Raw genomic sequence first — 72,089 nt, 5'->3', positions numbered from 1 at the left:
TCTACAAGGTTTCGGAAATTCTCAGTGAACATGAAAAACTAAGCATAGGTGTGACTAGGATGCTCTGGTCTTGCGATACCTTTCCTGATATCATTATATCTAAATATAAATCTAAAAACTGAAGGAATTAAAACTTTTAACTAGTTAAAACTATAGGTTTACCTGTGAAACTCAATGTTTAAAAAATGTATGGGGTTTGTGGAATACTTTTCGTTATTGTGGTACTGGGAACAAATGTCTTACCCTCTGATAGTATTGAGAAATGCAAATCCTTACTTCAAAAAACATGAAATGAGCCATCTTATGGCACTAAACTAACTTTAAGAATAAGTTTCAATCTTTTAGAAACAAGGACCCGCCCACTCATGCAGACACCATTTTGTATCTAATTCTCAACTGAGAAGAAATAAAGAAGGAAGTAGTTTTTGAAGCCTTAAGACAATGACAGCCAGATGTACGTCAGGAGACAGAAAACTCCAGACAACTCCAAAGATTGTTGAGACATGAAGAAAAGCAAGAGGTAAAAGCTAAATAAGTGCTCTAACTTATATGTCAGCTTACTACTCATGCAAAGAGTAATTGGCGTGAGCATTTTTTACTTATCCCAGAAGAGGGAAAAAAGTTAATACCTGGGAGGTAACTAAACCAAGTATTGCAAAGTGGTGATCCTGACATGTATTAGTTTGGAACTCCCAGGCTAAGTTGCATTTTTGAGTGATAGACAGAGTTCAAAATGGCGAGGTGGGTCAGTTAGATAGGGAGATCCAAAAAACCCTTAGAAGGTGACTGCATAGTGCTAATATTCGGGTCGCCGCATCTGGTCCAAGCAATTCCTAGAAAGGGTGAGCCACAGATTCATAGAGAAAACAGGGATTAGTATACTACTCCCTGGTTACTTCTACCATCCACCAAACTCCATACAGCCCTTGTTAGGGGGGTTCCCAGGAGGGGTTTGAGACAGCACAGATACACCATCCCTGTGAATAATCACTTTGATGTTTTTAACCTCCTTGAATACAATGACTTATTGGATGAAGGGCTAGCTGTGGACATAGGTATTATACAGGATATCACCGCAGCAATAGCACCAAATGAGAGCCTGGAAGTCGTGGAGACTTGTGATACTAAGTCATCTGATAGGTTTAATGCAAAGGCACCTCTCGAGAAATATATTACTGTTAGCCCCTTTTTAAGCCAAAGGCATAACTACAATACCGATTTCAATGTAGTTATTGCACACCTCTCGTATATTGAAAATTAACAAATCCACGAACCTCGGGACAGCAGTGATACTGTCAAACAATCTATAATTAACCTGCACTCCAGTACAAGCACAGATATGCTAACAAAAAACACTAATAGTACTACTAAGACTATGCCCTTGATGCAACATCAATTAACATCATGTCCGACCGGCACATCTAGTGATAGTGATCTTCCAATTGGTACAGACACACACGGATGTACACCCATAATTGTTAATGAGGTAAATAACACTCTAACAATAAAATCATGGAACCTGGCGGGTATCCACTCCAAACTCCAACATCCGGATTTTCCTATACAGAGAGAAACAATATTTGTGTCTTCCAAGAGACCAGGGTCATAGACAGGCTACATATAAACGGTTACACCACTTACAGAGTGGAAGCTAACCCGCCCAAGATGACGGGTAGGTCCAGTGGTGGGCAACTAATATTTGTAAAAAACTCTTTATCTTGAAAATATAAGCAGATACCAATTGACTCTCAAGATATTATGGGGATACAGCTTGTCTTTCTGACCGGCTTAATTTTTCCCATGTTTAATCTTCATGCCATGTCCGAATCATATAACAGTGATTCCTCCATACTCTCACTGCTGAACAAACTGGTCGGAATATATCAATCTAACTCTAAAGTCATTGTGCCGCGGATTTTAATGCTGCTTTTGAACCATCTATTTTATGGAGCACTTTGCTTGAGGATGAGCTATAGGGTATCCCTAATCTGGTTGCTGGTAAAAAAGACCCACGCTATCAAATGTCTTCATGCAGATTGCTTCTTTATTCACCGGTCTGAGCTTGAGAGCCTGTAATGTGAGAACGGCATCTGATTGCTCCCGTTGTCAGCTAGAAGTGCCCTGGTCCATGCCCTGGTTACTTCCGGCTGGACTACGGGAATGCCCTATACATTGGAGCCAATGCGAGCTGTCTCCAGCGGCTGCAACATATTCAAAATGCTGCTGCACGCCTGGTATTGTTGCTGACTAGAAGATCTCCCTCCAAAAAGGCCTTGGAGACGTTGCACTGGCTGCCAATCAGGGAGCGCATCCAGTTTAAAACCCTCTGTATCAGCCATCAGATCGCTCATGGGACTGGTCCAAGCTTCCTGCGGAACTTGCTCACTCCGTACAAGCCCACTCGGCTCCTGTGCTCTCAGGGTGCTGGCCTAATGTGCATCCCAAAGACCAGCAGGGCCAGGATGGGTGGCAAATCATTCCACCTTCTGGCGGCTCGCAGTTGGAACACTCTCCCTTTTAGACTCCGCTCGGAGACTACAGAGGCTGTCTTTCGTAAGGAAGTTAAAACATACTTGTTCCCAAGGTGTTAGATGCAATAGGTTCGGGAGCTGTATTGGGGGGTTGCTGAAGCCACTGAATAGCGCGGGGACACACTGGTTAGTGTAACCAGGCACTGTATAAGCTCAGAGTTATTATTATTATTATTTAGGGAAAAAGGGCACTATTGAAAGGGGCGTCTACTCTAGTTTCATCGATTATATATTCGTTGACGTAAGAGTGTGGTCACTAGTTGAAGATATGAGCATTGGACAAAGGGACGACAGCGATCACAATTTGTTATTATAAAAAATGCGGGGTACTGATTTGGACAGGATTTTTTAAAGTCAAATTTCTAAAAACGAGGTGCTGTGTGTAACTAATAACTGTAGAAGACTTGGGTGGCCTAAAGTCCAAGTTGATTAGGGCTTATATACTAGAATATGCACGCTCTTCACATAGTTTTTAACTAATCTGTGTAGCAGTATGGGAAGTACACAACCCCCAGAACCTACTCACATTGTATTGTGCATCTTAAATTCTTTGAGGCTTTACAAACTGTTTTTCCTAGAAATATCCCTGGCAGAAGGCCCCTTAGCTCTAGTTTAAACCAGTGGTTCAACAATGACTGTAAGAATGCCAAGAATGTTCTGCAATTAGCAGTTAGAGAGCCCTCTAGAACTGAAGTAATTTGGGCTTGCAACAGTTACAAAGTAGCGTTACATAAAGCCAAGCATGACGCCATCGACAAAAACTGGCAAAATCTGGTCCTGGCTGCCCAATGTAGGGATAGTCGCCTTTTTTGGCACATTATTTCAAAGGGGAGCAAGGAGAACGCTTTCACACTTAGCTATCACATCCAACCGGAGATCTGGGTGGACCATTTCACTAAATGATATTCCGGGACAGAGTTTCAGGGCAGTTTAAATACTGAAAGTGCCAAACACATCTCAGCTATCACTACTTTTGCGGTGAATGCTAAAAACCCAGCATTGGCCTTCAGCCTAGAAGACACTCTGTCAGCAACCAGCAGACTAAAGGCAGGAAAAGCCCCTGGCCCCGATTTGATCCAAAGCGATTTGTACAAATCAGAACCAACGATATGGGCCCCGTATATAAATCTTTTATCTAATTGTATATTAGCTGGTGGGGACAATCCAGAATCCTGGAGGGGAGCAGAGATAATTATCATCTACCAAAAGGGTGATACTGCTCTCCTCTCCAATTATAGACCCATCAGCCTGATAGACAATTTACAAAAGATTTTTTCCAGGCAAGGCCTAGATAAATTACAATGTTGGATGAATTACTACACGATACTGTCAACAAACCAGGCGGGTTTTTGTTCCAAAATAAGCACATGTGTTCAAGCTTTCAGATTCACTTTACTAACCTGGAAATATGTGCAACTTAGGAAGCAGAAGCTTTATGTAGCATTTGTGGATCTGCCCAGCCACATTTGATCTGGTACCGCGTAACTTATTATGGAAGATAATGCTTGATCTAGGTGCCCTTCCAGATATGGTAACAGTGATAGCACGACTCCAAATTGATAATTATGCCGAAGTCAGATGGGGAAAAATGGTATACTAACTGAGAAGATACTGATACAGCGTGGGGTCCAACCAGGGTGCGTTCTAGCACCTACGCTGTTTTCCCTGTTCATAAATGATGTAGCGAGACACTAGTGAGAATGATGCACCTACCCTGAACTGGGAAAAAGTCCCTATCCTTTTTTTTGCAGATGACTCCTTATTAATATCTAAGACACCAATGGGTTTGCAAATATTATTGGATAGATTTTCAGAATTTTGCAGAGATCGGAGATTGGAACTCAACACCTCCAAGACAAACTATACAGTATTTGGGAAAGTGAAGGGTGACCTTCAGGAGATCAAGATTACACATGAGCCCCTTGAGCGGGTAAAATGTTCGGGCTATCTAGGCATAGGTTTGAGTGAGTCACTCAATTGAGAATACCAGCTAAACAAGAGTTACCTAATCCTATGTGAAAGGTCTAAATCTATATTAGGATTTAATAGACAATCTCACACTCAACCCATATCCCCGCACTGGAAATCCATTGTGCAAAAGCCCAAAGCGGAGCCCTGTAATGAGCCGAGATTCGGGGCTACACCGCCATTAACAAGTTTGCGAGTTGTGAAAACATCTTTGCTAGTTCCCTCGTTTTGATACCGATTACAATGCCTCTCATTCCCCTCTTCCATGACCTTGGGCTGAAGAAAATTGGGGATCTGGCTGCCCTGAAACCTTTTACCCAACTGTATGCACAAAGTTCCCCTAGGGGTGATAATTGTGTTAGGGAGAGTGGACTAGCTGCCTCTCTCTAACAGGAGGGTTGTATCTGAAAGTCCCTTTTCGGAATTAAGGGAAACCTCACACAACAGGTTGGTTCTATGACTACTGTCGCATTCCCAACCAGTCGCTTCGTATCATCATTGACTTGTCAGAGTGTCCTTCTGTAGTAATGGGGTGAGCGACTATACCACACAGCTAATATAAAGAGTAGATATCCTCTACCCCACATCTTTTGCGAATGAGACCGCACCTCTAGAGTCTATGAGGCCTTGGGAATGGACACTATGACATTAGCTTCCATGCCCTCTGTCCATGTCCCTTATATACCGCCTCACAATAAATACCCCCTTCACGAATGTGATACACAGAGATACCTCCTTATGAGTGTCACACACTAACATTACAGCAAGCCAGATGCATTAGTGCGACAACAAAAGGCACATTACTAATTAATTGCATCTACACTGTTGGACAACTAATCACCACAAACTGTGAACAATCTTTCACTAACTAGTCATCTTTGACCTCCCCATCTGATTGCTTTAATGATTACTTTAATGAGTATCTTGCAGCGCAAGTCTGCCTCAACTCCATTCTAAGATGGCGCCCATTTCTACACAGGGACAGGCTCATTCAGCCTTCATCAAGACGGACCCGTTGCGCATGCGCAGACACAGGTCAACAAACCATGTCCTACCTCTATTGTTATTATTAACTTTCACCGCCTAAACAGAGACTTAAGGACGTCCGGCAACCTGGCTAACCCACCGGCTGCTTGACTGGCCGAGATTCGCCGGCCGGACGGACGCAGGTTAAGAGGCCCCGCCAGACCGTGATACAGGTAAGGGGCTGCTCGAGCGCGCGGATGAGTCCTTGTTGGTGCAGGGGCTTTGTGGGCTCCTGGACCCTACCCGCGGACGCACTGCCTTCAGGGACTTCGCCGTTGGTAAGTGGCCCCACACGGGACTGTAGCTGTGGGGGCGGGGAGCCTTGAGGGTTGGACACTTGGGGGACGTACCATCTTGTTTGCCGCCCCCAATCCGTTATGGATTGATGGACTTTTAACCACAGTAACGAAGCCCCAGCAGTCTCACACTATGTGTGCGATAGGCTTCACAAGTTTGGATGTGCCCCCCCAACAACAACCCCCCTCTTATAATACTGCGGACCACCCTGCGGGGGTGGCAGCATATGTACAATGGTTTTCACTTATCTAGCCCTCCCGTCTCAGCGCTGCGGCACCCTTTGGGGGACACGCCGGCGCGGTTTTTTCTGGGTGGTATGTGAGATCCCGGATGGGGCTCCTAGATGCACACAGTGTTCTAACACATGAATGGGCAAGCTAGTTATCAAATTAAGATCGCAACCACCACCCTTTATTCCTTTAATCATTCTACATCCCTGCAGGCTACTCCTTGATCACGCAAGTCCTACTAAAAGCAGCCCGGTGACGACTATCTACAACGACTGTGGGTAAGTCCAAAGCCATCTTAGAGTCTTCCTTGGTAGCCTTTTTGTAACCTTCTTTGGCCCAAATGTGACTGCTCTTGGCACACTACCCCTCCAGGCTCATGAGTGACACATCACCCTTACTCTCACTGTATTCGGTAAGTTTATTGGGAGTAAACACGTATGTTATTATTCTTCTCCAGATCTTAGTCTGCCAATAAGATACTCACCATCCCGGTGAAAGTATAGACACCGTTGCTACAAATACAGATCAGCAGCTAGGAACTTCTGTTTTATATACCTCCTTCTCTTTTTTTCATCCCCCCGCAGGGCGGAGAACAACACAGGAACTTTCCCTGGTTCCAGATCCTGACCCCACAGGTTGTATCGATTTAACCGTGCAGTCCACTATGGGCTCCACTACAAGTTTATGAGCACTTCCTTTGGTCCTGATGAATTGCCTTGATGGCACGAAACATGTCGACCAGATCACTTGTTGAGGTTGAATGGGCTTCCCACACATAGGTTGGCTGAAATCCTATACCCCTCTTAGTTTTAATAAAGTAGGTAGCTACAGGAATAAAATACCCAGAGTAGACTACACTAACTTTTTTTAGAATCACCACATGTCACGCTCACTACTCCACGATTAGGGCCCCTCACACCCACTCAAACATCGGCTTCGGAATAAAAGATCTCCGACAAAAGTGCAGCACTAAGTGCCGCCCGTCAGGCATTGCAGTGCCGGCTTGACGCAGGAGCAGGAAGCCAATGATGATACGAAGCGACTGGTAGGGAATGCGACAGTAGTCATAGAACCAACCTGTTGTGTGAGGTTTCCCTAAATTCCGAAAAGGGACTTTCAGATACAACCCTCCTGTTAGAGAGAGGCAGCTAGTCCACTCTCCCTAACACAATTATCACCCCTAGGGGAACTTTGTGCATACAGTTGGGTAATAGTTCGTAGGGACACGCACACTGGACCCCTCTAAATATTGTCCCCTCATTGTCCCCCTTTGTTGCTAACTGCCCTGAAACCTTTAACACTTCTGGTTGCGCCTATGGACAACCCCCCAACTTATCGATTATCGAAATTCTCTTTGGGAGGTTATGATGATCAATGGTGCAAAATGCTTACCATGGTTTAAACTCATTGCAGACTGCTGCAAGTCATTGAGTATATAGGACCTGTGGAAACATCAGGATAGGGCTACAAGAGATGATTTATTGAGATTAAAAGCCAGATATTGGGAGGTGTTGGCCATTAACTACACTAATAATTTGATGAGTGGTCAATTAACATCTAGGGGCAGATTTATGAGGCCCTTGCGCCACGTTTACTCCGCTGTTGCGTCACGCAAGGCGGCGTAAACGTGGCGCATCCCTACGAACGATTTACAACGTGACGCATCTAGGCAGATGCGTCACGTTGTAAAGCCCTGCGCCGCTTGTGGGCGTTCCGGCGCAGGGTGGGCGTTCCGGGGCAGGTGCGCCTCGCAAAAGTGGCTGAGTGAAATCTATGAGATTTCACTCAGTCACTTTTAAGCCAATGCTGCGTCAAAAGCCTGCGCCTGCTTGAAGCAGGCGTAGGTCTTGACGCAGCATTGTTAATATTGGGCACCCCCGAGCCTTGCTGGAGCTGCGTCGCGCTTGCGACGCAACTCCAGCAATGCGCCACATTTTCGGCACAGATGCGTCACGCATCTGTGCCGTTTTTGCACCATGGTGCGCCGCATTATAAATGCGGCGCACCATGGCTGGCGGAGCTGTGGCGCACTGTGGCGCATGTTAACTGGCGCATCCCTGGGGATGCGCCAGTTAACATAAATCTGCCCCCTAGTTTTTTAGCTGTAAAATCAAGCCCACAATTTGAACCCTTTCTGGATCGAATCTCTCCCTCTCTTGCAAGAAGTCTATATGTGAGATTCACATACGGCAATCTGCTCCTAACCTTTCCTAGCAAAGATGCGTCAGGCCTAGTACTGGATTTATGTCCTGCCTGTACTACTGTCAGAGAAATACATTTTGTTTTTCTGCCTTAGATATCAGCAGATACGCAGGAGGTGGATAAGTCCAATTTGCCTCAATCTAGGAGCAATAGTACAGAAAATTCTCTCCCGATACAGAAATCTATGAGAGGGACAGCAGCCCTGGCGATTCATACACAGGGCTGCATTAATTAGCTGATTGGGACCTCCGAGGAGCGATTGGCGCCTTTGTGCTAATAATATTTGGATTAACATATCACAGATGTTTTTATTTTGAATAACCTGGCCTGTTTAATCTGAATGGCCATCTATGAGGAAGCTCTCTGTTCCTCATTTTGAAGTGCCTTCAACTCACTCTCTTTTCTCACGGAGCCCACGCGCCCGATTGTTCTTCACTTCAGCCCTCTGTGTAGGTCTTTTTCTTGGTGCCCCACCTCACTCTCCCCCACGCCTGAGTCCTGAGGAAGACCCCATAGTAAGGTGGCAATTAACCTACACTGTTCGAGGGTCGTAACGTCAACTTTTTCATTCATACCAGCCCACCAACAACAGATGATTGATACTGTGTTTATATATATATATATATATATATGTATATATATATATATATATAAGGGCTTGTCTAATAACTATTCACAATTTGCTATGTTGCTGAGCAACATGCCATTTGGACGCAAACTGTATAATTTGTGATTGCACCACTTTATCCTTCACTGAAGCACTTACCTTCCCACCAACTCCTTTCCCTTTTTCTGGGCACAATATTAATGTGATATTCAAAATAATGTTTCTGAAGTTTTCGCTGAAATGAGGATGTGATTAAATAACATCTCTCAGTAATTTTGTGTATGATTTTCCTTATGCGTATTATGTGAAACCGTTTCTTCCTTAAATTACTGCGTATTGGGACCACTCTTTTCTGTACTATTGAATACCCAGGTACCAGTGCCTTCGGGTCTACCCTTCATGTAACATCAATCTAAGAGCTAGGCAGTCTCAGATTGTGATTAGAATTCTAAAATCAGATGTATCTGAACCAGTAGTTTTTTCTGTCAGTCGTTTTTTTATTTGCCTTCAGGATAATCTGACAGAAGCTTTTATTATAGATTGGACTGTACTATTAATTGTCTTGTAAAATATGTACTTATGTATTATGCACTTTAGGAACGTTCCCCTCATTTTATCAGGGGCTTGCAAGCTGCATGCCTCCTAGCAGGAAGCATGCCAAATAGCTGCTTCTTAATGTTTTCTGATGTATGTTTGGCTGTCCATTTTAGTGCTCTTTTTAATAAGCTAAATGAAAATGTACCTGTTTTTATATTTTTAAACTGTAATTGACAATTTTTTTATCATTTGTTTACTTTGATGGTTTTGTACAAACAAACCGAATAAAATTATTTGGTGATGAGTGATGCATTCAAATTAATTTTCATGAGCTGAAATAGAGGCAAGGGATTAAAAAGCATAAGAACAACCACCTTTGGCCCCAGAGTTTGCTGAACGCAAAGGAAGGGTCAGAACCATATCTGAATATTTTCACAATTTTCTATGCATCATACAAAACAATCATATGTTCAGGGAAACACAATCCAGAATGATCTCCAATGCTATGAACAATTAACTTGAAAAACCACAAAAATATTTTACCTTCTTTAAACTCCTTTCATGTTTCCAAATAGAACTTTGAAAAAACAATTCATTTAAATAAATGTTGATAACAAAAAAAGGTTCCATGAAAGAATAAACAAAGAAAAAAAGAGGGATTCCGTTTAAGAATAAAAAACAAAATATATATTTATGTTTGAGTCAAAAACAAAAATCGTAGTAGTCATTGTCTACCCATACCAAACAAACCTTAACTTGTGCCCCTATCATGTAGTCCCCTAGTCTAAAAAAAGATGAGCAAAGTTGCATAAAGGGACAAAGTGAGCAAAACCTGATCCCCCAAGCCCATATAAACGGTCACATAGGAACCATGTATGTGGTTAAAAATTGGTAAAAGTTCATTTTTGTCATAGGATCCCTGAATCCCAGCGAGGATCTCCCATGTGGATCATTGGCCATCCCAGGATCTTTGAAACCTAGGAGGATTGAAGGATCATGCCAGAATTTGAGAATCCAGGGAGGACTTGTGGATCTCAAGGTATATTTAAAAGCAAAATAGAAGGGTCAGATCATACATTAGACACTGATGCCCATCACCATTGCCAAGGTCATGCACTGTGGGGTTGGCTATCAACAGAGCATTGGGGCAGGCATAGAAGAACACCCTTCTTTGTCTATGAACACATCCATTACCAGTCCCATTAGGAGGCCCATGCACCCACTCAAAATCCCACTTCAAGACTCAAACACTTACTCACAAACCCACTCAGAAACTCACACACCTACTCTGAGATCCACTCAGATAGTCAAGCACCCACTCAGAGCTGTTCTTAGAGACTCACACACCTACTCAAAGACCTACTCAGAGACTCATGCACCCACTCACACACCCTCTCAGACACTCATGCACTCACTCACATACCTACTCAGAGACTCATGCACCCACTTACAGATCTACTCAGACAGTCATGCACCCACTCTCAAACCCACTCACGACTTAGGCAGCTATTCAGAGACCCACTTAGACACTCATGTACCTATTCACAAACTTACTCACGGACTCATGCACCAACTCAAAGGCCCACTGACTTGCACACCCTTTAACATACCCACTCAGAAATATATACACCCACTCATAGACCCACTCAGAGACTCATGTGCCACTCACAAACCCACTGAGAAACTTGCACACCTTTTCACAGTCCCACTGTGGCAATCAAACCCAGTGAGGATCTCTTACACCCTCTCAAAGAACTTCTGAGACAGTCATGTACCTACTTTCATGCCCACTCACAGACTCATGCATTCAGTCATAGACCAACTCAGAAACTCACACACCCACTCAAAAACCCACTCACATACTGACACACCAACTCATAGCCCCAGTTAAAAAAGTACCCACCCAACGACAGACCCACAATAGAGAATGACATATCCACTTACAGATTCACTTAGAGACTCATGCATCCAGTCACAGATCTACTAAGTCAACCATGTACCCATTCACAGACCCACTCAGATACATATTAACCCACTCACAGACCCACTGAGACATTCATGCACCCACTTAGAGACTCGTGCACTCACTCACTGATACAATCAAACACCCACATACTGTCTCATAGACCAAGTGAAAATCCACATACCCTCTGATAGAGCTTCTGTGACAGTTATGCACCTACTAACAGATCTTGTACATGCAATCACAGACACACTCAGAGACTCATACATGTTTTTATAGAGTTATTTAGATAATGATGTATTTAATGTGATCCTTAGAATCAATTAAATAGTTACACATTTTGAATGTGCTGGTGGTTATTGAATGTCTGCATTTGTTTTGCAAGTTCGTGACGCATTCGCAAATATCACAACCTTATTGCGACTATGTGAACAAATTGATAAAATATATATTTATAAAGAAAATGAACAACATTTTAGGCAGTAGTGTGGCTCAGAGAATTGCCTTTGTTTTCCTTGTGTATGTATAACAACTACATATAAGACCAGATGCAAAGTTTCAGGTTGCTAAGAAACACCCTGTTTCCTTTGTGTGTGAAGTGAACTCCATCACTTCTATAGATTCCATGCATGTCACAATGCAAGTCTTTGTCATAGATAGAGCCCATGTTATGGTCTCTGAGAAATGCAGAAACAGTTCTAGTAACATGTTTCCTGGCTTTGTAAATCTGTGGACAAAACTGATTAGATCACTTCAATAACTGCCTGTGGCATGTGTTGGAGTACACCAAGGCAGTGTGATGAAAATGTTTAATTAATTATGTAAAAGTAGCCTTCATTAGGATTTCAAGTCTTACCCTGGTCAGTGTGCCTAGGTCATTGGTGGCACAATGCACAATAATGAGGTCAGGTGGTTGAGAATCCACAATGTTTTTAACCAAAGACAGCAATTGATGCCCCTTCAATCCTCCTTGGCCAATAAAAGTAATGTCCACATTAGGCAAACCCCAGTCCCCGGCAATACCACTCTTTCTAGCAGACTCTCTGGCCCCAAAAATATAGCTGTTGCCCACAATCCACACTCTAACCATTGGGAAGTGAAAGCTGGAGCTGAATGAGACAGTTTTCAAAATGAAAGGCAGTTAACATTGATGTAATGTGCTGATTTACAAAAAGAGAATTTGATTGATTGCTGTAACTATGCAGGTTAATAACATTAGGAAGTGGCTTTATAGGATATGTAAGTAGATCTCTATTTGGCTCTCGTAAAAAAGAAAAAGTCTAATGCTTTTTATTCTATACAGTATACCGCGCCTGATGCAACTCATTTCATAACTAGTAAGGTCCTTCTAGAAGGCGCTTTCTGAACCCTGAGCTACCTTTCGGTCGAATTTGTTGTCATTCTGTTCAGCAGTTTGGGCTGTAGCTGTGTCTAAAGTTCCTATAGAAATTAACATGGGAAAAACACATTTCTTCTTTATTATTTAGCTTCCTTTCTGCCCAGACCATGGTAAAGGGAGCCGGGAAGCATCCCGAGAAGGAAAGGGTCCCGCACCCAGTGCCCGGCTCCCGTGCCGGTGTTTGATGGGGGAGCAGGTCGCACCCCGGGAGATCTTCAGCCCAGAGGAGGTGGCCGCACTAGTTTATTATGTTCAGCGCTGCCTCCCCAGGACCATCATGGCAGGCGGCAAGATCGCTCGCGGGTACGGGATCCAGGAGCGCCGGAAGCGGTGGGAGAAGGTGTGCCGGGCCATGTACGCACACTCTCTGGTCCAGCGCACCTACAACCAGGCCACCCACCGTTGGACGTATCTCCTGGACTGGAACGCGATCTGCTCGACCTGCTCGGCCTTGAGATCCCCGGGCTTGGTGAGTAGTAGCAGCTATTTCTTTACTACTCTGTTTTCTCCTGCTCTGTGTGTTATTATATTGCAAATTTTTGTTTTTTACCAAGAGCATTAATGCTGCTGATTACATTGTAGGTAAATTATATTTCAAAATGTTCTGTGCATTTCAGGTGCACTGCTCTCCTTCTCAGTAGCGTTGCTACTATGCTTATTTGTTTTCGATGTTGTGTTCATTTCATTGGCCTGTGAAATTATGTATGAGTGTATTTTAAAGAACTGCGTAATGCTAGACACTAAGGGTCAGATTTTTAATTACGGGCGCATCCCTGCAAAGTAGCAGGGATGCGCCAGTAATTGTGCGCCACCCCACCACCACCCATGGTGCGCCGTATTTACAATGCGACGCACCATGGGCCCAAAACGTCACCAAAGCGTTATGCATCTGTGCCGTAAAGGCGGCGCATTGCTGGAGTTGCGTCGCAACGATGGCGCAGCTCCAGCAATGCTCTGGGGTGCCCTATCTCCCCAATGCTGCATCAAGCCGTACGTCTGCTTCAAGCAGGCGCAGGGTTTGAGTTACGCATCATTGTCCTCAAAGTGACTGATTGGAATCTTGTAGATTTCCCTCAGCCACTTTTAGGATGCGTTCCTGCGCAGGAACGCCCTCCCTTGCGCCGGAATGCCCCCTGATGGCGCAGGGCTTTACAACGTGATGCATCTCCCATATGTGTCACGTTGTTAATATACGCCGCACCATGGCGCCTCTTTTGTTCTGCCGCTGCGTCACAAAAGTCACGCAACAATGGAGCAAAAGAGCCGCAAGGAGCTTCTAAATCAGACCCTACAGACTCAAGTCCAGTCCTTCCTTTGTACACATGGCGATAAGAAGAAATAGTGGTGGTGGATTGATAGTTTGAGTATTTTAATGACTGGTTAATGTAGTAGGAAACTTTTTAGTGTTGTCGCTGAACTGCAATCACTATGGACTTTGTCTGTCACTTCGCGTGCTGCGGACTGCTGCCTGCCAGTCCTAGGCGAACCTTTTTAGTATTTTGTTTAGTGAGTTACATAAGAACTTTCCAAGTCGACGGTCCGCAAATCAAACAATACTAATAACTTAGTAGACCCCATGAGATCGGTCAATATATCCCGTGGAATAGTTGTCTATTTGCTATTTCGCCAAAATATTTTGTTATTGTTCTTTTGAAATGTTTGATTTGGTTGACAAATATCATGCATGTTTTCTGGTCTTTCTTTCTTTCATGTTGTACATCAGCTCCCCCCAGGGGCAAGAGGACACAGGAGGAGGAGGCTGCTGTTCAACAGGATGCAGGCCAGGATCAGGCAGGTGAGGGCTCCTTTGCTGGCCCCGGTAAGTTTTAATTTTAATATAGAGTACCTATTTTTTCCTAGCGTTCCTCGTTCGATTTTTTCTAAATCGTCTTTGATCTTCTTGTAGACTGTATATAAATTCTTATCCTGCCTCGACTATGACTCCCTGTGGTATTACTAGATTATTCTTATTAGTCTGTCTGTGTAGCTAACTAAGATTGCACATTTGGCAATTCCATTGGACTCCCATTCTAGCCAGCAATAGCTCTATGCACTGAGTGCAGTCCTCTGGGAATGTCCATAATGTCTTTTCAAGTCTTCTAAATGTTTATGCTTTGACAATTGCCAACAATAAAAAGGTGAATGACCATCAAGAAAGAATAGGATGCTACTTTACTTTTGGTTTGGATAGGAGGACAATCCATTCTACTACTGTTGCAGGGACAAATCTGCACAAACAGAACTATGGACACTAAATAATGCATTGCTTAGCTTATCAATTATAATAGGTGCTGTTAGACTTTCCACATACCTCAGTGATAACAGACTTTGTAGTTGAACCCCCAATCTCCTTACTGACTAGATAGTGTGGCAGAGTCATTTAGCTCCCAAAGTCACCGATGATTGATCCCCAATGATGATTATCCAACGCAGGACAAGAGTACGGAGTCAGAGTCAAGAAGTGTCAGAGGCACGGACTCATGCTTGAAAAAATTGCAAACCCTTTAGCTCAGCCACTCTAGTCTGGAGGACCAAAAACCACAGAGTCTATTTAAGTTTAAAAGCTTTATTAAAAGTAAACACATTTATTAAAATCAAGTTTGTCATAAAACTAAACGTTTAACTGAAAATGGAAAAGTGCTTAGTGCTGACGATTAATTGAACACATTTCTTGTGGTCGAGCCAAGCTCTCACCTGGTTGAACTTGATCTTGCTCGTGTTCTTAGAAGTCAAGCTTCTGTCTGTTAGGAGAAAAAGTGGTGCGTGTTAAAAAATAAAAAGCAAGCATTCATCAGTTGTGCCAAAAAGTGCAGCAAGACAACAGCCTTCCCTGGAAAATGGGACATTTTTACTTTAGAGTAGACAGTCACAAATTATTACATTGTTTTCTGTTTTTTTCACATTTCTTTATTCCTAGACCAAATATTATATAGTAGTGAGTGGTGTATTCTAACATTCTTAAATGTACTTTGTAGGTGGAACATCTGGTGGCGGGGCCAGCGCGGAGGTGGTGGTGCTGGATGAGGGGAACACTTCTGGGGAGGATGCGGTGCAAGTGCCGGACAACACCAATGTGCCTGTGAGGGTTCACACGGTGGTGGCGGGCAGAGGTAAGCTATATATTCCTTACTTATTGAGATTGAAGACTGCAGAGTGTGCTATCTGCACGGGTGTATTATAAATCAACCAGGTAGTAGCCTCCTCTAAATGTACTTCGACTTAGCTGTGAAGTTTTTGGCGAGAAGAATCCCAATCAGATCTGAGATGAACTTGATGGATGGGATGAACGAAAAGCGAAAGAAGGGTGTAAGTAAGTGTGGAAAGACGAGAAATTTAATGATGACTGGCAAAGAAGAATGATATGTGTTTGCTTGGTCCCCGAGGTGGCTGGGAAGGAGAGAATATGGTATGGTGCATGGCTGGGTGAATGATGAAGCAAGGATGGGTGGAAGGAGAACAGCCTGGGCAGGTGAAACAGAAACTGTATGTGTGCATATACTTTTAATGGATGGATGCCTGGATCATGGTACTATCTGACTCTTAGATAGCATATGTGTATCTAGAGAGAGTAGACGGTCACTGGATGAACTAAGTGTTACTTTGAAGAGCATGTAACACCGCACCCTCACGTCCGTTCCAGTGAAGGAAAGGCAGGAAAAAAAAGTTGTAATTTTGTCCAAATACTACCATGAATAGTAGCAGTAGTTTGTATTGCAACTGCAAGCACAGCATATATCCGGTTATTAAGGTGGACACTCCCTACCTCTCTTAATAAGTTTAGTTTAGTAGTAGTACGTCATTCATGTGTGGGTGTATCACTGTTCACTCAATAAAAATCAAAGCACTTAAAGTCATCCCATATGTAATCAAATACATCCCATGTGAAGTGATAGATAATCAGATTATTTAGCTTCTTCATTTTCCTTTTCTAGTACTCATTTGCACTGTAGGGTGAAAGTTAAATTAATTAAGCAGTAGCCCTTTTAACAGAGTATTCTCAGTGCCACCCGTAATAGAAAAGTAAGAGCTTCACTACATGCATGTACTGGACCGGTACAGTAACGCAAGTCTGTCTCACTCATCATGGTGTGCGTCTGTTTTTCTCGGGTGCAAATTCACTGCGCTGGCATTATGCCGGCTTGCATAACATAACGTACCAATTTTCCTAAACAAGAGAAAAGAATAAGAATAAGACTGGTGTACTGTCATAGTCGACTGTAATGGAAGTCCATAGTGCTCGTAGAATTTGTTCCTTAAACTCCCACTAATGTTAGAGCAAGGATGAAGAAGTGGGAGGTTAGATAGATACTGGCCTCAATAGTTATGTACTGTGCTTTCAAGTTGCTAGTTGTACTGTGACACAACTTTCTGCTCAATCATCTTGTGTTAATCTTAAGGAGCATTGGTTACAGACTATGTCTTTCTTTCTTCATATAGTTGCTCCATCCAAATCAACAACACCAACGAGGAAGGAGCGGGCTCGAATGGCCCGGCAACGGAGGCTGGATGCCACTGTCGCCGAATATCGGCGGCTGGTGGCCCTGGAGGAGGAGGACACGCAGTCTACTGGTACAACATCCACTGGGACAGCTGCATCCTCCTCTGGGCCCCCACAGGCTGCCTGCCAGCGCAGTGCTCCAGCGGTACGGAGCCGGGCTACCAAAGCCAACTGCCACCGCCGAGCAGCAAAGACAGCAGCTGCCCCCACAGGAGTTGCAAGGCACGCCAGCACCGCTTATGCCTCAGAATGTCCTACCTGGAGCAGGAGGTCCTAACATATAAGACCTTGGTGGAGGGCCTCCGCTCCGACCATGCCACCCTCCGCAAGGAGTATGATGCCCTGTCCGCTAAAGTAAACAGCATCCTGCCGTAGTGTCCCTTGCCCCTTTTTTAGAGACTTTTGGGGGGTGGGAATTGGGAGTTGGGTTGTTTTTTGGGCTTTTGAAGGACAATCGTTGGGGTTAGGGAGGGTCTTGCGGGAGATTATTTTGTTAGGGCTACACAAATATACTTTTTTAAACTTTATCCGAGCATACCTGTTTTTTACTGCTTTTGAGTCTGGTGGGTGGGGGTTTAACAGTAAGTTTGTTTTCCTGAAACTTAAGTCTGTGTCATTTTCTTCCTTTAAGTGTAAATGGCTAAATGTTTTCAACACTAAGTGCCTCTCACAGAGTAAGTGAATTCAAAGGTCCTAGGACTTTTAGTAGTACTACCGTCAATCTCTCGTCTCTCCTAATACTTCATTATACTACCTCCCACCAAACGATTATCTTACCTGTAATTTGTGTTTGAAAGTAGGGTTAGGCCCAGGGCTGGCTACACGGGAAATGGCGATTAAGGTTGGCAATCCTGGGCGGATGAAATGTCCTCATTGCGGTGGTACTAGTGGTGTGACACAGTGGCAGTTGCAAGCCTATGGAAAAAAAGAAAATGAAACCTGGTTTGTACTTACTGGAGCATTACAACGGTACGATAGAGAATATAGCAGGTGACAGTACACTAGAACAGTGCCACAATGTAGCCTAACAAATGGTAAAGTATTGAAAGTATAACTAGTACTTGCGTTGAATTTCTTTGACATTGGCTACTACTACAAGAAATAGTACTGAAGCTGAGTAAGTCTAGAATATATCCTCGGATTCCTTCACCAGCCTGTTGCTAAGACCTTATCCTCCCCAGCAAGTGTGTGTAATTATTAATGTAATTTAGTCACACATCAATCAAAACCACACAGCCCGGGGGAAGAGGGTTAGGGTTCGGAAAATGGATGGGAATGGGTGTTTCTTTTTGGGTAGGTTTTGTTGAGAGAAGAAAAAAAAAAGCACAGCTTGGACAAACAATAATTGAAGATAAAGAAATCTTTGGGTACAAAGCTAACCATAAATCTTTTAAGTGACATAAAGGAAGTGCATGCACTACTGCATGCATTGTTACTGAAAAGTAAGTAGTACTTTCGACAACCGTGAATGACAGAATGCGACAGTACAGGGCTGCAGCGTTTTCACTTGCCTATCTCTGCACTCAGAGAAACACTTCTTACATTAAATTAGGTTTAAAAAATAGCCGAAGTAAAACCTATAGGATGGCTGTAGGGATCAATTTAGAAGCAGAGAGAGATCCAAGAAATGCAGTCACACTCATAGAAGAAAACAATGGATACTGTATCTGTATGTTGTTGTAGTTGTCCTGTTGAATTTGGTAAGTAAGTTGCACGCATCAAACCATTCCTCTTATTAGCGGCACTCCTCCATTCCAGCTGACGCTTCGCCCATCAATGTTGGTGACCAGAAGACACCCTGTCCACTGCCTGCCTGGCGGATGCTGAATTGCGTCTCGCTAATGTGAAGCCTGACTTCATCCTTTTTTTCCCATTGCACAGACTGAAACCCGGCCTGTAATTATTGATGGAAAAACAGGAAGTGATATTAGAACACCACTGATATATAAATATAAGGTATGTACGCTGTGTAGTGCAAAAAGTCACACATTGAGTTTCCTACTAGACAGTACAATATTTTTGAAAGTGCGTACTCTGTCTGAGTCTCCTTTTGAAGGATAAATAAGTATGGGCAAATTAATTTAGCGGATCTTTCCCCTCAAGCTAGGTGTACTGTGTTTTAGAACAAAATTACACCTTCCCAGCAGTGCTCCCACCCAGACCCTTACTAAAGCCAGTTGTAAAAATGTAGAAGACCCCCAATCAGATCTCAAAAAACGAGGCCTAGTAGAAATCTGGTGACAAAACGAACTTTGAAAGTAAAAGTAGGCCCAAATACCCCCTTACCCACTGTGGATTGTATTCAAACCACTTGCAAGCAGGCAAAAGTATCCATACCCAGCATCGCTCCAAGACTCGCAAACCCCCCCACAAACAGCCCCCCACCCAAACACATGCAATACAAATACTGCTAACCCTAACGAGCCCTAAGTTAAGAATAGTGGCAAACGCTTTCTTTAACTATGCTAAATCCACCCTTTCCCACCATGGATTTTCTTCAAATCACTTGCAACCAAAATTACACATTCCCACGAGTGCCTCAAGACCCCAGAACTCAGTTGCAAAAATCTAGAACACCCCGAAACACATGCAATCCTACTGCTAGGGCTAACCCTAACGAACCCTAAGTTACAAAAAGTGCCAAAAGTCTTTTCCTTATGGATTTTTTCCAAACCACTTCTATCCGGTATTAGACCTTCCCAGCAATGCCCCAAGACCCGCCAACCCACCCGCAAAAAAGCACAACACCCCCAAACAGCCAAAAAGGAAAACCTCATACTTACAATATTTATCGGCCTTCGGTCCAAACGCGCTGTGCAGCTAGGTCATAACTCCCGTTGTCCACCACGGATTTCCTGAAAAGCAAATGCAATCAAAATTAAACTGTCCCAGCAGTGCTCCCAGACCCCAAAACTCACCCACAAACACCCGGAACCCCCCCAAAGAGCACCTCAAAGGCAAGCAAGTCAGCAAAAACGCAAAAAAAAAATTTGCCTCCGATTTGGTCCAAACCACTTTTATCCGGTATTAGAGCTTCCCAGCAATGGCCCCAAAGCCATCAACCCAGGCGAAAACTAGTAGAAGACCCCCAAACAGCCAAAAAGCAAAAGTACAAAAATGGGGACTTAGTCATTTTCATGGCAATTTCCAAAATCACTCCGCGCGCGCCCTGCAGCTAGGCCCTAACTCCCCTCTGCCACCATGGATTTGCTTCAAACCTCTTGCAATCAAAAGTATCCATAGACAGCAGTGCTCCCAGACCCCGAAACCCACCCACAAACACCAGGAAGCCCCCCAAACAGGCCCCCAAAAATGCTACATTGAGCGAAATGTCAGAAACAACAACAACCTGTCCCTCATGGATTTTGTCCAAAGCACTTCTATCCGGTATTAGACCTTCCCAGCAATGCCCCAAGACCCGCCAACCCACCCGCAAAAATGCACAACACCCCCAAACAGCCAAAAAGGAAAATCTCATACTTACAATATTTATCGGCCTTCGGTCCAAATGCGCTGTGCAGCTAGGTCATAACTCCCGTTTTCCACCACGGATTTCCTGAAAAGCAAATGCAATCAAAATTAGACTGTCCCAGCAGTGCTCCCAGACCCCAAAACCCACCCACAAATACCGGGAACCCCCCCAAAGAGCACCTCAAAGGCTAGCAAGTCAGCAAAAACGCAAAAAAATTTCGCCTCCGATTTGGTTCAAACCACTTTTATCCGGTATTAGAGCTTTCCAGCAATGGCCCCAAGACCCGCCAACTCACCCGCAAAGAAGTAGAACACCCCCACAAGTGCAGAGTCTTTCTTCATTGGGCGTAATCCAGCCCTCTGCTTTGAGGGAAATAGGAGTCTGGAGGAGGAGGATAGAGGAGCATGTACTTGTGAACTTGTGAACCTGAGGAATGCAGACTGCGGTACCTTCAAATCAATAAGCAAACAAGTGAAGACAGTTCTGCTGATGGGCTTGTTTTTGTGATTAAAGTTTTAATTATATTAACTGTGCAAAACAAAGAAAGGCAGACACACAGGAATAAAAGTAAAAAAGGACGAAAAAAAAGTTATTGATTCATTGGCTCATTTTCAGGGCTCGGTGTCAGGGAATAAGAATAAGAAATTGTCCTCATACTCTGCGAATTCAGGCAAGAGTAGGTCAGTGTCACCTAACAGAGAACAAATTCCCTCATCTAAGTTGCTGTCCTCCTCGTCTTCATCCGGCGTTTCTTCTCGTACGTTGTAATCTGGTGGTATGAGGTGCTGATTCATCTTGATCATTGTTAACCTCTCCACATTTTTGGGCAAAAGGCGGGCCCGTTTGGAAGTTACAATGCCACCAGAAGCACTGAAAACACCTTCAGAAGACAAGCTTGCGAGTGGGCAAGACAAGTAATTTGTAGCCAGGTTGGAGATCTGTGACCACAATTCTTTTTTCCCATGCCAATACGCCAATGGGTCAGCATTAACATAGACCTCTGTTGAGTCATCCAGATAGTACTGCACCATCGACTCAAGGTCCTCCAAGGTTCCTCCATTTTGCTTACTTTTTGCTGTGACCTTTTGAGAACCAAACCCAAGCCGAGTTAGCCAATCCTCTTCTGCATCCAATGTTACTGTTGTGTCTGGTGCAGATGATCCGGTTGCCGTTGTCTTTAACGGCTGAGAGGTCACTTGTGCCACAGTCACAGGTGCAGAAGTGGATTCTTTTGACTGGGGATGGCCTGCTGATGCTGATGTACAGCCTTTTACTTCAATTTGCTGCCGTTCTCTTTCAAACCGCTTGGCTGACAAAGCTAGCCAACGTTTGTACTTTGTAACATCTTCATCATCAAAAGGAAAGAATGCTCGGCCTGCCAGCGCCTTTTTGTAGCGTGGATCCAGAATAGAAACACAAATGTAATGCTGTTCTGAGTGGATCATTTTAAGACGTTCCTCACCAAGTAGGCGCTCTAATAATTTCTCAGCCAAAACAAAAGCGTCTTGCTTTTTTTCATCTTTTTGAAACATAGAAGACACCGCCTTCAGTTGGTACTCCAGCATGCGCAACAATGGGATAGCTTTTCCCAAATTACTGTCCTCCTTGCTGACTGCACGCGTGAAGACCTCAAAAGGACGAAGCATGTCTGTCAGGCTTTTAACTAGGTTCCATTGCCCCGCATCTAGCCTCAGGTCCTTCTGAGCTGTACCCAGTGTTAAGAAATAGTGATTGAGTACCGTATACTGCTCATACAGACGCTTAAGCATGTAGAAGGTTGAGTTCCGATGTGTTGGCACCTCCTGGATGAGTGCTTTTACTGGCATTCGACGTTCATGTAGCAGGCTCCTCAGATGCTTCTGGGCCTTAAAAGAATGGCTGAAATGGGTGCACATTCTTCAGCAGGTGGCCACTAAATTGCACGCTGGACTGTCTTCATCACTCAAGAATTTTTTAACAACCAGGTTTATACAGTGCCCCAAACACGGCACTCTGAAATAGTTACCCAGCTCCATGCCCTTAACTACATTGGCGCCATTATCCATGGAAACATAACCAATCTGGCGTTTTTTTGGGAACAGCCAGTGAAAGACCTTTGTGTTAAACTCATTCAAAATGTTTTCTGCTGTGTGACGTTTCTCCAAGCCAAACATGGCTAGTGTTGCATGTTTCCGAGCAGCTTTGAAAACTTGGTCCAGGTCAACACCTGCGTTTAGCTTTGCTTTAATCCCTGAAAAAGAGACCCAGTGTGCAGTGATGCACATGTAATCAGCGCCTGCGCCACTGGTCCACATGTCTGTTGTCAGATGTATAGTGTGAACAGCACTCTTCTGCAAAGCTGCCCCAATCACCTCCAGCACATCTTCATGTAGTGCTGGAACCGCAACTCTGGCGAAATAGAACCGGCTAGGAACCTTCCATTTAGGGCAGAGCGCTGCCACTAATTCTAGAAAACCAACCCCTTCTACAAAAGAAAAAGGAAGAAGGTCCAGAGCTAGCATTTTAGCCAGCTTAGTGTTATACAGACGCGTCAGTGGGTGGTTGCGATCATATGGTGCTACTGAAAACAACATGGATTTAATGTTGTCCTGGACCAGGCTTTTACGGGATGATGATGATGATGACTTCTTCGACCCAGTTACGCTCGCTGATGAACTTTTTCGCATTGGTGTCTCACTCTCTCCCACACTCTTAGTGTGGCTCACAGGGGGTGTGCTGCTGACAGGGGTGTAAGTGAAGTGTTTGACAATTCTTCCTCCTCGTCATCATCAGATGAAACATCAACGTTTTCTTGACTTGCAATTCGGGCTTCCTTGATCTCCTTTAGGTGTGCAAACCATTGGACAGCGTGCTGTCTCTCAAGATGACCTCTCTGGCCTCCGGTACCATAGTTGGTACCAAACTTACCACGACTAGCTGCATGCTTAAAATGCTACAAATGGCGATGTTTTCCTTTTTTGGGCAAACACTAAAGAAGTCCCAAACTGCGGACTTGAAATGTCTGTGGGGGCCGGAGGAGGCGGCGATACTGGTAGTGGTGGTCATGCTGCTAATGCCAGATGAAGTGGAGGATGTGGATTGCCGAACTTTAGTACGTTGTGCAATTTCACCACCACTAATTGAGGTTGAGGTGGATGGAGGTCCCTTCTGGCGAGGAAGAAATATGGAAGCGGTACGTGTTGGTGTACTAGTTAACTCCAATGATTGTGGTGTTTCCATTGCCTCCTCATCAACAACATAATCACGCTCAGCAGCTTCTCGGGCTAGGGTCAAAATGTCTGTTTGCTGCATGCCCGCTGGGGCTGCAGTGACCTTTATGATGACTGGGTCGTCGTCGTGAGAGTCTTCATCAGCAGTAGTATCCGCCACTTCTTGTTGAGCCTTATCACACTCCATAACTATGAGACTTTCGACGACCTTCCTTTTACGCTTAACTACCTTTGTCAGATCATGGTGTGCCTCACTCTCAGACCGCAGTGGTGGTTCCCAAGTTTGATCCGTATCATCAGAAGGAGGTGGGCTTGAAGAAGATGTAGACACCACCCTTGATCTTTTCCTTGCTAGGGATGTGGAAGACAATTAATGATCATCAGGAGGAGTGGCTTCCTCAAATGATACCTCGGCTTAATTGTCGATTTCCTGATGTGCCCCTACTTCTGGAGGAACAACAATTGTGGGCACTGGTGAACCTCCATGCACCTTTCCTTGCGCATCTCCTTGCGCTGCCTCTCCTTCCACAAGTACTTGGGCTTGTACTTGCACATGTGGTTGTTGTTGCGGCTGTGGTTGTTCAACACTCGTAAGATGAGTTACAACAACCTGTGTTGATTGAGGGACATTGCTGCTACTTTCTTGCGATGAGCCAACATCACTGGTCAATGGTGATTGAACAACTAGACTAAGTGCCTCTGCAGCACTCAAGGGCTTGGACTTAAGTTGGCATGGTCGTGGTGGTGGTGGCACTGAGCCCAATGGTGTGGGGGTGCTGCTCCCAGCTTGGTCCCCAGCAGATCCCGCTGTTGCTGCAGATATATTTTTTTTTTTACTCCCAAAAAATGTGGCGGGCGGCACACCGTCTCCTTGGTAACTTGCTTCTTCTGCTCCTTACTGGCAAATTTCTTGCTAGAGGAGCTACGGGGATCTTTTTTTGGGGCCATCTTCTTCAGAGGTCAAAACAGCAGGCCGCAGTTCCACGAGTTGCAGAGTTGTCTGTGGCCAGACGTGACATCGGGTGACGTTATGCTGCACACACACACTGCTGCAGGACTTCTTCCTGGCACTGGTGGTTCTCTTGAGTCTTGTGCACCTAAAAGCAATGGAAGACAGAGGAACATCAGTTCAGTTATACACCCCAAACACTCGAAAACCACATAAAAATCAGCACAATCCCATGCCATCCAAGCCCTCCATGATGTTTAAATTCAAGACACCCCACAGAAAGACTAGGCCCATGCACCACTCACTACCCCTGGGCATAATGATTGAAAGCTAGGCAAAATGGTTGCAGACCTAAGAACACTGCCTGCATTCAAAATGGCCCCCTGCCTCCCAGCACATGGCCAGGGCCTGCCTGTACCAGCACTCAAAATGGCCCCCACCCACATGGCCTGTCCCCATGAACACCCCGAAAAATCAAAAAACACAGAAAAATCAGCACAATCCCTTGCCATCCATGCCCTCCATGATGTTTAAATTCAAGACACCCCAGAGAAAGACTAGGCCCATGGACCACTCACTACCCCTGGTCAAAAGGCCACAACAAGAGCCCCAAAAATCGAAAAACACAGAAAAATCAGCACAATCCCTTGCCATCCATGCCCTCCATGATGTTTAAATTCAAGACACCCCACAGAAAGACTAGGCCCATGCACCACTCACTACCCCTGGTCAAAAGGCAACAACAACAGCCCAAAAAAACGAAAATCACAGAAAAATCAGCACAATCCCATGCCATCCATGCCCTCCATGATGTTTAAATTCAAGACACCCCACAGAAAGACTAGGCCCATGCACCACTCACTACCCCTGGTCAAAAGGCAACAACAACAGCCCAAAAAAATGAAAATCACAGAAAAATCAGCACAATCCCATGCCATCCATGCACTCCATGATGTTTAAATTCAAGACATCCCACAGAAAGACTAGGCCCATGCACCACTCACTACCCCTGGGCATAATGGTTAAAAGCTAGGCAAAATGGTTGCAGACCTAAGAACACTGCCTGCATTCAAAATGGCCCACTGCCTCCCAGCACATGGCCAGGGCCTGCCTGTACCAGCACTCAAAATGGCCCCCACCCACATGGCCTGTCCCCATGAACACCCCAAAAAATCGAAAAACACAGAAAAATCAGCACAATCCCATGCCATCCATGCCCTCCATGATGTTTAAATTCAAGACAACCCACAGAAAGACTGGGCCCATGCGTCACTCACTACCCCTGGTCAAAAGGCAACAACAACAGCCAAAAAAATCAAAAAACACACAAAAATCAGCACAATCCCATGCCATCCATGCCCTACATGATGTTTACATTAAAGAGACCCCACAGAAAGACTCAGTCCATGCACCACTCACTACCCCTGGGCAAAAGGCCCCAACAACAGCCCAAAAATCGAAAATTCCAAAATTGTAGTTGCAGCAACTGTAACGCCCCAAAAAACTTACTTGTGAAATTTCTAATCCAAAAGTGATCCAAAGAAAGTCAAAAAGGCCTCAAATCCAAATATCCAGCAGCATCCACAAAAAGTAATCCTTCCAGGTCAAGAATCCGAATGAAAGTGACCAGCACATGAAGAAAGCACTGGGAGGAGCCTGCTGGACAGGAACAGGAAGTTGGAGACTGTGGGGCACTTCCTTCCTTCCACCCCCCCCCCCCAAAAAATGGACTCCTTGCAAAAAAAAGTGCAGGCAAATGTCAACCTGAGGAGTTATTCTGATAAAAATCATCATTTTCAGAAGGTTTATGCTGCTTGCTGGTCGATTTCTTGTGCAGAATTTCAAGTATTGTAATTTCGCGAGTGCGAGATTGTTGCTGCTCGCCGCATCTACGTGTTCGCAATTGCGAACTCTTGCGATACGTGCTGTGCAAGGTGGTAAGTAGCGATTACGTAATCGCGGTCGCCAAAATCCCACGGGATCCCGCAGCCTGATCCAAAATGGCGCAGCACTCGCAAAATATCAAGAAAAACAACTCGGCAAACGCTGAATGATGGTAAGTGAACGCCGCACGCCGCAAAATTGTATCACCAAGAAAAAAAAATCCGCTGCGTGCGAATTTGCGGATTTTCGGTAAATTTGCGAGCGTTCGCGGATTGCGAATTTACCGAAAATCCACAAAATCCGCGAGCGGAACGGATTTTCCGCCCATGCTTACCGAGGACGCTATCTCCCGGGTCTTATCAAAAATGTTGGGGACCGTGGGGGCAGCCACAATGCCTTCATGGCCTCGCCGGCTCACCACTTTCTTCGGTAGCTGGCATTGCTTTTCCACATGGGGAGATGCTAACTTGCATGTGGAAAAGCAATCTGGTTTGGATTTTGAAAGTGAGAATAGGTTTCATTGCTGTGTCTTTCAAAATGCAAACTAAGTTTGCTATTGGATGGCGGGAGCCGTGAGACTCCCGCCTTCTCATAGCAAACAGCAGTGTCCCGGGGTAGGCACCCCGGGACACTGCAGGAGTCAGCCCTGGGGCGTGGAGGTCCCCAGTGCCCTCGAGAGGTCCAGGCAGAAGTCCAAGCAGTCTGCCTCCCACAATACACAAATACCTGGGGGTGGTGGTTCCTAGGGCTTGAGGGGGGATGTTGCGGTCCCCACACTTCTAATTTTGCAGGGGGGGCTTTGGAGCCCCCCACAACCATTTGTTTTATAGCCCCGGGGGTGGCTCTCAGTCTTGTATAGGAAACAGCAATGTTGAGAAAATCTTCCGATAAGATAACAAAGGATTTTGAAGTCCGTTTTCTGCGTTTTTGTTGTAGTTTGCAGTCGTTAAAGCGATGATAATTTTAACTCTGTCTTTTTAAATATGCCAGTAGGTTTTGTAATGTCGACAATATTGTCTTCCATTTAAATAGGCAGGAAGTATTTATTGAAGTTCATTGTGAATCGTGAAGCAACACTGTCTAATTGTGATCGATAAAGAATTGAATGACTTGTGTACTTATTTTGCTCGTAAAGTGCATGGGGCAGATTTACAAGTTCATTGCATTACTATTGCATTACTTTTAAGATGTAAAAAGTGACGCAAAAGTGGCGCAAGGGGGTTGTAAATCTGGTACACAGTGTTCTGTTTTACTTTGCTTTCCTTTCTGCCATGTAGAGGATCCTGGGTAAATGTAACACTCTCTGTACAGCCAGTACCTTTCAACCCTACCCCCAAACGGCTTTCTGCCTGTTACCATAGTAACAGTTCATGGAAAACTTAAATGAGCACAGAAGTTAGAAGTTCACCACACTATTTTGCTAATCAAAAAAGTTACTGTGCTGGAGTTTTAAAACTTTTCCATAGGAACACTTAGTCGTAGCTATAGACTCTGGTAAAGATCTCGTAAAGAGTTAGCCTCAGAATTATACTTCAAATTAAAAATATAATTTCTATTGGGGACTGCCACCACCCCCCCCCCCCCCCAAAAAAGAAACTAGAAACATAACTTTAACAAAACAATATAATAAACAAAATGTTATATGGACTCCAATAGAAGTACGGTAGGTAATCTGCAAAACATAAATGAAAATTAGTGTTTAAAATTAGATCGATGTGACTAAATGAGGTCAAACATTAAAAGTCAAGGTAACACTTGGCCATATTTGCTTATTTTTACATCTGCATTGTGCCTGATACATTTCCCTTGTCTTATAGGCTCGCGGTTAAGAGGTGTCTGTATGGAAGTGTCTACTGCTTCAGATTTACACTATGGATCAACAGGTGTTTAAAATGATTCAAAGATGACACAGAATTAGGTGAGAGATCAAGGGGCATATTATCAAGGGGGTTTATCTCTGCTTTTTTGGCTTTAAAAGCCAAGAAAGCGGAGATAAAATTATCTCCCTATTACCTAGCTGTCGTTAACATCAGTTAGTGACAGCTAGTAGGAGATAGCGACCATCTTGGGCCCCGCTTTGCATGTCAGTGAAATTTATCACTAATGACATGCAAAGTGGGCGTGCCAAGATGTTAGCGACTGGAAACAGTCGCTAACATCGCTATCTCCTATTTCCAACTTTTGGAGATATTCACGCTAAGCGCGAATATCTCCAAAAGCTAACACCTGCCCCTGAGCAGTTCTTAGCCATGTTATCCAATGGTAGGTGGATAACATGGCAAAGAGCATTAGCTCGGTAATGCATGAATATCGCTGACTTTTCAGCGATATTCATGCATTTCGACCAATTTTTATCGTTTAGGAGATAAACCTTGATAATAGCAAGGTTCCTAAGCGATAAAAATCGCCGCAGCTCGGCGATAAAAATATTGCCGCTAAGCCAACATGGCGATAATTATCGCTAGTTGTTGGTAATATGCCCCCAAGTCATTATGGAGGACAATATACTTTAGGGCTTATATACAATACTCTTGCGCCACTTTTGTGTTACTTTTCCCATGTTGAAAGTGATGCAAAAGTGGTGCAAGGGGCTTGTAAATAAGCTCTTTTATTTCTAATGCATTTAATCAGAGGGATTGTATATCTAGGCCGCTCTGCCTACCTTTTGTAAACACTGTGACCAACAGAGTTCATAACTTGAACTCAGTTTTGGTTCTACACATCAGAGTGGACAGCAGCGTTCATAACTTTAAAAAAGAAAGAAAACTATGTGAGTGAGAGTGAGAGAGAAAGAGAGAAAAAACAACATTAAAAGCGTGAGAGAGAGAAAATTATAGAGGGAGTAGTTAATACTGGAGAAAATACTCGTAGCTCACCTTTTGCCTCCGTTGTGTGTCCAAGCACGTGCTGGTTCATAGTGCGCCCTCCAGTTTAGTGATCTGAAAGATAGTATATAGAGTTAGTAATAGCATAGTACATACAACTGCACACATATAGTTTTGGTTTATTTATTTGTACACTCAGGATACTGTATTACATCAGGTTCCACTGTAAGGAGGTGTCTGTGCGCTGTTTTTTTCCAAAGTAGTATATCCCATGCATTCCCACTGCATAGCGGTGAGTTCTCAATATTGCATATCTAAACTGTTTCACCCCATTGACTCGCAGAGTCCGGAGGTGAGTGTTTTTCTTGGGAAGTCAGAGGCAGATTTAGAAGCTCCTGCGCCACTTTTCCCATGTTAAAAGTGACACAAAAGTGGGGCAAGGGGCTTGTACATCTGCCCCTCAAACTGTTGTAACCTATCTATTCTCACTGCCCGGAGGTAATTGTACATTCCTATGCAGTGAAGCTGCTGCACACTACCCACTCTCTCCTTTCACAGATGACTTGTCATTGTTTTGGAAACAAGCTTCTTTGCTCACCTTGTGCCATAGGCCTGATTCAAAGAGGGTGCACTACATGTCGAAGCAGCCTTCTCAGAAGCTGTTACGATGGCCACACATCATCGCAGAATCCTCGAACGTTGGGCTTTAGATGTGTTGAGGGAGGTTGTCATACACAACCTGTAAGATAAAAAGGAAGTTAACATTGTGTGTCATTTTTATCAAAGGAGAGAGGAAGTGAGAGAGTGACTGCAAAGAATATTCGCAGCTCACCTTTCTGTCACCAAGGTGTTTTTCACCACTTGCCGGGACATTATGCACCCTAAAACTCTACATAAAAAAGATAGTAAAAGAAAGATGTTATGATTGGTGTTTGTTACTATCTTAATGTGAAAGTGAATAACATCGCACTTTTTTCACATTTTCCCTCTCACATTTAAAAACAACTATTTGTATAGTTTACATTCCGGACGTTTGACCGATTATAAAAACGTTCCTACAATTGGAAAAAACGTATATAAATGCAATAACAGTCGGTATATAGGACTGCGTTCGTCTAAATCGCTGCTTCAATTTTTGTATCCAGTCTGATGCAGCCCATCGACTCCCTCTGATGCACACACAGGCTTCACTGCTCACCTTTTCATGGACAGGACACCTTCTACATCATGCAGTCTCAGTCTGCCAGCAAGAAGTCTGACATATGGTGCCGAGTCTTGCTATCGGTATGGCTAACAACATACTCAGGCTCCCATCATCATCATCGCAGGTTCCTCACCAGCTCAGTCCTTCTGGTACCACTAACTCAGTGACCAAAGAGGCCACGCACGTAGTGGTGGACGTTGTACTCAGTGGTTCGGGCCTATATGAGGCGTTTGATCAACTAGGACGGGCCATCACAGCGCTTGCGAGGGGAGCAACTCTAAAATGGTGTACAGCACGTGCGCCCGTCTTTTTATGGGTACGGTCACGTATGTAGTGATGGATGCGCTGGATGGGTGTGGTGTGGGTATAAACCAGCCATGAGGGAGTGTGTGTGTGCCATTCTGACAACAAGACCTGGAACTAAGAAATCACTACAATGGAAATCTGGGCAATGCTTCGTTGTTTTGTTTTCCCGGAAGCGTAAGTGGAATGGGCTGGCCTGACGTATGCCAGTGCTGCACAAGGCTCTGAACCATGATTCCGGAGCTATGGGCGTGGTCCCGTCATGAGCTATATGAGAAATCAAGTGTTTCAGGTGTCCGTTTTGTAGTGCTGACGTCACCCAGGCCTTAAAAACAAATGGGTCATTATATCTGTAAAGTCTCACAACTTAGCCAACATGAAAGGTACCGGGTATCACTGACTCTATATTCGTTCATAGTTGCATACATAAAAGATGGTGGACATGACACATTTCTGCAATTATGAATGTTTATTATACATTCAGTGGAGTATTGTAGCTGTAGTAATACAGGGCTGTGAAAGGTTTAAGTTTTAGTTTTTGGCACATGAAGGGAAGCTAATATATATATATACGTATGTGGTTATTCAGGTACACTGTAGAACTTGGTGCTGGAAATCAGTATTCGAGTCCCGGAGATGCGTCCACATCCTGTTATTGTAGAGTAATGATGTAATCAATGCCTGCCTGAAAATGTATTGTAAAGACGGTGCTCATGTAAATAGCTGATATAGTTTATGGTTGATTTTGCGCTATATAATTATGCTGCTATATAATTATGCTTTTAAAAAAAGGAGGAATAGCCCACAGTCACTGTCACAGGTAAGATGGTTGCATACGCTATTTATAGCACAATATAATGTGGTATGCCAGAGGAGCAGCATTTTATAAAACAATAAATACACAGACACAGATAGATAGTTGAAGTGGGTATGGGCACGTGTGTTCGACTCCATTTTATTACTTTGTTGCTGGTAACAAGTAGAATAGTAATCATGCTATCATATACAGATATTTAATCATAAACGATTTATGACTTCTGATGTACAAAGGTAGGAGCATTGTATGTGAAATACTACACAGAAGATTCTATCGTAAAGGGTTCATGAGTTGTGGTGCACTGAGATAGGGTTGGTTTGTGTGGAGCCTGCAATGATGCTTGGTCTAGGCAGATCGAACTGGTAAAAGTGTATTTTGGCTATTGAGTTTTGCCTTAACAAGGGTATGTGGCGATTATTTACGGTGTACTGAGTTAGTGGTATGTCTGGTGTTTATAGTGTGCTCACCCTGCGATGATGCGTGATCTGAGCGGGCTGTACTGAAATCATTCACTGTTGCATACTGGACTACATGAACTTGGGAGGGAAACTAGCATCAATGGTTATCAACTGCTGTGCAAACTACGTGTACTGATTTCTCCCCATAACAAATTAAACGATTACATTTCACGCAGTGCATTCTAACTTTCACAAATTGGGGACGTATGTCTGGTGGCGATGTGGAAGGTGATATCCCAGAGGTACTTGGTATTGCCGGTGGTGGAGGTACATTTTAGTGCAATCCTCTACATTCTTTGTTATCATAGTTCCCAGGATGCAGCAATTGAAGGTGCTTGCACATACTAGCAGTGCAACAGCACTATTTTTTCTCTGCTTTAAATAAATCGAGGCTGAATTTAATGCTGTCTCCAGTGTAGATGAAAAGGTAAATTCAAGTTGTGAACCCTACTGTGCATAGTGTACATTCCGGCTTAGTAAGGCCAAGTGGTGATTTTGTGTAGGTTTGAGGGACGTTACTTTATTTGGTACTGCACTTTATACATAATGAATGAAGAATCAGTTAAATTCTGCCTGAATACAGCCATGTGGGGATAAATTATGGTGCATTGAGTTAGTAGTACCTTTGGGGCTGAGCGTGTACATAACCTGGGATTATGCGTGGTTCGAATAGGCCACACTGGGGATAATGTTTTTTGACTACAGAATTTTGCTTTAATAAAGCCTTGTGGTGATTATTTATGGTGTACTGAGTTAGTGGTACAACTGGTGTTAAGCATGTGCTCACCCTGCGATGATGCGTTGTCTGAACGGGCTGCACTCAGGCATTGACTGTTGCATACTGAACTGTATGTACTTTGAGGGGGGAAACAAAGTGCCATCGATAGTATTAATTCTTCAGCAACAAAATTATCAGAATCAGATGATTCTTCCAGTGGTGTAGCCATTTTTGTCTCCCAAAAAAAATGCAGGTTTCCAATGAAGAAAAAGTGAGGTTCAAATTGTGACCTATGCTATCCACAGTGTAGACTATCATTAAGTGTACCTTTGCACTTGAAGTGTGGATATTGTATAGGTTTTGATAAATGTTATACTTAGTTTGGTATTGTAGTCTGTAAATAATAAATCAACAGTTTAAATAATTGTGAGCTCTGATGACTGCAGTGTAGGCAGGAGGCAGGGGTTAGCAAGAGCCCATGACCATGTGGCAGTGATTAGAGCTGCACAGTATTGGTAATTTAGTGTGTGTGCAGACAGCGATGATCAGTGGTGCAAAGAGTTAGTGGCACCTGAAGCAAAAAAGTTCTGTGGAGCCTGCGATGATGTGTGCTCTGAGCAGGACGCACTGGTAGCAAAATCTTTAAAATCAAGTTTTCAAATAAATATTGGTTGTCCTTTCACAGGAGTAAGTTGCAGTAGATCTCCAAAAGCTATGATATATTTTCTTCCAAATAAGGCATCTGACTCAAAACGGTCACGTGGCGATGATTTTTGGTGCACTGAGCTAGTAGTACCTTTGGCGCTGAGCTTGTACATACCATGCAATAATGAGTGGTAAAGAAAGGGCCGCATTCGGACCAATGTCTTTTCTCTTTCGAATTCTGTTTGAATATGGCCACGTGGCGATGAATTAGGGTGCAGTGAGTTACTGTTACCTTTGGCTCTGAGAGTGTACGTAACCTGCGATGATGTGTAGTCCGGGCAGGCCGAACTGGGAACAATGTTTTTTGCCTAGTCAATTCTGTCTTAATAAAGCCACGGGGAGATGACTTGTTGTGCAGTGAGTTAGTGGTACCTGAATAACTCAGCATGTGCGCACCCTGCGATGATTTGTGGTTCGTGCAGGTCACACTGGTACAATGTCTCTATTTAAAGCGTCATGTGCAATCGCCATTCCACCTGAATTGTGAGCCCTCACAATGTAGATCAAAGGCAGTTGGCAGCACAGATATCGACGAATGATTTTTGTGACTTATGTAAAAAAAATCTGAACACAAACAGTAGAATTGTCTCTGCATTACATAAATCAAGGCTGAATTCCCTACTGCCCGTAGTGCACATGGAAGGCTGAATTCAAGTTGTGAACCCTGCTGTCCGCAGAGTACATTTATGGCAGTAGTCCACAGAAACATCGACGAATGCTTTTTTGTCACATACGTTAACAAAATCTGACGACACATTAGAATTGTCTCTGCCTTAAATAAATTGAGAATTAATTATTCGATGTTGTCTGTAGTGCTTCAACTCTTCTGGTATCAAGTGGTGAACTCTGTTGATCGCAGTGTACACTTGAAGGTAGTATTTAGTACAGATATTGATGAACAATTTTTGTTACATGCAGTAACAAAATTGGCTCTGCCTTACATAAATTAAGGCTAACTTGAATGCTGTCCGTAATTGTCTCTGCATTAAATAAATTAAGGCTGAATTTCCTACGGTTCAAACTTTAACAAAATCTGAGGAAATAGTACAATTGTATCTGGTTTAAATAAATCAAGACTGAATTCAATGTTTTCTGTAGTGCTGATGTTCAACTGGTATCAAGTTGTCAATTCTACTGACCGCAGAGTAGATTGAAGGCAGTACTCAGCACAAATACCGACGACAAATTTAGATCCAAAGTTGAATTCAAGTTGTAAACCCTGCTGTCCGCAGTGCCAATGGAAATCACTAGTCGATACAGATATAAGTCTGCGGCAGTGTGGCGTTGAGTTTGCAATGGGCCTGTATCGAAGAGGCACATGGTCATGGCGGCAGCCACGTGGCAGGGTGCGGACCTTCGCTGTGGTGAATGTCCGCACCCTGCCATATTTATAGATTAAGTCCTGGGGAGGTAGCCGTCCCCATGGCTGGGGTGGTCCAAAAGGACCCTCCATGTAAAAACAAAGGTCGCTGTGGTGAATGTCCGTACCCTGCCATATTTATAGATTAAGTCCTGGGGAGGTAGCAGTCCCCATGGCTGGGGTGGTCCAAAAGGACCCTCCATGTAAAAACAAAGGTGCCCCAAAGAGGTGGTGGTTCCCAGGGCAGTGGAGAAGTGTGGTTCAAATGGTTAGAGCGGCAGACCTTGATGCAGAGCTCAGGCCCAGGACCAGGGTTCGATTCCTGCCTCGGCAGGTCTCGGGCTCATAAATTCCTCTGACCTGATATTCTCGCCTCAGTGCCTATTATAATCATGGGCCCCACGCTGCAACTCTGGGCAATAGCTTGTTTAATCTCCACAACGGCCCCCAACAGCGCTGGGGATGCCTGGATTCACCATGGGGGTGTCCAGGAGTGGACACTTCACAAGGAAAGCCAGGAAGGGTTCCTCAGCGGTATGAGTACAAGCGCCGGAGACACTTGTTGGGTAGCTGTGCGCTATACAAGTACAAAAACATTTACATTCAACATTTACATATATGCCCCCTCTGCATTAATTAGTAAAGAAGCCCCGGGGAAGTAGTGGTCCCGGGGAATAATAAATCCCGGGAGGGGGACCCATGTGCCCCCTCCTTCATTTGCATAATGCCCCTGGGTGGCCCACTTATGAACAAAGCACTTTGGTTTTTTTCAGTCAGATCCACTGATCCTGACCTAAGGGGTCAGGGTGTCTCTACCCAACACCCTTTTCTTTTTTTAACTTTTTTTTCTGTCACTCGGTTCAACCGAATCCCAAGATGTATGCCAGCACTTTCTAGTTTGAAGTGTTGGCAGCCAAACAGATTTCAGCACGAGACTGAGAGGGCTTGCAAACCCTCGAATCCCCAGTTGTATATCTGAAAAATCTTTAAATAACTTTTAAAGCAATTATTGAACAAAACTTAAACTTAAGACCACAACTTTGTCTCAATTAAACTTAAGTTTTAGTCTTAACTTAAACTTAAGATCTAAATTTAAACTTAAGACCATAACTTTGTCTCAGTTAAACTAAAGTTTTGGTCTTAAGTTAAACTTGAGGCCAAAACTTAAAGTTAAGACCAAAACTTTGTCTCAGTTACACCTACGTTTTGGTCTTAAGTTAAACTTTTGCTGAAGAACAAAATGCGCTTTGTGAATACCGAAAGTCAGGATTTTGTCTCAGATTACTTTTGTGAATCTGGCCCATTATTCTCCAGGCAAAATCTAATCATGTCTAAAAGCATCAAGTAATGTTTCTAGTATTTCAGAGATCTTTTGTTTAAAAAACATGTCACTTCATCAATGCCTTGCTCATGATCTAAACATGTGTACAGACAGGTGATGTCTAAATTAAACAACAACATGTCATCCTCCCATAAGATTCCCTCAATCAGTCTCAGAAAGTCCTGTGTGTCTCTAACATAAGAGCTAAGATCCCTAAGCCAAGTTGCCAGAAAAGAGTCTATATAAGTGGAAGTATTCTCCAAAAGACTGTCAAAGAGGACACAATAGATCTCCCTGGAGGGTTCTATAAATCTTTATGCACCTTTGGGAGATGATAGAAGATTGGAAGGACTAGATGTTCGCAAAGTAGGAAGATGTTCTCGTCCTGATCAAGCATGCCTTCATCCCTTAAATATATCAAATGATTATGGTAAGTTGTTGCACAGTTCACATATTCCATTCTTTGTATAGGGAGATAACACTGTTTATCGCTTAGTTGCCTCATAGCCTCTTTGTGATAATGGTCCTTATTGAATAATACAATGTTCCCTCCCTTGTACGACGGTTTCATCACCAGATAATCATCATTTTTATGCAACTTAATAGCCTTCCATTGTTTGTAAGAAATGTTGTATTGTCTAGGGTGATTAGGACCCCTTGTTTGTGATTTTAGGGATTTTAGGTCTGCAATCATTGCTTCACTAAACACATCAATAGCATCATGTGGTGTCTGTGGGATCATCCTTGATTTTCTTTTCAGTTCACTTTTCCCACTGAATTGGATTATGCCAGCTTGTGCTAGGCAAGTATCTAGGACATTGATATCACTAGAGCACCTAGTTTCTGATGGGGCTTCCAACGTTTGTAATGTCATTAGCGTTTCTAAATCACTTCCAGTTAAGAGATCCATGTTATCCAAGATTTTGCTTGCAATCTCTGGTACTTTTTGGGGTGCATCAGATGGATATTTTGAAATTTTAATGTACTTACATATTTGAAAATGTCAAGGAGAGTCTGTACAAAGTAGAATACAGTGAAAACACCTACATACACTAGGGTACACTAAGGGTTGGGGTACCCCTGTTATTGGGATGACCTCCCCTGTGTGGCTCCAGTACATAATAGGGCAGGGGGATAAAAACTACCTCTAACTAAGAGGTGCAGAAGGAGGCAATAGAAGTGCAGACAGAAGCAACAGAGGTGCCGAAAGAGGCAAGAGAGGTGCAGAAAAAGCAAGTGAAGTACAGAAAGAGGCAAGTGAGGTGCAGAAAGCAGCTAGAGCAATGCAGAACGAAGCAACAGAGGTGTAAAAAGAGGCAAAAGGGGTGCAGAAAAGGGTAGGAGAGGTGCACAAAGACACAAAAGAGGTACAAAAAGAGGCAGGAGGGCTACAGAAAGAAGGAAGAGAAGTGCAGAAAGTGGCAAATAAGGTACAGAAGGAAGCAACAACAGTACAGAAAGAAACAACAGAGGTGCAGAAAGAGGAAAGAGGGGTAGAGAGAGAAGCAAGAAGGGTGTAGAAAAAGGTAGGAGGGTGGACAAAGAGGCAACAGAGGTACATAAAGAGGCAGGATGGGTGCAGAAAGAAGTAACAGAGGTGCTGAAAGAGGCACAAAGAGTGCAGAAAAAGCAAGCGAAGTGCAGAAAGAGGCAAGAGAGGTACAGAAAGAGGCAAGAAAGGTGCAGAAACAGGCAAGAGATGGGCAGAAAGAGGGAACAGGGGTGCAGATAGAGGCAAGAGAGATACAGCAAGAGGCATGAAGGGTGCAGAAAGAGTCAAGAGAAGTACAGAAAGAAGCAACAGAGGTACAAAGGCAAGAGTGGTGCGGAAAGAGGGAATAGGGGTATAGAAAGAGGCTAGAGAGTTGTACAAAGAGGGAAGATGGGTGTAGAAACAAGCAACAGAGGTGTAGAAAGAAGCAAAAATGTACAGAAAGAGGCAAATGAGATACAGAAACAGGCAAGAAAACTACAGCAAGAGAGAAGATGAGTGCAGAAATAGACAACAGGGTTGCAGAAAAAAGCAAGGCAGATGCAGAAAGAAACATACAAAGTGCAGAATGAAGCAACAGGGGTGCAGAAAGAGGCAACAGAAGTGCAGAAAGAGTCAACAGAGATGCAAAAAGAGGCTTAGAACTGCAGGAAAAGGCAAGAAAAGTGCGGAAAGAGGCAAAAGCGGTACATAAAGAGACAACAGGGGTGCAGAAAGAAGCAAGACAGGTGCAGAAAGAGGCATGGACAGTGCAGAATGAAGCATCAGTGGTGCTGAAAGAGGCAAGAGAAGTGTAGAAATGAGTAAGTGAGGGTCAAAAAGAGCCAACAGATGTGCAAAAAGAGGCAATAGAGGTGCAAAGCAGGCAAGACAAGTGCACAAAGAGGCAAGAGAATTGCTAAAAGAAGCAACAGAGGTGTAGAAAGAAGCAAGAAAAGTGCAGAAAGAGGCAAGTGAGATGCAAAAACAGGCAGGAAAGGTACAGAAAAAGGGAAGACGAGTGCAGAAAGAGACAACAGGGGTGCAGAAAGAAGCAAATGACGTGCAGAAAGAGGCAACAGACGTTCAGAAAGAGGGAAGAGAAGTGCAGAAAAAGGCAAGAAAAGTTCAGAAAGAGACAAAACAGGTACATAAAGAGACAAAAGGGGTGCGGAAAGAAGCAAGACAGGTGCAGATAGACACATGGAAAGTGCAGAATGAAGCAGCAGGTGTGCAGAAAGAGGCAAGAGAAAGGAAGAAGGAGCAAGTGAGGTGCAGAAAGAACCAACAGTGGTGCAAAAAGAGGCAAAGAGAGGAGCAGAAAAAGGCAAGAGAAGTGCACAAAGAGTTAAGAGAATTTCTGAAAGAAGCAACAGAGGTGTAGAAAGAAGCAAGAAAAGTGCCAGAAGAGCCAAGTGAGATGTAAAAACAAGCAGGAAAGGTACAGAAAGAGTGATGACGAGTTAGGAAAGAGACAGCAGGGGTGCAGAAAGAAGTAAATGAAGTACAGAAACAGGCAACAGACGTGCAGAAAGAGGGAAGAGAGTTGCAGAAAAAGTCAAGAGAAGTGCAGAAAGAGGCAAAACAGTTACATATAGAAACAAAACAGGGGCAAAAAGAAGCAAGACAGGTAAAAAAATGCATGGAAAGTGGAGAATGAAGCAGCAGGGGTGCTGAAAGAGGCAAGAGAAGTATAGAAAGGAGCGTAAGGTACAGAAATAGCCAACAGCTGTGCAAAACGTGTAAGAGAAGTGCACAATGAGGCAAGAGAATTGCTAAAAGAAGCAACAGAGGTGTAGAAAAAAGCAAAGAAAGGGCAGAAAGAGGCAGGTGAGATGCAAAAACAGGCAGAAAAGGTACAGAAAGAGGAAAGGCGAGTGTAGAAAAAGATAACAGCACTGCAGAAAGAAGAACATGAGGTGCAGAAAGAGGCAACAGACGTGCAGAAAGCGGTAAGAAAGGTACAGCAAAAGGCAAGAAAAGTATGGAATGAGGCAAAAGAGGAACATAAAGAAACAACAGGGGTACAGAAAGAAGCAGGACAGGTGTAGAAAGAAGCAAGAAAAGTGCAGAAAGAGGCTAGTGAGATGCAAAAACAGGCAGGAAAGGTACAGAAAAAGGGAATACGAGTGCAGAAAGAGACAACAGGTGGGCAGAAAGAAGCAAATGACGTGCAGAAAGAGGCAACAGACGTGCAGAAAGAGGGAAGAGAAGTGCAGAAAAAGGCAAGAAAAGTTCAGAAAGAGGCAAAAGAGGTACATAAAGAGGCAAGAGACGTGCTGAAAGAAACAAGACAGGTTCAGAAAGAAGCATGGAAAGCGCAGAATGAATCAACAGTGTTGCAGAAAGAGGTAAGAGAGTGTAGAAAGGAGCAAGTGAGGTACAGAAAGAGCCAACAGTGGTGCAAAAAGAGGCAAGAGAGGTGCAAAAATAGGTAAGAGAAGTACAAAAAGAAGCAGGAGAATTGCTGAAAGAAGCAGCAGAGGGGTAGATAGAAGCAAGAAAAGTGCAGAAAGAGGCAAGTGAGATGCAAAAATAGGCAGGAAAGGTACAGAAAGAGGGAAGACTAGTACACAAAGAGACAATAGGGGTGCAGAAAGAAGCTAATGAGGTGCATAAAGAAGCAAAAGAAGTGCCGAAAGAGGGAAGAGAGGTGCAGAAAAAGGCAAGAAAAGCACAGAAAGAGGCAAACGAGGGACATAAACAGACAACAGGGGTGCAGAATGAAGCAAGAGAAGTGTAGAAAGGAGCACGAGAGGTAGGAAAGAGCCAAAGAGGTGCAAAAAGAGGGAAGAGAGGTACCGAAACAGGCAAGAGAAGTACATAAAGAGGCAATAGAATTGCTGAAGGAAGCAACAGAGGTTTTGAAATAAGCAAGAAAAGTGCAGAAAGAGGCAAGTGAGAAGCAAAAACAGGCAGGAAAGTTATAGAAAGAGGGAAGAAGAGTGCAGAAAGAGACAACAGGGTGCAAAAAGAAGCAAATGAGGTGCAGAAAGACGCAACAGGCATGCAAAAAGAAGGAAGAGAACCACAGAAAAAGGCAAGAAAAGTTCAGAAATAGCAAATGAGGTACTTAAAGAGACAACAGGGGTGCATAAAGAAGCAAGACAGGTGCAGAATGAAGCATGGACAGTGCATAATGAAGCAACAGGGGGGCAGAAAGAGTCAACAGAGGTGCAAAAGAGGCAAGAGAGGTGCAGAAACAGGCAAGAAAAGTACACAAGAGGGCAAAATAATTACTCAAAGAAGCAACAAAGGTGTAGAAAGAAGCAAGAAAAGTGCAGAAACAGACAAGTGAGATGCAAAAACAGGCAGGAAATGTACAGGAAGAGGGAATATGAGTACAGAAAGAAACAACAGGGGTGCAGAAAGACGCAAATGAGGTGCAGAAAGAGGCAACAGACATGCAGAAATAAGGCAGAGAACCAGAGGAAAAGGCAAGAAAAATGCAGAAATAGCAGATGAGGTACTTAAAGAGACAACAGGGGTGCAGAAAGAAGCAAGACAGGTGCAGAATGAAGCATGGACAGTGCATAATGAAGCAACAGTCATGCAGAAAAAGGCAAGAGAAGTGTAGAAAGGAGTAAGGGTGGTGCAGAAAGAGCCAACAGAGGTGCAAAAAGAGGCAAGAGATGTGTGGAAAGTTAGCAAGTGAGGTGCAGAAAGAGCCAATAGAGGTGCAAAAAGAGGCAAGAGCAGTGCCGAAACAGGCAAGAGAAGTGCAGAAAAGAGGCAAGAGTATTGCTTAAAGAAACAATGGAGTTGTAGAAAGAAGCAAGAAAAGTGCAGAAAGAGACAAGTGAGATTCAAAAACAGACAGGAAAGTTACACAAAGAGGAAAGACGAGTGCAGAAAGTAACAACAGGGCTGCTGAAAAAAGCAAATGAGATGCAGAAAGAGGCAACAGACGTGCAGAAAGAGGGAAGAGATGTGCAGAAAACGTTTTAAAAAGTGCAGAAAGAGGCAAAAGAGGTACATAAAGAAACACGACAGGTGCAGAAAGAAGCATGGAAAGTGCAGAATGAATCAACAGGGTTGCAGAAAGAGGCAAGAGAGCGTAGAGCGTGGCAAGTGAGGTGCAAAAAGAGCCAACAGAGGTGCAATAGGAGGCAAGAGAGGTGCAGAAACAGGCAAGAGAAGTGCACAAAGAGGCAAGAGAATTGCTGAAAGAAGCAACAGAGGTACAAAAAGAAGCAAGAAAAGTGAATAAATTGGCAAGTGAGGTGCAAAAACAGGCAGGAAAGGTACAGAAAGTCGGAAGACGAATACAGATAGAGACAACAGGGGTGCAGAAAGAAGCAAATGAGGGGCAGAAAGAGGCAACAGACGTGCAGAAAGAGGTAAGAGAGATGCAGAAAAAGGCAATAAAAGTGCAGAAAGAGGCAAAAGAGGTACATAAAGAAACAACAGGGGTGCAGAAAGAAGCAGAACAGGTGCAGAAAGAAGCATGGAAAGTGCAGAATGAAGCAACAGGGGTGCAGAAAGAGGCAAGAGAAGTGTAGAAAGAAGCAAGTGAGGAGCAAAAAGAGCCAACAGAGGTGCAAAAAGAAGCAAGAGAAGTGCATAAACAGGTAAGAGAAGTACAGAAAAGAGGCAAGATAATTGCTGAAAGAAGCAACAGAGGTAGAGAACGAATCAAGAAAAGTGCAGAAAGAGGGAAGTGAGATGGAAAAACAGGCAGGAATGGTACAGACGTAGGGAAGACAAGTGCTGAAAGAGACAACAAAGGTGCCTAAAGAAGCAAATGAGATGCTGAAAGAGGGAAGGGAGGCGCAGAAAACTGCAAGAAAAGTGCAGAAAGAGGCTAAAGAGGTACATAAAGAGACAACAGGGGTGCAGAAAGAATCAAGACAATGCAGAAAAAAGCATAGAAAGTGCAGAATGAAGCAACAGGGGTGCAAAAAGAGGCAAGAAAAGTGTAGAAAGAGGCAAGTGAGATGCAAAAACAGGCAGGAAAGGTACAGAAAAAGGGAATACGAGTGCAGAAAGAGACAACAGGTGGGCAGAAAGAAGCAAATGACGTGCAGAAAGAGGCAACAGACGTGCAGAAAGAGGGAAGAGAAGTGCAGAGAAAGGCAAGAAAAGTTCAGAAAGAGGCAAAAGAGGTACATAAAGAGGCAAGAGACGTGCTGAAAGAAACAAGACAGGTGCAGAAAGAAGCATGGAAAGCGCAGAATGAATCAACAGTGTTGCAGAAAGAGGTAAGAGAGTGTAGAAAGGAGCAAGTGAGGTACAGAAAGAGCCAACAGAGGTGCAAAAAGAGGCAAGAGAGGTGCAAAAATAGGTAAGAGAAGTACAAAAAGAAGCAGGAGAATTGCTGAAAGAAGCAGCAGAGGGGTAGATAGAAGCAAGAAAAGTGCAGAAAGAGGCAAGTGAGATGCAAAAATAGGCAGGAAAGGTACAGAAAAAGGGAAGACGAGTACACAAAGAGACAATAGGGGTGCAGAAAGAAGCTAATGAGGTGCAGAAAGAAGCAACAGAAGTGCCGAAAGAGGGAAGAGAGGTGCAGAAAAAGGCAAGAAAAGCACAGAAAGAGGCAAACGAGGGACATAAACAGACACCAGGGGTGCAGAATGAAGCAAGAGAAGTGTAGAAAGGAGCACGTGAGGTAGGAAAGAGCCAAAAGAGGTGCAAAAAGAGGGAAGAGAGGTACCGAAACAGGCAAGAGAAGTACATAAAGAGGCAATAGAATTGCTGAAGGAAGCAACAGAGGTTTTGAAATAAGCAAGAAAAGTGCAGAAAGAGGCAAGTGAGAAGCAAAAACAGGCAGGAAAGTTATAGAAAGAGGGAAGAAGAGTGCAGAAAGAGACAACGGGGTGCAGAAATAAGCAAATGAGGTGCAGAAAGATGCAACAGACATGCAAAAAGAAGGAAGAGAACCACAGAAAAAGGCAAGAAAAGTTCAGAAATAGCAAATGAGGTACTTAAAGAGACAACAGGGGTGCATAAAGAAGCAAGACAGGTGCAGAATGAAGCATGGACAGTGCATAATGAAGCAACAGGGGGGCAGAAAGAGCCAACAGAGGTGCAAAAACAGGCAAGAAAAGTACACAAAAGGGCAAAATAATTACTCAAAGAAGCAACAAAGGTGTAGAAAGAAGCAAGAAAAGTGCAGAAACAGACAAGTGAGATGCAAAAACAGGCAGAAAATGTTCAGGAAGAGGGAATATGAGTACAGAAAGAAACAACAGGGGTGCAGAAAGACGCAAATGAGGTGCAGAAAGAGGCAACAGACATGCAGAAATAAGGCAGAGAACCAGAGGAAAAGGCAAGAAAAGTGCAGAAATAGCAGATGAGGTACTTAAAGAGACAACAGGGGTGCAGAAAGAAGCAAGACAGGTGCAGAATGAAGCATGGACAGTGCATAATGAAGCAACAGTCATGCAGAAAAAGGCAAGAGAAGTGTAGAAAGGAGTAAGGGTGGTGCAGAAAGAGCCAACAGAGGTGCAAAAAGAGGCAAGAGAAGTGTGGAAAGTTAGCAAGTGAGGTGCAGAAAGAGCCAACAGAGGTGCAAAAAGAGGCAAGAGCAGTGCCGAAACAGGCAAGAGAAGTGCAGAAAAGAGGCAAGAGTATTGCTTAAAGAAACAATAGAGTTGTAGAAAGAAGCAAGAAAAGTGCAGAAAGAGACAAGTGAGATTCAAAAACAGACAGGAAAGTTACACAAAGAGGAAAGACGAGTGCAGAAAGTGACAACAGGGCTGCAGAAAAAAGCAAATGAGATGCAGAAAGAGGCAACAGACGTGCAGAAAGAGGGAAGAGATGTGCAGAAAACGTTTTAAAAAGTGCAGAAAGAGGCAAAAGAGGTACATAAAGAAACACGACAGGTGCAGAAAGAAGCATGGAAAGTGCAGAATGAATCAACAGGGTTGCAGAAAGAGGCAAGAGAGCGTAGAACGTGGCAAGTGAGGTGCAAAAAGAGCCAACAGAGGTGCAATAGGAGGCAAGAGAGGTGCAGAAACAGGCAAGAGAAGTGTACAAAGAGGCAAGAGAATTGCTGAAAGAAGCAACAGAGGTACAGAAAGAAGCAAGAAAAGTGAATAAATTGGCAAGTGAGGTGCAAAAACAGGCAGGAAAGGTACAGAAAGTCGGAAGACGAATACAGATAGAGACAACAGGGGTGCAGAAAGAAGCAAATGAGGTGCAGAAAGAGGCAACAGACGTGCAGCAAGAGGTAAGAGAGACGCTGAAAAAGGCAATAAAAGTGCAGAAAGAGGCAAAAGAGGAACATAAAGAAACAACAGGGGTGCAGAAAGAAGCAGGACAGGTGCAGAAAGAAGCATGGAAAGTGCAGAATGAAGCAACAGGGGTGCAGAAAGAGGCAAGAGAAGTGTAGAAAGAAGCAAGTAAGGTGCAAAAAGAGCCAACAGAGGTGCAAAAAGAAGCAAGAGAAGTGCTTAAACAGGTAAGAGAAGTACAGAAAAGAGGCAAGATAATTGCTGAAAGAAGCAACAGATGTAGAGAACGAATCAAGAAAAGTGCAGAAAGAGGGAAGTGAGATGGAAAAACAGGCAGGAATGGTACAGACGTAGGGAAGACAAGTGCCGAAAGAGACAACAGAGGTGCCTAAAGAAGCAAATGAGGTGCTGAAAGAGGGAAGGGAGGTGCAGAAAACTGCAAGAAAAGTGCAGAAAGAGGCTAAAGAGGTACATAAAGAGACAACAGGGGTGCAGAAAGAATAAAGACAATGCAGACAAAAGCATAGAAAGTGCAGAATGAAGCAACAGGGGTGCAAAAAAGGCAAGAAAAGTGTAGAAAGGAGTGCATGAGGTGCCAAAAGAGCCAACAGTGGTGTTAAAAGAAGCAAGAGAGATGTAAAAACAGGCAAGAGAAGTACACAAAAGAGGCTAGAGATTTTCTGAAAGAAGCAACAATCAATCAATCAATCATAGCATTTATAGAGCGCGCTACTCACCCGGAAGGGCCTCAAGGCGCTTGGGGAGGGGGGGTCCGCTACTGCTCGAACAGCCAGATCTTGAGCTGCTTCCTGAAGGCGAGGTGGTCTTGGGTCAGGCGGAGGTGGGTCGGGAGGGAGTTCCACGTCTTGGCGGCGAGGTAGGAGAAGGATCTCCCTCCTGTGGTGGCTCTTCGGATGCAGGGGATGGCAGAGAGGGCATGGTTGGTTGATCGAAGCTGGCGTGTGGGAGTGTAGAAGTTGAGGCGGCTGTTGAGGTATATTGGGCCTTGGTTGTGTAGGGCTTTGTGTGCGTGGGTGAGGAGTCGGAACGTGATTCTCTTGTTGACCGGGAGCCAGTGCAGGTCTCTCAGGTCTCCGGAGATGTGGCTGTGTCGGGGGATGTCCAGGAATGAGTCTTGCTGAGGCATTCTGGATTCGCTGGAGTCTCTTCTGGAGCCTGGCAGTGGTACCGGCGTAGAGGGAGTTGCCGTAGTCCAGTCAGCTGGTGACGAGGGCCTGGGTGACCGTCTTCCTGGTCTCGGTGGGGATCCACCGGAAGATCTTACGTAGCATGCGCAGGGTGTTGAAGCATGACGAGGAGACGGCGTTGACTTGTCTGGTCATGGAGAAGCAAGAAGCATGGAAAGTGCAGAATGAATCAACAGGGCTGCAGAAAGAGGCAAGAATGTGTAGAAAGGAGCAAGTAAGGTGCAGAAAGAGCCAACAGAGGTGCAATTGGAGGCAAGAGAGGTGCAGAAACATGCAAGAGATGGGCACAAAGAGGGAAGAGAATTGCTAAAAGAAGCAACAGGTGTGTAGAAAGGAGCAAGAAAAGTGCAGAAATAGGCAAGTGAGGTAGAAAAACAGGCAGGAAAGGTACAGACAGTGGGAAGACGAATAGAGAAAAAGACAACAGGGGTGCAGAAAGAAGCTAATGAGGTGCAGAAAGAGGTAACGGACGTGCAGAAAGACTGAAGTGAGATGCAGAAAAAAGGCAAGAAAAGTGCAGAAAGAGGCAACAGAGGTACATAAAGAGACAACAAGGATGCAGAAAGAAGCAAGGCAGGTGCTGAAAGAAACATGGAAACTGCAGAATGAAGAAACAGGGGTGAAGAAAGAGGCAAGAGAAGTGTAGAAAGGAGTAAGTGAGGTGCAAAAAGATCCAACAGAGGTGCACAAAGAGGCAAGAGAGGTGCAGAAACAGGGAGGAGAAGTGCACAAAAGAGGCAAGAGTATTGCTTAAAGAAGCAACAGAGGTGTAGAAAGAAGCAAGAAAAGTGCAGAAAGAGGCAAGTGAGATGCAAAAACAGGCAGGAAAGGTACAGAAAGAGGGAAGACAAGTGCAGAAAGAGACAACGAGGTGCCGGAAGAAGCAACTGAGGTGCAGAAAGAGGGAAGAGAGGTGCACAAAGAGACAACAGGGGTGCAGAAAGAACCAAGACAGGTGTAGAAAAATTCATGGAAAGTGCAGAATGAAGCAACAGGGGTGCAAGCAACAGGGGTGCAGAAAGAGGCAAGAGGTGTGTAGAAAGGAGCAAGTGAGGTGGGGAAAGAGCCAACAGAGGTGCAAAAAGAGGCAAGAGAAGTATAGAAACAGGCAAGAGAAGTGCAAAAAACAGGCAACAGAATTGTTAAAAGAAGCAACAGAGGTGTAGAAAGAAGCAAGAAACATGAAGAAAGAGGCAAGTGAGATGAAAATACAGGCAGGAAAGGTACATAAAGAGGGAAGACCGGTACAGAAAGAGACAACAACAAAGAAGCAAATGAGGTGCAGAAAGAGGCAAACGACGTGCAGAAAGACGAAAGAGAACTACAGAAAAAAGGCAAGAAAAGTGCAGAAAGAGCACAAGAGGTACATAAAGAGACAACAGGGGAGCAGAAAGAAGCAAGACAGGTGCAAAATGAAGCATGGACAGTGCAGAAGGAAGCAACAGGGGAGCAGAAAAAAGGCAAGAAAAGCGTAGAAATGAGCAAGGGAGATGCAGAAAGAGCAAGCAGAGGTGCAAAAAGAGGCAAAAAAGGTGCAGAAACTGGCAGGAGAAGTGCACAAAGAGGCAATAAAATTGCTGAAAGAAGCAGCAGAGGTGTCGAAAGAAGCAAGAAAAGTGAAGAAGAGGCAAGTGAGACGCAAAAACAGGCAGGAAAGGTACAGAAAGAGGGAAGACGGGTACAGAAAGAGACAACAGGGAGCAGAAAAAAGCAAATGAGGTGCAAAACAGGCAACAGACATGCAGAAAGAGGGACGAGAGGTGCAGAAAAAGGTAAGAAAAGTGCAGAAAGAGGCTAAAGAGATACATAGAGAGACATTAGGAGTGCAGAAAGAAGCAAGACAGGTGCAGAAAAAAAGCATGGAAGGTGCAGAATGAAGCAACAGTGGAGCAGAAAGAGGCAAGAGAAGTATAGAAAGGAGCAAGTGAGGTTCAGAAAGAGCCAACAGAGGTACAACAACAGGCAAGAGAAGTGCACAAAGAGGCAAGAGAATTGCTGAAAGAAGCAACAGAGGAGTAGAAAGAAGCAAGAAAAGTGAAGAAAGAGGCAAGTGAGATGCAAAAACATGGAGGAAAGGTACAGAAAGAGGGAAGATGAGTACAGAAAGAGACAAGGGTGGTGCAGAAAGAAGCAAATGAGGGGCAGAAACAGGCCACAGATGTGCAAAAAGTTGGTGGGAACCAAACAGCTAATGCATAACCACTTTCTATACTAAAATCACTTCAAATCAATGATAAAAGTAATGAGAAATACAGTTTTGTTTAACAGCTAAGGAAAAACTACAATGGAACCGCATGACCGCTCCATATGAGGCGTCCATTTAGATCAGTACTTTTCTAGTTGTTGATCAGGAAATGTAGGTGTGAGCGTCCTGTTACCGCGCTATGCCCGAGAACAAAAAACCTAATAAGAACACGCATCGGCAAGATGTGGTCCTTAAGAAACGCTGAGTAGGTACACTATAAGAGGGCCTGCCTTGATGGTCTCCCCATTTTTTCCTTCAGTTATGCAGATCCAGCATATCTGGTTTTCAACTCTGATACCACAAGCAGTGTTTTCCGACAATCAGTATCGGTCGACAAAAGCTCGCTAACTTTCTAATGCCCGTCCTTTCCCTCCCATCTTTTTCTAGAGTGTGACAACAGGCCAACCTCGACTCAGAGGGACTATAAGGTAATTTTATGTCAAAGATGTATGTGGTTTACATTTTTGTTTCATTTTGTACCATTAGTTTGGTTTAAGACGGTGTGTGTTTTTATTTAAAAATCGTACTTTTTTTTAACAACCTACGCTGCAAATGGATACCTATTTTGCACCGTATGATACCATGTTATGGGTTTTGTTCAATCAAACACAACATAAAAATGTTCACACATTCATGTTTTTCAATTACACTTTCTATTGCAATGGTGTTTCACCAATGTTTTTTTTAAGGATGTCATTCAGCCTTAGACTGATACATCTAAACTCTCCTTTATATTTTCGCAGAGAAGCAGTACAAGGACACCAAATAGGTGGTTAAATGTATTAATGTTCTGCACATTACATGGCATGCAAATAGCGTGTTCCTAATAAGGAACGCATAGGAGTGGTACAAAAGGAAGTAGTTTCCCATGGACCTGAAGAAGAGCCAATAGGGGCATGGTTTGAAACATGTTGACCTTGACAAATGCAGGTTCATCATAACCCTACTTTTTTCAAAACCAACTCCTAATTTTTATTCATACCGACCAGAGGCAGGAATAAAGTATAGTATGTAGACCTACTAGTCAGTTGTTTTTAACTTAGTTTACCTTTACCCTCCACTCACCTCCTTTAAGATCCTCTTCATCATTGTATAAAACACCTAAAAAGTGCTGCCACATAGCCACGGGCTACAGAACGTCCGATCCATAGAGGATCAGGATTGACCTGATGATGAAGCATGCCACCAAGGGGCAACCCTGGTGGATGGGGGTTTTATAAGAAAAGCAAAGTTTTTCTTTTCTTTTGAAGAGTTATGAGATGTTACCCACTGTGTTCTCCTTTTCGCTTTAACAAGATAAAAAAAAATAACTCAAGTGAATGTGAGTTTAAGGTAGAAACACAGACAGGGATGAGGCAAAAAGGTGCTAAATAACAAAAAATTGCCGGTGGTGGAGAAGGCTAAATGGGAAAAAATGGCTAGCTGTGAACAGGGTTGTCTCTTTTGCTGTGCTGCAGTTATGCTGGTCAGAGGCTGGGGTATGTTGCCAAAGCACATCAGGGTTGTAATTTTGAATCCATCCAATGGTCAGTATAGTGTTTCTTTTCTTTTAGCATGAACCGCTGCTGTTGGGCACCTCTATGAGACAGTCAGCAGAACTGTGTAGTCATAACATGCTCCGCGGCAGGACCACAGGCCAGGCGGCGACCGCCAATCAAATGCCAACATTTTGGAGTCCAGAAGGACCGCTGGGTGAACTGCTGTGCCGGTGGTCTGGGTTTCAGACTGCACAATTCCTAATAGGGGGTTCGGCCAGGCGCCGGCGCAGAAGGGTCATGGACGTGGCAGCCACTGTTCTCTGGCAGTCAGACTGCCAAACGCATAATCAGGCCCTAAGTCATTGAAGTCAGACATTAGGTCAGAGGGAGTCTCTAGTGCATCGAAAATACTCAGCTTCAGGTAAGGCGGCAGGTCACGATAAAATACCCCTAGAGTTCTATAAGATTTTTTATATAGAACTAACAATGGTTTTGTTAGGTATGCTCCTGGTGGGTTCAGTGGGAAGGGGTTCTGTCATCCTCTTAGCAGGGCATCAATATTGTGTTTTTTAGGAAAAAGAATAAGCCACCAGACCAACAGGGCTCCTATGGGCCATCTCCCTGGTTATTTGTGACTCAAAATCGTACTAAAAATACTTGCGATGCGTATGGGGAGAGTTGTAGACAAGACGGTCTCACCCTGGCAGCACAGAATTATATACGACAGAGGGAAAACTGTGCATTTCAGAAGCACAATCACATTATTTGAGGTCGCTGAGGTGATGTGAGACCATGGTGCGGCTGCATGCCAGGGTGAGGAAAACCTCTGAACTCCTGGTCAGGAAACTGCTCTCCCCTCACGCCTCTGCCCCAGCTCTGCCCAGCAAACACAAGGAGATGATGGACGGAGTGCCAAAGCTTTTCAGACACCCACCCCAGTCACAGATCTGGGTTGAACCCAACATCATTCTTTAGCTCACTTCACCACCCCAGTTCAGACCCAGCCATATGCAAATCAGTCTTGACTCTGTGCCTCATGGGAACATTCCAGACCGAACTGCCAAGCCAGGTCTTACCTGGACCGGAAACAAGCATCCTGGGACCGGTTTCGGGCTCACACCCCTCATCAGCCCGGCTAGCTTGAGTCCAGTGGCACAGTGAGCAAGGGACCCACATCTGGGCATACCCTGCCAACTTAGGGTGAACAAAGCAAACAGAAGCAGATGATGGATGGAGCACTGAAACTTTTCAGACACTCACCCCGGTCACAGATCTGGGGTGAATCCATCATCTTTCTTTATCTCATTTTGCCATCCAAGGTCAGACCCAGCCATATGCAAATCAGTCTTGACCCTGTGCCTCATGGGAACAGTCCAGACTGAACTGCCAAGTCAGATCTTCCTTGGACTGGTATCCAGGGACTGGTTTTGTGGTAACACCCCTCATCAGCCAGGCTAGCTTGAGTCCAGTGGCAAAGTGAGCAAGCGACCCACGTCTGGGCATACCCTGCCAACTTCGGGTGAACAAAGCAAACACAAGGAGAAGATGGACGGAGTACCAAAACTTTTCAGATACTTACCCCCAGTGCCAGGGTGGTGTTCAAGGCCCCTGTGCTGCTCTGCGATCTGTGAGGTCTTTCTGCCTCTTCACCTTGCACCTTTCACCTTGCACATTTTCTTGCTGTGTCTCATTGCCTCTTGACTTTTTTGCTCTTTTTACACTTTGGCTTACTTTCCATTTTCACTTGACTTATTTTTCTCTTTCCCTTCCCTCTTTTTTTCCACTTTTTGCGTCCTCCTTCCTACTGCTGCTGCCCCAGCAGCTCCTCCTACGTGTTGTCGCTCTTGCCTCCGAGCTGTTCTCTCTTTCCCCGACCCCTACTTAATGGCCGCTGCTGCACGTTGGAGTGAGCAAGACCTCTGACCTCCGGGTCAGGAAACTGCTCTCCCTCACGCAGCTCCATTGTAGAGCCTCTGCCCCCAGCGGTGCCCAGACTGGTTTTCAAGGCCCCTGTGAAGGTATGTGTTCTTGAGGTCCTTCTGCCTCTTCACTTTGCAACTTTCAACATGCGCTTTCTCTCACTGTGTCCCACTGGCTCTTGCCTTTTTTGATCTTTTTACACTATGCCTTATTTTCCATGTTTATTTGGCATATTTTTCTATTTCCTTCCTTTTTGCTCTTTTTGCATCCTCCTCCTCGCTGCTGCTACCCCACTCATGCCTCCCAGTTGCTCTCTCTCTCCTCAACCCCTACTTAATCGCAGCAGGCTCATGGCTGGCGTACTAAAGGTGCACCAAAGGCATGCCAAAGGCAAGCCTGTTGGCCCCTGTTCACAAATCCAATGTGACCAGCAGCTGGAACCCCAGAACGCGGACAGGCCAACTCAACAGTTCCTCGGCCCGACAGGCACTCAACACAGTCCAGGACAACAACTGCAAGGGTTCTTGACCAACTGACACCCACGGACCCTTCACCGGCTGCCAATGCTGCCTCTTCTTCACCTTCATGGAGACCCAGGACCAACCACAAACCTGCCACCACAACACCACTGCACCACAAACTCTGTAATGCATCCTCCTCCACTTCCGCTCCCTCCACTGACACGCCGCTGCAATCTGGGCCCTCCTTGCCAGCACCACTCTGACATCGCCTTCTTCACAGAAACCTGGATGAGTGCTGCCTCAGGATCAGACATCGCGATCGCCATCCCCAAAGGATACAAGATCACACAGAAGGACCACCCCAACCACCCCAAAGGAGGCATTACCATCACCCACAAATCCAACCTCTGAAGGAGCACCCACAATGATGGGCCCACAGACTTGATGAAACACCTACACTTCAAGATACAGAGCAACCCGACCACTACCCTCTGGGGCACCCTCATATACAGACCCCCAGGACCCGGGGTACCATCACCAACATCATCACCCCGCAAGCCATCACCTCCACTGACTACACCGTGATTGAAAACATCAACCTCCAGTTCAAAAACCTACAAGACCCCAACTCCACCTCCCTCCTGGACTATCTCCCCAACATTGGACTCAAACAGAGTGCACCAGAACCCGCACACTCAGCAGGACACATCCTCGACCCCATCTTCACAGCAGGAAACTCCATCACCTTCAGCCACACCTCCAAACTCCCATGGATGGGTCATTGATGCATCCACTTCACCTTCAAAACAACCATCACAGTAAATCTCCCCACCAGCTCCTACACAGTTACCAAAAATGATCTCCGACGACCAGTTCACCGCTTCCCTCATCAGCTCCACTCCAACCACCATGGACATCGACTCAACCACCGCAGCCCGAACCCTGCACAAATGGCTCACCGACTACACTAACATCATCGCCGCCCTAAAAAAAACAATAACACACACGCCAAGAGAGCCACCTGTTCTCCACCACACTCTGAGAATCCAGATGAACCTGTAGATGCCTCAAAAAGGTCTAGAGGAACTCTAAAACAACAGCAGACCATGACACCTTCAAAGCAACCACCGCCGCCCACCACCAGCTCATCAGACACACATGATGAAAGTACTCCAGGACAGAATCTACACCCACACACACAATAGCAAGGAACTATTCAGCATCATCAAAGAGATCGCCTAATCCAACAGTGAGATTACAGACATCCCCCTCCCAGGACCTCTGCAACAAACTCAGCTTCTCCTTCCACTACAAAACCAAGACAATCTACAACAACTTCAATGACGATAACCAACATGTTTAACCTACACCTCCCACTCCTGACACCACGCAGCAAGCACTAGACTGCTGGACCACTCTCACCACAGAAGACACCCTATAGACATTGAAGTCAATTCACTTGAGGGCCCCCGTGGACCCCTACCCCATCACGTCTATCACAGAGCCGCTAACATCATCACCCCTGAGCTTCGCCAAATCATCCACTTATCCTTCGAGACCGCCTCCTTCTCTGGTGACTGTAAAGACGCTGCGTTCAACTCTCTCCTGAAAAAACCCTTGGCGGACCCGACGGACCTCAAAAACTTCAGAATCATCTCTTCCCTTTTCTGGCAAAAGTCACTGAAGATACCATCAACAGCCAGCTCGCCTCCTTCATTGAAGAAAACAACATCCTCAACAACTCCAAATCAGGCTTCAGGAAAAAACACAGCATGGAAACCGGCCTCCTCACTGCAACAGACGTAATCTGCTCCCTTCTCAACAGGATGGAGACTGTGGCCCTCATCCTCCTAGACCTCTCCACAGCCTTAAACATGGTCTATCACCTCACCTTAGCCTGCAGACTCTGTGAAGCAGACATTCAGAACAAGGCCCTCGACTAGATCCACTCATTCCTCTCTAGCAAAATGCAGCGGGTCAGACTCCCACCCTTCATTTCAGATCCCACACCACCACCTGCGGAGTTCCCCAAGGATCCTTCATCAGCCCCACCCTGTTCAACGTCTACATTGCCTGCTTGCCCCATCATCAGACACAATGGACTCAACATTGTATCTTATGCAGATGACACCCAACTCCTCTCCCTATCCAATGAACCCAATGTCTCCAAACACAACTTTCAAGAAGGAATGGAAGCAGCCACCAGGTGGATGAAGAACAGCTGCCTACAACTCAACACCAACAAAACCGAAGTACTCATCATGGGCCCACACCCTGACATCTGGAACAATACCTGGTGGACCCCCATCATCGGGTACCCTCCATCCCCCACGGACCAAGCACGCAACCTCTAAATCATCCTGGACTCTGAACTCAAAATGGAACACCAAATCAATGCTATCTCATCCTCCTGTTTCCACACCATCCGACTCCTACGAAAGACCTTCAAATGGATCCCACTCGAACACAAAAAAAATGTACCCATGCCCTCATCAGCAACAGAATTGAATATGGCAATGCTCTCTCTGCCTGAATCAAGAAGAACCACACCCGCAAACTCCAGAATATCCAGAACGCATCCGCCAGGCTAGTTCTCAACCTACTGCACCACGGCCACATCACCCATCACCTACGCCGACAAAGGCGTCCATAGCACTGGAACTGCCTAGCTGACCCACCGTTTCTCATTTCATGCACCACATAGATCCCTCCGCTCAGACCAGCTCTCCCTTACCATAGTGCCTCATATCAAGAAGACCAGAACAGGAGATTTTTCCTTCCCTTTTCTCATGGCCAAGGTATGGAACAACCTCCTACTCCACCTCAAACAAATGTGAACACTCTCCAAGTTCACGAAGTACCTCAAGACCTGGCTCTTCGATGGATCACCTTTAACCTCTGGGACCTTCACTCCCCACCGCCAGCGCCTTAAGACCTGCTTGGGTGAGTAGCTGTGCTTAACAAACCTATGATTGATTGATTGCTATGATCCTCCTTGATGTGTAGAAAGGATTCAATAGTGTCTTGGAGCTATTTCTAGGGAGCCCTGAGGCACAGAAGATTTGGCCTCAGGTTAATTAAGGCTATAAAGGTTTTATTTGCCCAGCTCCAAATTATGAGCCTGGAATCAGGAAGATAGTGATTACCAGGGGAACAAGACATGGTTGACCCTGCTCCCCCATTTTCTTCCCCTTTTATATTGACCAGTTATTACAGTAAATATCAAGGTGCCAGATCATCAAGCTGGTGAGGGCAAATGTATTTATTTATTGAAGTTTTGTATAGCGCTAGCTAGACCCGAGGGTATCAGAGCGCTTCACAGTATGTACAGTTATGAACAGGGCGGCAAACAAGAACACGAAAACAATAAGAGAATTAAAAGTCTGCAGATTGCCCACTTGAGAGCAAAGCGTTCGAGAGCGCCCGGTTTCGAGAGAGGAGGGTATCTGACCTGCCCCCAGACAGAAGTGAGAATGTCGTTATGCCAGAGAATGTTCCAGGAAGAGGGCTTTGAGTAATGTCTTAAATTTCAGGAAGGAGGTGGTCATTCTGATATGTGGGGGGATGGCGTTCCAGATCTTGGGAGTATTTCCCGAAAAGGAATTGTTTGCGGTTTTGTGCTTCCGTGATTTGAGTGGGATGAGAAGAAGCGTATTGGAGCTTCTGAGGTTCCTGGTCTGGCCGGCCCTCTTGAATTTCATGGCCAAGTATTCTGGTTTGCCTGTGTGCAGGGCTTTGTGCGTGAGGCACGCTGTACGGAAGCTGGCTCGCTGATGGATAGGGAGCCATTTCAGTTCCTTGAGTGCCGGAGAGATGTGCTCGTATTTCTTTGTTCCTGTGACCATTCTTGCTGCGGCATTGAGGGTAGTGGAGAGAGGACCTAGGTGTGATGTGATGTTGCTGACCCGGTCAGTGATGTGATGTCGTAGTCAATTCTGGAGACCACCAGTGCCTGAGTGGCCTGTTTAAGATCCTTCGGGGCAGGAAGGGTTTTTTTTTGTAGAGTAGTTTCAGGTTTTGGAACGCACTTTTGGCGGTCATTGAGATGTGTTTTTTCAAGTAATTATGAGACAAAGTTATTAGCATATGAAGAAGATATTGCTGTAATTACACCAGATCCTTTAAGGGCTTTGCCCAAGGTGTAGAAATCGGTGGCGAAATTTGAGGACATTTCTGGCTCCCTATTTAACAGGAAAAAAAACTATATTGTATGCACTGACAGTATAGTTAGGCCAAATATCCATAGTGTTTAGAATGCTACGTACCTGGGGATGGTTCCATCTATTAGATCAATTTCAACCCATTATTGAGTAAAATTAGCACCGATCTGAGATGTATTAATGGTTTGCACCTTACCCTTGTGGGAAGGCGCAATGTGTTAAAGATGACTGTGCTGCCAAACGTGCTGTATTTGTTAATAACTATACCTTTTGATTTAGAAGGGTCATTGTTTAGAAAATTGGATGCTATTTGTGTACATCTTGTAAAAGGACTAGACGGGCCCTCACATTCTTAGCTCTCCCATGAGAACAGGAGGGTTGGGCTGCTCCCAGTTTTTTAAATAACTACTGGGCAGCACATCTGCAGCAGATGGGGATTCTTTTCTCAACAGGAAGGAGAAGGATGGATGGTTCGGTCAGGACCTTGTTCAGGGATTCTAACTATTTGCAGGCTAGCCCTGGGTGGGGGGGTCGTGGGGGGGGGGCTTGTGAGACAGATTAAGCCAAGCTATTATAAAAAAGTGAGATTTAAGATTGTGGTGGCTGCTTGGAGAGTATGGAGTAGGGTTAAGAAGTGCAATTTATACACTCCGATGTGGCGATCACTTTTGTTCCCACCAAAATTCCATGATGAGATCTGTAAGCACAGGGAACAGTATGGCCAGTGTAGATAGGGGGATCTCTTCTAATCAGGTCAGATGTACCTGTTTGCTGACTTGCAGCAGGATTTTGGTCTGGGGATAGGACTTAAAAACAATATTTACATGTCAGGGAATTTCTGAATAAGGTAAGGCAGGGAACATTTTCAATTGAAAGAATTTCTTTTTCAGACATAGTCCAGCTTCTACGAAACAAGATTGACAGATCTACAAACTGTTGATGGATATAGCTCCAGATCTTATGGAAGCAGGCAGTGTTTGTTAAACTATATAACACAGAGCAGGATGAATAGAGGTGAACTATACTTCATCTGTGCCACTCTCAACACAACAATCACTGACTCATCATCACCTTCCTCACCTCTAAGACTTCTAAGACTTTTGAGAACCATTAGTTGCCTTCATTTTTCGAGGTGGGTCCTGGTCCACTTGCAATACATGTCAAGCACATTGGGAGGGGGCTTGGAGAAGAAGGGGAAGTACTCTTTCTTTTCCCTGCTGGTGATCATGAGGATGTTGTGTCCAATGGGAGAGCATTCCAAACAACATCCTGATCTGCAGCAAGCTCAACTTTGCTCCTACTTTGGAAAGACCAGGTGTTACAGATTGTGAGTCATGTTGTTGGCTTTCCTGTGAAGATTTGGTTTACTGCTGGAACAAATCAGTGTCAGAGTCACTGCTCTCCATGATTGGAGTCACTGCAGTGCCAAGAGGGCTATGGTTTTGGTGGTAGTGTCCATAATTCAGGTGTTATGCTCCTCCTAGTCTATTTCTATCCTGAGGATGATGCAGCAGGTATGCTGACTTTCTATAAAAGTTAGCCAGACATGATACCAATATTGCAATCAAAGTCTTACAAACAATTTACTGGAGTAAATTTGTAGCCCCACTCTTTCAATATTGTTTAGAGACTGGGAAAATACCAAAATGTTGGCTGGGGAGCATAGTGGTCCCTCTCAAGGCTCAAGATTGAATCCATCCAACTAAAGACAAATAGCCATCCTAGATGTCACTGGAAAGAACTTTGCAGCATGCATTTTGGATCATCTAAGTGACCTACATGGGTGCTTTTCCCAAATAAGAACTCCCCACCAAAATTATCACAGCACGATATCCATTGCTTAATGTATGCTGATTATATTGTTATATTTGATCGAACCCCAATTGGCTTGCGAAGAAACCTGAATGAACTAACCCAATATGCAAAAGAAAATGTCTTGGACCCCAACATATCTAAAACCAAAATCTTACCTTTTAGTGGAAGAAGGAAATCTTTGTCTTTCACATGGTCACTGGGATGCAACCCAATTGAAATAGTGAATGAATATGTCTAATTGGGCCATATCTTTTCATATAATTTACAAGATGCTACCCATCTCCAACATCTTGGGCGAAAGGCAGACTCCCATGTCCGGGCACTACAGAGATTTTATTGCTCAACCGGCAATACCATTTTGAATCCCTGCTGGAGGTTTACAGCATGAAAATCCCGCCCATACTATCTTATGCCTTGGAATATACACGTATTAAAATATTGCAATCGATAAAAGTGAAGGAAGGGATCATCCTTCGGAAACTGTTAAAAGTAACCCAATCGGTCCCCATTCAAGCTTTATGCCTTGAGCACTCTCTAACAAGCACATTTGCTTGAGCTGTCTCCAATATTATCAGGTGGGCCTTTAATCTCTTTCACGCAATTCCTGGCACACTAAGATATCTATTAAAATTGGAGACTTTTAGAGATGAATCGTCTCAGTACACCTTCAGTAGGAACCTCATAAAAGCCCTTGAGGTGTCACAATTCACTGTAGCAATTTTGCAGGCCTGGTCTCCAGCTCATCTGAAGCTCTTTTTAAAACATATGACGCCGAGAATAAGCTATGAATTGGATAAAGAATATTGTATCCAATTAAAGCATTATAAAACATTTGCGGAAATCATAGTTTCGAAAAACCACTGAACACTATCTACATTTCCAGTTAGAGCACAGTGTAAGGCCAGTATCTTTCTTCTGCGATTAGGAATTCTCTCTTTAAAAGCATATTCCGCCAGATGGGCCACCCCTGAAAACTCTCAAGGTAAATGTGACTTGTGCAATGGTGGATCACAAGATCTCTCTCACGTATTACTAATTTGTCGTTATCTAATTTTGGTAGAGGCTCGACGTTGATTCATAAAGGCAATCCGTTTAAGACACAACACTATTTTAGTTCAAGATCTAATCACGGTGTATAAGTTCCCCCAATGAATTTGTTTGCTACAACTTGTTTAAGTTTTTAAAGAGTTTCTTTAAACTATTTTTAAAAAAGTGCACAAACTTAATAGTTTTAACTAATGCATGTTTTTCTTGTGGACCACAAACTACTTTAACCTGTTTTATCTTATAAAGAGTTTTTTAAAATCACTTTTAAGAATATAGGGCCAGATGTAGGAGCCCTAATACCGGTCGGAAACGGCCGATTTCGGCCGTTTTCGACCGGTATTAGGATTTTCAGATGTAGAGGGCCTACCGAATCGGTAATTTTACTGATTCGGTAATTTTACCAAATCGGAAAAATACCGAATCGGTATATTTACCGAATCGGTAAATCCATATGTAGCTGACACTCCTAAGAGTGCCACAGGCCCTTAAGAGTCGGCATTTTACCACACAATCCTATTGTGTGATAAAATACTGAATTCAGGTGTGCATGCACATCTGTGCATGCCCACCTGTGCCATGTGACACACAGACATGCCCTTAGGGCATGTATGTGTGCCACATGTCACACAAGCCTGTACTTGGGGTGCTAGAGGGTGTCATAGTGACACCCCCTGCACCCTTGCAGGATTCGGTATTTACCGATTCAGTAAATACCAAATCGGTATTTCCCATTGATTCCTATGGGCTACAAGGCCCATAGGAATCAATGGGCAATACCGATTCGGTGTTTACCGAATCGGTAAATACCGAATCTGATAGATTCGGTATTCCTAAATTCGGAATTACCTAAATCTGCCCCTTCCCATTTACAGACTCTTAAATACCGATTCGGTAAAATTCGGTATTTAAGAGTCTGTAAATGGGAATTACCTACATCTAGCCCATAATGTTCTATTTTTATGTAATTGTATTTGTTGACCTCAGTTGAGGTCTGAATCCAATACTGTTACAAATGGGTATTTCTGGTTGACTAAGGCTTGCACCAAAGCCAGGCAGAAACCACCATTTTAAGTCAGGGCAAGGAAGTCACCCGCAAAGACAACCCATGCTCACCCTCTTGGTAGCTTGGTACGAGCAGTCAGGTTTATCTCAGAGGCGATGTGTAAAGCATTTGCGCATGCACCCACCAGAAACAACATCTCAGGCCCCCCACAAAAGGAACTCCACACAAGGTTATATAAAAGTAGCCTTTGTATTATCAAAACACATCAGAAGCATAATCACAGGATGTACATTGTGTCAACTGGCACAGGCAATATTTACAAGGGATTATGTACATGGGACAGGGCCACATGGACCACTGTCAGGAATAAACACTTTTAGAACTAGCACTTAGAACATAGCAATTGTAGCACCAAATAATCATGGCAGAACACAACCAGTAACCACTGGTAAAAGGTAAGTACCACCTACGCAACCCTAAACACCTTAGGTAAATATCCCGCAGGGAACCATGAACACACTAGTATAACCCATACTACATAAAACAACCACCTAAGCATAAAAATACATTTAGGGGTATAGGCCAGAAGCTTCACACATGATGCATAGGAACACATTCAGCAGTGTAGGGAAGACACATGATGCATAAAAACACATTCAGCGGTGTAGGACAAAGGGTGCGCAAAACATACTACACACAGTACAGTTCCTAACACCCAAAAAGCAATAGCACAGGAATCATAATAACACGTAAATCATATTTAGCGCAGAAATCACATTTAGCACATAACTCACATCAAATGTCCAGGTTGTGCCACTGCGCCAGAACCTAAACGTAGCAGCTGCTCACTACTTGCTGGGCAGCTGAGGGACAAGAGCAGGGCCTAAAAGCTGCAGCTGGCACTAAGTGCTGCGCAGCTGGGTAAGGCCAGGGTAGGGATGAAGGAGTGCGACTCACTCCTAAGTCCAGAAGAACACATGCCCCTAAAAGAAAGAAACCTAAACGGTGCAGCTGCCCACTACTTTCTGGGCAGCTGGGAATCAGCATAACTGTGACAGGGCCCTCACTGGCCCTTTAGAAAACATCTGCGCCAAAACTTTGGAGCCATCTGGCTCTAGGAATGCATTTTTGCGCCTTTCGGAGCCCTCTAGGCTCTGAAACAATACAAGGGCCCTCTGGAGCACTCTGGCTCCTCCAAGAAAGAAATGCCCCCAACGGTGGAGCCCTCTGACTCTGAAACAACACAAGCCCATTGTTGGAGCCCTCAGGCTCTGGGCACTGGTGGGGCCTGGATCTGCCCCTGGGCCACTCTGGCCCTACAAATCACCGGTCTAACGTTGGGGCAGCCCACTGCCATCCGGGGCCGCCCTAGATGCACCCCTGCCTACTGGATAGTGCCCTGGTGCCAACACACGCCCCTACAGAGCCCCCCCCCAGCCTGTTCACTCACCGGGCTGCTTCTTCTTTGGCAGGGATCCTCCGGGCAGGCAGCAGGACACCTTCTGTGTTCGCGGTGGGTGCAGGCACCAGCAATGTGCCTCGCGCCCTGTCCGCTCTTCACCGCTGCTGGCTGGCGCCTGCAGTGCTGTCCCTCAGCATTGGGGGCCCCGCACGGGCCGGCACCAGCAGCGCTTGCTCTTCACCCGGGCTCTCCTTGCAGCGCGGCACAAGGGGGTGGGACTCACTGTTGGCAAGCCTTCCCCTGGGCCTAGCAGCAGAACACCCCTGGTAGATTCCAGTCAGAAACAAGAACATTTTACAGTAGGTCACAGCCTCTTTTTATACAGAAAATCCCTTTGTTGTCAAAGGTGCAGGCAAGGGGTGAACCAGATGCAACTGGTTCCTGAGCACTTTGTTTTGCTCAGCCCCTCTACCTATTCACAGGATGGGTCAGGGACATCAGACACATCACAGGGGGTGGAGGCAGCATTGTGGAGGGAAAACCCAGCCCTATTCAGGTCCCAGGTGCACTCCTCCCCAGCCATCAACATGCAGATCTCCCATTTACCACCGGGGCAGACCCATCCTGACTCCAGGAGCCTGGCACACCAGCCAGCCCCAGCCAATCACAAGCCAGCACATTCACTGCACAGACAGGTCAACTTCTAGAAGTGGCACTTCCACGCTAGACACAATAACACCGCACACATCATCGTGCAGCATTTAATCACACGAGTGCGCACATACCAAACTCGCACTTGCACTCCCCACGCATCAGGAACCGTGGACACACACATTCCCCATGCATTCCTATGGGAGGGCAGGCAAATCTCACACACGCACTCAGAGAGCGCACGGACTTTACACTGCACCACAGTGCTAAAGTGCGCAAAGACCAGAAATCATTATAATTATGTAACACTAAAAGGCAAAAGGTTCAGGGGTGAACCTGCCAGAAGGGCCAAGTCCAACACAACCCCCTTCCAGCCAAAACGCAGGGCAGACCAATCACCACTGTGATGGACTTCCCTGCTTTGGGCGATAGAACACAGATGCGGGCCCGCACTGTAGGGATACCCTCCAGTTCTACGCCACATTGATCCATAAACAAGCACACTTAAAAAAAATTCAGGCCCAACTAGGCTGCCCCATTGGTACTCCTTAGTTATCCCCGGCTAGCACCAGGCCCTAGGCCATCCAGATAGTTGGGGGTGGTAACCCCTGTCATATAATAGCCATTCTCCACTCCCTTTCTCAGTGTAGTTCCAAACTACCACTGATCCTTCAGCCTAGGGTCTGCACCTTCAGGCTGACCAGAGGTCACAGACAAGAATGCCCCACCCTACCTCTACTTCTAGGGTTGCACACTCTCCCAGGAGAAGCACCCTCCATAACACAACTCAACCACCAGTTCAGGACTTCTCTCCCTCCACTGGTCTACCACCTGGGATCCAAATTCACCGGATGCACAGGGGTCGAACTCCCTCTGACCCCCTTCCAGAGTTCTGCACCCTCCCACTGTAGAACAGGGTCCCTCCACTTAAGGTAGACCCCACCTGCTCTCAGGGTAGTACCACAACACTCAGCCAAGAACCTTAAAAATCCCTGCTAGTACTGTACCACCCCTTCTGGGAAACTCAGTGTCTCTTCACTTAAGATGAGCCTCACCTGTGTTCACAGGGGTACCCCTAGAAGACAAACCGGCCAGGACACTGGCTACAGTCGCCCTGCCATTCAGGACAGGCAAACACCTGAACCTGGCTCCCCAACCTAGGGATGCTACCCTTTGGTTAGATGCCTGGCACACCAGGACTTCTACAATTTGAAAACAAAAATCTAAGACTTTCTCCTCTCCTTCAGCAGCAAGGCAACCACTGCAGGCCAATCTCCCAGGTCAGGGACAGTACTCCTCCATACAGCTTAACCGGTTCCTTCTCTTCAGGCAGAAGTTTCTTCTTGTAACTTCAGGACACTGCTTACAGTTGTCCTTACATCCAGATCCGGAAACACCGGCTACTGGCTCCCCAACTGAGGGACGTACCCTTTGGTCAGATGCCTGGCGCACCAGGACTTTCTTGAGGGTGACACATAGCTAATGTGTCGTGTCACAAGTCTGCCTGTTATCCAGGACAGAAGTGGCATCACCATGGTCACTCCCTGGCGACACAACCCTTCTGGCTGGCCCCTGATCCACTGGTTCTTCCACCGGGGAGCCTATCCCCCTCGCACCCCTCCATCTAGACTTTTGCACCCTCCCAACTGGAGCGGTACTGTCAGACACCAGGACTAATGAAGCTCTGCTTACAGACAATCTACGTCCTTCAGACACTGGGAGATCCCCCTCAAAGGACGCTCCATACAGACATGCTAGGCTCCCTCACCTGGTGTTCCCAAAAAACCACCCAGACTACGAAGACCAGGCTTGTGCTCCTCTGAGCCACTTCCACCACCGGGCTGGAAGACCAGAACTTTCCTTAGGGTCACTCCCCAACAAATAACACAATGGCACACCGGCAAGGGAAACTCCCTTGAGCTTCAGGCCCACCCCTGAAATCCAACACACATCCATTTATTCAGCAAGCTCCTTATTTCAGAGAACTCACACCACTTGTCCAGTGCAACACACCATTCATCCACACACATCCCCCCCCAGACCGGTAAGGCAGTTTCTACAACCCCTGATTTCTCAACCTGACCACACATGACACAGGTACCATTACTCCGGGAACGGGACGGGGAACACATGCACTGGACACACTTATACTGCCACCACTGGATCCCACCCTTCCTGGGGAATCCAGAAAACTTGCACTGCACTTAGGGGATGATCTACCCTCCCGAGCTAGGGACACCTAACTCACAGTGCACAAGAAACACATTTCCCAAGAAATTACATTTAGAACAAACTTAGAAACAATAATCCACTTAGGGACATCAGACACATCACAGGGGGTGGAGCCAGCATTGTGGAGGAAAAGCCCAGCCCTATTCAGGTCCCAGGTGCACTCCTCCCCAGCCATCAACATGCAGGTCTCTCATTCACCACCGGGGCAGAACCATCTTGACTCCAGGAGCCTGGCACACCAGCCAGCCCCAGCTAATCACAAGCCAGCACATTCACTGCACAGACAGGCCAACTTCTAGAAGTGGCACTTTCACACTAGACACAATAACGCAGCACACATCACCGCACAACATTTAATCACACAAGTCCGCACATACCAAACTCGCACTTGTACTCCCCACGCATCAGGAATTACCATGGACACACACATTCCCCATGCATTCTCAAGGGAGGGCAGGCCAATCTCACACAAGCACTCAGAGAGCGCACGCACTTTACACTGCGCCACAGTGCTAAAGTTCGCAAAGGCCAGAAATCATTATAATTATGTAACACTAAAAATACAAATATTGAAAATGTATACCAATGGCGGGACAGGCAGCAGACTTCTTCTCCTCACTGACCACTTCTCTGCAGGTACCTCCTTCTTTGGAGCCACCTTCTTAGCTTTTTGCATGGGTTAGCACTTAGCACTAGCAGAAGCAGTTAGCAGAGGTCTCTGGTGTAGCTGTCTGCTAATTCACAGACTTTCCATCTCAGTTTCATGCATGATGTGACATCTTGTGTACGCGCAGTCAATAAACATAAAGCAGTAAGTCACTGAGACTTGGTCAATTTAGTCAATGTAATTCAAGTCATAATCAATCATCACAAATACTTAACAATAATACACCCATGCATAACCTAATTTTATTTTGTGTTAGACATTAGACAGGAGAAGCTAAATCAATGTCCCGCATTTGCCTAAGAGACCTTTACTGGAGTCAGGCAAAAGCTAATAAATTAATTTAATAATAGCTGGTGTCTCCACAGGGCTCACAGGGACCCTATGGGAGGCAGAGAGAAGAGAGCAGGATTGAAGATATCAATTAAATTGTTGGTGGTGTCCATCAAGGACCCATGGTGACCCAAAGAGAGGTATGGGGGCAGGAAAAAGTTGAATAAATTAGTTAAGAATAATACCTGGTACGATGTTGAACATTTTCCATTCCTGTAGGGTCCTGTATTGTCACCTGGGATTTTTTTGCCTTTTATAAAACTATTTTTGTTGGCTGTGAGCACTTTACACTTCAATAACTAGTGATAAACTGATTCTTCTCCCCTCAATGGAATACCTTTGATTGGCATATGTAATTTGCTCATAATTCCATAGTATATGATGCCACCTGTACATCTTCAGTTACAGTAACATTGCAAAACAGGTTTCCAGGGCCATCACTGCAACCTGGATGTAGCTTTAAATTGCCATTTTCACGTGGCAAATACACTTCTTGACAGGACTATATCTTCCTTTTTAATTACTATAAAACACTCCTAAGGTAGGCCTTAAAAGCCTAAAGGGTAGGGTGCATGTTTTTTGAAAAGAAGGACATGTATAGTTAATGTTTTACTTGCCAGTGAAAAACCTCCATAGCCATTTTTCACTGTGGCAAAGCTGGCTCTCCCACAGGTTTACACAAGTTTAGACTTTTACCTTTAATCAGTGCAAAATTCAGTTTGGGAATGGTTAGAAAAATGGTTTAAGGACTCATTTTAATACTAATTTAAAATCCAATTTAATATTGAAGTCGCATTTATTATCACAATTTTGAAAAATACACTTTTAGAAAGTTGACATTTTTCTGCCTAAACCAAATGCCTTTTTTTATATGTATAGCTCAAACTCGACCTGAAGGTATCAGAGGACTTTAAATGAGCACCACTCCGATTACAGATGGATACATTTGTTTTGTTAGGCAAGGGAAAATTACGTAATTTGCCCAGAATCACAGAATGTAGAGCACCCCTGCTGAGACTCAAGCCTGGTTTCTCAGCTTCAAGGCCGACTGCTCTAGCCATTAGCCACATCCTTTCCTGTAAGTTGTAAGCTGTCACCTTACCCTTGATGACTCCCTTCTGGTGAGATGTGTATTGCTCGCAGACAATGAAAAAAGAGCTCTGGGTGTGGGCAGTGTGACTTCTCCATTGACAGGATGGCTCAGGGTCTGTACCCAGCACAGTTCCTGAGCTTCAAAGGAAGCCTACCTTGTCACTGGCAGATATAGCTCACACCTAGGCTTGTCTCCGCCTTTCATTCTCTAGTAAGGCTTGAACCAATCCCCATTGGGAATCAAATAACTCACCATAACTGGTTTACGGTTTATCTCCTTCTCGAATTTCAACCTCCCGCAGAACTCTGTTCCCCTCCCTTCCACCAAGACCCTCTTTCACCTGCTACAGCTATCCCTGAGACACCTGCACCTTTGCACACAGCCTTGCCTCCTCTTGGTGGAGGAAATTCTGGCCTTCCTACCTACCTACAAATCTGCCCCTGTAACTCCTAGTCCACTAGACCTCATGGAGGAAGAAGTTCTAGACCTCCTCATTTGCTACAGATGTGCCCTAGCAACCCCATGCCCTTTAGACTTGAGTGATGAACACGCTATCCACACTGTTGCAATCAACCTCAACAGGTCAGCTACCCTCCGCAACAGAGGAGTCATTGTTAGCAACCTAGCGCTAGTACCCATCTTTGCCCCTACTCACAACACTCACACCGACCTCCCACTATCTGGCCTCCTAATTAACTGCCGCACAGCAGTAAAGCATTCCGCTGATGTTGCCGATCTCATCCCAAGCCTAAAATCTGACTTAGCGATCCTGACCAAATCCTGTCTCAAAGAATCCTCATCGCCCTGCCTAGACCTCTTGTCCCTCCCAACTATAACATTGTAAGGCTGGACAGGCAGTCTAAAAAAAAAGGGGGAGGCATTGCCTACATCTACCGCTCTAACCTCCTCGTTACTGAACTTGTGGCAGATCCCACTGACTCCTGTAAATACCTTGCACTTTCCATATGCAGCAACACCACTCAACTGTGCAGACTGCACTTCTTTTACCACCAACCAGGCATGTAGGACACCTTCACTGACCACCTCATGGACATCATCACAGCCAAGGTTTCCCTTAACTCTAAAAACATTTTCCTTGGCGACTACAACCTGCACTGGAATGACCCCAAGAACCCTCAGGTCAACGGCTTTAGAGACTTCCTGGTCGACCTAGCCCTTACCCAAGCCTGCACACTCCCAACTCACTTGAAAGGTGCCACTCTGGACTGGATCATCGCCAAGGAATCAGCAGTCAAGCTTATCTCTATAGACCCATGCAAGTGGTCTGACCACCACGCTATCACCTTCCTTCTGCCTGCCACCCACAGGATAAGGGCACAACCCGTGATTCCCAAACGTTAGGTTAGATACACCAAGAACCTTGATCACGGGAAACTGGCTGCTTGCGGCGAGACTGATCTTCCCCCTCATATCACTACGGTCAACACCCTCACTGAACATTACTCAATGACTTTATCCAAAATTCTTGATGATCTTGCTCCACTAAAACTAAAAAGAACCCAAATCAAAGACAGGAACCCCTGGTTCAACGGATCCCTCAAAAATGACAGGAGATCTCTCCAGCAGACAGAGCAAAACTGGAAACAGCACCCGTCAGCAACCCATCTAAAACTTCTCCGCCAGGCCAGAAATGCCTATAAAAGGAAAGTCCTCAACTCAAAAAAAGAATTCTTCAGAACAGAACTGGAGAATGCCAAGAGCAGACTTTGCAAGCTATTCAAAATGGTCAAAAACCAATCCAACAAACTGGCAAAAACATCTAAAGAAACACCCAAATGTCTAATATCATGTGAGGAATTTTCCTCCTTCTTCTCTGACACAATTACTGCCCTAGCAAACAATCTTAGATCCGGCACTTAATCCCAAACCCCTCCGGCTCTGCCTCATCTCTCCATACTGCCCCCCAGATATCACCCAAAAACCAAGCGCACTGGTCCAACTTTAAATTTTATGATGACCATTCCGTATCGAAAATTCTATCCTCCTTAAACCCGAACAACCACTTTAATGTCCCTCTCCCCTCTAACTGCTTAGCCGCTCCCTCTCAGGCTATCCTTCCTAGTTGGACTGCAATAATCAATGCGTCCCTCCTACAGGGATCGATACCTGACTCTTTGCAAGCCGGGCAAGTAATCTTAAAAAAATCTACACTGGATCCTGCTTCCCCTGACAACTACAGACCTATATCTAATATCCCACTCCTAGCTAAAATTCTGGAGAAATGTGTGCAACAGCAGCTGAGTGAACACATCACCAACTTCCATCTACAAGACAACTTCCAATCCGGGTTCAGACCTGGGCACAGTACTGAAACCACCCTCCTCCACATTGTGGATGATGCCCTCCAAGCCCTTGACCAAGGCAAAACCTGTCTCCTAATCCTCCTAGATCTATCCTCGGCTGACAAAAAACTACTTGAACGCCTCAAAATCACGAAGGGACTGGATGGCCCGTTCTTGAATCGTTTAGGTCATTCCTCCAGAACCGCTCACAGAAATTCCTAATCAACGGTACCTTGTCCGCTCCCTCTCTGACCCCGGTTGGAGTCCCCCAAGGATCAATCCTGTCCCCTACCCTCTTCAACATTTACCTTGAACCGCTCGCAGAAGTGTTTCGCACCACCAATATCTCCTACCACATGTATGCCAACAACACCCAGATCTACATCAAAATCTCTTCTCCGGGGGACATTCTTTCCCTAAATGAGGCCTTGAAGCTGCCTGTCCACTGGCTCACCTCTAACCAGCTCAAACTTAACGCAAAAAAAATGAATTTCTTTTAATCTCCCCATCCAAAACCAACCCTGACATTCAGGAATGGATCAAATCGGTCACAGTGTTAAACTGCTCACCAACCATAGTGGACTCTGCTAAATCCCTTGGAATAACCTTAGACTGCAGCTTGAATAGGCATGGCCACATCAACTCAATGGCCATAACAGCCAGATTTCACCTGAGCTAAAAATGGCAATCCAGGCACTAGTCATCTCCAGACTGGAATATGGATGCTATACCCTAGAAGGTCAACCAAAGATCTCCTTGGCTCCATTAAAAGCCTGCCTCAATGCTGCCGCCAGACTCCTAACAGGTTCAAAGAAATCGACCTCATCACCTTCACATTTTAAAGTTCGGAATTGGTTCCCACTCGAGGACAGAACCCAACTTAAGCTGGCTTGCATCACTCACAAGGCTTTATATCCGCCAGAGACCTCTTGCTCCAACCAGCACGCTTGCAAAAAAAAAGGTTCAATCGGGCCTTCTCTGGGGCCACACCACTATTTTGGAACTCACTCCCGCCATTAGAAGAATTCCGTCTCTGGCACGCTTCTAAAAGGAGGCCAAAACCTTCCTAATGGCCAAATTCATCTCCTAACTTGCATTACAGTCACCTCAGCGACTTTGTTCTACCTCCAATTACGGCCTCACCATGGTTTTTCCGTATGATATCCACCCGGCACCTCTGGGCATCCCACCCTGGGATCTGAGACCACTTGTTTCTTGTAAAATGTATCTACCTGTTTTCATCCCAAATGTATACACCCTGAGATCTGAGACCACTTGTTTCTTGTAAAATGTATCAATCTATTTTATCCCTAATGTATCCACTCCTCCTAAATCTTTTGTATACCACTTGTCAATCCTGTAAAGCGCTCTGATACCCTTACGGGTCTAGTTTGCGCTCTATAAAACACTAAAATAAATAAATAATGAATTATGGGGTATATAGGGGCTTGTCCGTAAAAGACAGGTGGGCACTGGATATAAAAGTGAACCCCACAGATCTCTTCTCAGAACACTCCTGGACCTTTGAGAAACAGAAGAAGGATTGGCCTGCTGTCTCCGGAACCCAACGGAAGACTGGACCTGCTTGACTTGAGCCCAGTACTCTAGAATTACCTCCAAAGGTAAGTTGGCTGACCTCCTGTTTGAGCTACAGCGACAAAACAAGCTTTTACAGGCCCTTACCCTGCAAATGCATCTCTGACCAGTACCAATTGGACCTGCCGTGGATCCTGCTGCTGCCTTGTGTTGGAGTTCTAACCCCCAAGTGGTTTCCCTCAGGTCCTGGAGCCTTGTATGGTGTTAGACTGTAACCCTCCTGTCCACAAATGGCAAGAAGTGGACTAGGAAATTGTTTCCAACTGTCTGTCTGGAGGACCGATAGGGACCAGGGTCGCAGTCAATGCAGCAGCCATTGTCATCGAATCACAAGTTGGCCTTAGCTTTCTGTATTGCCTCATTGAAGGAGCTCTGACTTCCAGAAAAGTTTTAAAAGAGGGTTTTTATCAAGCTCTGCATTGAATTTTGTGTGGGAGTTTTCATGTGTTGTGTTGTCACTTTGTTACTATTTGTGTACTGCATAAATACTTCACACATTGTCTCTAAGTTAAGCATGGATTCTTTTGTTTGCCAAGCTACCCAGTGTTTAGCACTGGTTAATTTAGTGATTTGTTTGTGGTGCACCCCGTGGCTGTTGCTTGACCAGACCTCATTGCTCAGTCAACCAATAACCCAATTTCTCGCACATTATAAATGCACATATTTGAGCTGTTGTGTCTTTGTTCTAAGTATGCATGTCACAAATAAAAAAACAATTCATATATTAATAATGCTTAACGTGATTTATATGCAATGCTTTGTTCTACTGTGCAGCTGAAAAGCAATCAAAAATTATTTGGCTATGTTTAATAAAATTGTATATAAAATAAGCCAAATAATTAACAGTTTAAGACTTGAAATCCATTCAGTAAGCTTTCGGGAAATGGCAAATGCGTATTTAAATAGCTTTTCTGAAAAATGACTGTTGAAAGTCATTTATTACTTTATCAACCAGTTTCAAGGGTTAATAAATGCATCTAAAAAGTAGTATTTTGCGTTGTCAAATGTTTGCTTAGGACTTTGCCAACTGCACCTTAATGGGCATAGCTGGGTAGACAGTGTGATTCATATTTTATGGAGCCCTGCAGTTGGGTCCTAGATGAACAGACTGAAACACAGCTTTAAATTATATTTCTTATGTTGCTGATCTCACAAGTCTTCTGGGTAAATGTATGCATTTTAAGTCAAATAGTAACTTACAACGGTACAGTGAAGAATTCAAACTCGTAGTTGTCGGTGAAGCACACCGTCAGCACTCATTTTTGGTCGCCAGGAGGACCTATTTTAAATCATTAGATTGGTATGAAAAGGAACCTGCACGATTGGTACAAAGAGGCAGGGAGACCGTG

The sequence above is a fragment of the Lissotriton vulgaris genome, chromosome 4_1 (assembly GCF_964263255.1).
Source record: "Lissotriton vulgaris chromosome 4_1, aLisVul1.2, whole genome shotgun sequence".
In the NCBI taxonomy this organism is placed as follows: domain Eukaryota; kingdom Metazoa; phylum Chordata; class Amphibia; order Caudata; family Salamandridae; genus Lissotriton; species Lissotriton vulgaris.
Note: the sequence above shows the minus strand (reverse complement) of the source record.